At 37.1% G+C, this 72,089-nt stretch overlaps 2 protein-coding genes and 1 long non-coding RNA gene across 4 annotated transcripts in view; all 3 read left to right on the forward strand.

Annotated features, from left to right (window-relative positions):
* The first annotated feature begins 17,116 nt into the window (after window positions 1–17,116).
* Window positions 17,117–43,067, forward strand: LOC110931179. Its single transcript, XM_035987953.1, has 3 exons — window positions 17,117–17,397; window positions 17,554–17,981; window positions 42,859–43,067. The coding sequence occupies exons 1-3, from the start codon at window positions 17,117–17,119 to the stop codon at window positions 43,065–43,067; spliced, it is 918 nt and encodes a 305-aa protein (XP_035843846.1).
* Window positions 43,068–47,785: 4,718 nt separating this feature from the next.
* LOC110928592 lies at window positions 47,786–50,186 on the forward strand. Its single transcript, XR_002586495.2, has 2 exons — window positions 47,786–48,413; window positions 49,229–50,186. It is a non-coding gene; the product is annotated as an uncharacterized LOC110928592 (long non-coding RNA).
* A 17,074-nt stretch (window positions 50,187–67,260) lies between these two features.
* The window catches only part of LOC110928593 (casein kinase 1-like protein HD16), a 15,404-nt gene continuing 10,575 nt past the window's right edge, over window positions 67,261–72,089 (forward strand). The window contains exons 1-8 of one of the 2 annotated variants that reach the window (XM_022171612.2): window positions 67,261–67,472; window positions 68,334–68,410; window positions 68,485–68,866; window positions 70,304–70,429; window positions 70,537–70,610; window positions 71,330–71,399; window positions 71,499–71,554; window positions 71,653–71,724. In XM_022171612.2, coding sequence (XP_022027304.1) covers window positions 68,543–68,866; window positions 70,304–70,429; window positions 70,537–70,610; window positions 71,330–71,399; window positions 71,499–71,554; window positions 71,653–71,724 — 722 coding nt within the window. In that variant the 5' untranslated portion in view covers window positions 67,261–67,472; window positions 68,334–68,410; window positions 68,485–68,542. The remainder of the gene's footprint in view (window positions 67,473–68,333; window positions 68,411–68,484; window positions 68,867–70,303; window positions 70,430–70,536; window positions 70,611–71,329; window positions 71,400–71,498; window positions 71,555–71,652; window positions 71,725–72,089) is intronic. The other variant, XM_022171613.2, reaches the window with a different exon arrangement.

The following is a 72,089-nucleotide window of genomic DNA, read 5'->3' on the forward strand; positions in this document are numbered from 1 at the left end:
GCCTGTTCCTTGATTTTAACATTCTGAGCTTCAACAATTTTACATAGCTGGTTGTGTGCCACCACATCTTGTTTTCGCAGGACGCGATATTCTTCAATAGTTCTGGTGTGTCTACCAACTATATCACCCAATTCACTGATTTGTTCAATCAGGAATTGTACCTTGTCAGCTTCAGAAAATCCAGACAAGGTTTCTGCCAGAGATGGCCTTAAAGGCTCAGGTCTTGAAGAACCAGATTGACCAGCCTGACCTGACGCACCTGTAGGACCAGAAATAACGAGAGTAGGTCGGGCATGTGTACCTGAGGTGGGAGTTGCAGGCGGCTGTTGATCAACAGTCGCCGTGCGTGTCCCAGAAGACCTCTGAGGAGAAGCCATTAGCTCCAGCGTCTCTTTTTCAGTAAGTTGATCACCAGAGGAAGGAACCTGCTGCTCAGGAGCAGATGAAGGCTGAACAGAAACAGGAACAGAGGTGTCATCAGTAGATTTCTTCTTTGAACGAACACCCTGTCGCTTAGCCTTCCTTTTCTTAACAAAACCTGGAGAAGTGAGCGTATAATCTTCATCATCCTTATCGGAGTCTCCAGTATCACCCGTCTTCTTAATATGTATCAACCGAGGGTTCCCGTATCTATCAAACACTTTCATCATCCCAGGGGGAGGAGGATTATCATCCTCAGATGAAGAATCACCATCACCTGAACCTCCTTCCTCTTCGGAAGATGAACTGCTTTCATCAATAAGCTTTCTCGGCTCATCTATCTTGCCCTTTCCTTTGTCAGTCGCAACCGAACCAGACTGACCAGCAACATTACCAGCACCACCATCACCACCAGAAACAATATGAACATCAGGATCAACAGACATATCCTGAACCTCTTCAGCAGCCACATTTATATCAACCTCAGTACTAGCTGCTGCACCAGAACTGCCAGCAGACCTTCTAGTTGCCTTGATTCCATGTTTAGCTGTGAGTTGCTCATCAGCCATAGCAATTAACGCTGGTTCTTCATTATCAGAAACACTTCCTTCACGACGCCATCTGTGATTCTGTGGAGCCTCATAGTCAGGAGCATTAAGATGACCAATCAGTTTCCTATCCGGATCCGATCCCTTGTAAACCCCCATAGACTTGACGATTAGCAGTGTGCGATCGTTCATCGGATTCACAGGAAGCACATCTGCCTCTGCTTTAGCAAGATCAGGAATCTGATCATCTATCATCATTTGCAGAAACCGAGGGTATAACCAAAACTTGGTGTTAGTTCGCTGTGTATCTGACGGAAGTGGCCTCCGAGTGTTCTCCTTCAGATTATTGAAGATATACCGAGAAATGTTGAACGGCTTGTTCAGAATCAGCGCCGTAAACAATCCCGTCAAATCGATAGGAGACAGATCATACCCAGAGCGCTTGTTGCTTAGGCAATGAATGAGAATGTGCAGAAGGAACTTATATCGAAGCGGCAGGAACTTCTTGTTGATTTGATTGGCAAGAACGTTCTGGCTGTACTTAATTCTCAACAATAACCCACGCTGACACTGTAGCTCTATAGACGTTGGGTCTTCAGATTTATCTCCAAGCCGTAGACGTTCTCTGATAGAGTTTTCAGTAATAACCACTGGCTTTTCAGCGACTACTGCCCTGATTACTTCCTTATCATCCACCGTTTCAACCCCAGCTGTATTCCAGAAAGCCTTAATGTGAGACTGATATGCGACATGCTGAGTTGTGATTGCGTAATTAATGCGTGCCCTGTGAAGATATTCCATGATGCCAGCAAATTCCGGACTGATGCTTCCTTCCGGTTGTAGATATGCCGCCATATTATGTCTAGATTCAGACATAGCTTCCAGCTCTGATTTCACCTTCTTGGTTGGTTTGGCCCGTTCTTTTTTCGCTGCCTTTGGTGCCATTTCTGCACATCACATTGACACGTAATAAGTAAGGGTCAAACAGTCAATCATTGGAATTCCACACTTAGAAAATTTTCAATTTCTTGAAAATATTCTAAGTGTTGAACTCTTCGAAGGATCCATATATCTATCGAAGGATTGAAACAAAGCACGAAAGATGGAAACCAGTTCGAAGGATAATGATCAAGCTCGAAAGATGACAATCTGATTGAAAGATGATAAATGGTTCGAAGGATGTTACTTTCCCCGAAGGATAACAACCATATCGAAAGATCATCTTTCGAAGAATCAAGGAATTTGAAAGATATCTTGATCCTTCGAAGGTTGATCACATCGAAGGATGATCCTTCGTGAAATCTAACATCATTCGAGATTCACCTCGAAGGATGTTGTTTAGCACATCTATCGAGGTGCTGAGTCATCATCATCCTTCGTTTTGATCTCCGGCATCACTGTTCAAAGACAAGATTTTCCGGTGGGTTCTAGGTTTTCCGGTGATTTGTTTTTCATGTGGTTTTAGTTGTGTTTTTTTTTTATGGCAAACAAGGACAACATCACAAACCATTTAAAACACCATTAACCTTTTAACTCAAACCGAATCATGAACACAAACCCAAACATCAAACTTAACCGAAAACCCTAACATCCCCTGTTTTAAACCAAACCAAACACCCTGTCATCAATATCCAATCCAAACAAATTCAACACGCACAATCAGATACAAGATTATCACATGAATATCAACAACTATCACTGATTCAAAAACAAAACATTCAGATTCTAAAAAGAACATTAATGTATAAAGAATATGATCAATGACATGCTTATGATGATTTTGTTTTAATGTTTGTTAACAGATTAAAACATAATCATCCTACCAAGTATCTTATGAGAATCCTGATGTTAACAAGTGATTTCGAAAATTTGGGCAGAGTTTCGAGAGAAATGAGAGGGTTTTGAGATGGGTTTTTGAAACTGTTAAGTGTGAATGAAGAAGAAGATGCCTTTTTATACCATCACCTCGAAAGTCCAACCGCCTCGAAGGATTAAACCATTCGAAAAATGAACAGTTTTCTCGAAGGATTACTTTTTGTTCGAAGGATCCATATATGGTTCGAAGGATCCAGATATTTGAAGGATCTGGATCGAAGGATGCCAGATATTTTGGAATCCTTCGAAAGATATCCTTCGATCTAAAACCATCTTTCAAGGGGTCTGGTCAACTCGAAGGATCACTTGGTCAAATCCTTCGTTGACCCAGCATCTTTCGACAGTTGACTTTCATTGACTTTCTGACCATCTGATCTTTCGAGGGCCATTGCTTCCTCGAAGGATCAGATTTCCCACCAACACTTTGGTTTTTTTTAGGGAATTTCCAATTTACACCTTTCAAATTTTGAGGTTTTTCAATAATGACCATTTTGAAAGTTATCCGTTATGAAGTTCTGCAAAGGTTAGTTTTATGAAGTATCTCGGCTTGTCAGGTATCGGATCGAGCACCAACATCAGTTAATCAAAAATAATGTTAAATTGAAAATCTTTTTGGATTTTGTGGTTTGATAAAATAAAAGGCAACAATTTTAAAATCCTTTGAATATTATCAAACGACATCACCGCTAATGTCGTGCTGATATGTACCAAACGACAAAAACTGTTTAAAATTAAAGCAGTAAATTAAGCAGTAAGTAAATATGTACAAACACAACAATATTTTTGCGAGTTTCTGGCGAAGAGAATCATATCAGCTTGTGGTCTTTTGTCAAAACACACTTCCTTTTAAAATTCTTTTACAGAAGCGGATAAGTATTCTACCTACGAATGAAGGTTCCGGTTACAATCACAATGTTTACAAATCTAACTTGCAAACTCTCTAGTGTGTGTGTGTATGTTTTGATAGAATGCTCTCAAACTCTCTCTATGTGTGCATCTATCTAACAAGCCTCTCAAGTCCCATACACACAACACACTACATGGGTATATATATACCCAGCCCATGATGTCTGGTCCGAAGGATTCGATAGATGGTCCGAAGGATCATCTATCGATGACAAAGTGTTCGAAGTATTTCCAAATACTTCGAAGGATTTCATATCCTTCGAAGTTCAACAGTAGCCCTCGTAACATATCTTTCGATGTCATCGAAGGATAGATATTATCCTTCGATGAACTATCCTACGACACAGAACATATTCAACCAATATTCTAACTGTTGGCCAAGTCAAACCAGGAGGACGGTTGACTTGGTCAACTTACAGGACTGACAAGGACATCGTTTGCATATAGACCGAATACAGACAAAGTACAGACACAAGTGCATCAACACCTTATGGTCACTTCCTTTAGTTAGTTGTATGATAGGTAGTTTATATGCCTTAGGAAATTGACCAAAATGCTCTTTTACGCATAATTTCATTTTAAGCATATGTAACACATGTTTTGACATCTAAACTGATTATATAACATAATTAGATATGTTAAGGCATATAATACTTGTCATAGGACTAGTTAGGCAGTCCGAACGCGCTTTTGCGCGAACGACGCGTTAAAGTAGCATAAGCTACCTTAATGGGTCGTAATCACTTAGGATAGGTTCCGATTTAGAATGCAGACTTTGTTAAACCGTATCACATGAGTTCCAATACTCATTTGGTTTACAAAACCTCATCCTACCCGATCTTCTGATTTAGGTGTCGATTCACTTATATTGTATCTGTTACACTAGGAACCACTTCAACTCTTGCAGTTTTGGTCTTTTGAGCTTTGTTATACCCTTTGAACCAGAACATTCGCAATCCTAAGCGAGTACATAGTTCCCCTCTTTTACTGTTTTCAAATGTTTTGGGGTGATTCATATGTGTAATTGATTGGTTTTTGAAGTGTATGGCATATATGTGTTCACTAAGTGCTTTTATGTGTATTATTCCGATTATGCAAATGCGATGTTTATCTGAATCCTTAAGTGATCTACCTATCTTCATAGTTAGATTCTTATAGGATATTTGAAGTACAGTCTTAGATCTTCCTATCTTCATAGTAAGGTTTTTAAGAAGTACTTTACGACTCGATGGTTGGTTATGTGTAGATTGTTGGTGATTTAGATAACGAAACTAGATAATACAATAAGCACATGGTGGATACGCCACTGGTACTTCCTATATATAAGTGTGCTTATTGTATTACCCTTCATGGCGTTATCCCGAATCACCATTAGGATTTAGGATGTTGTGATACGATGATTCGATGTAACGAGAACCTGATCCCTAAAGTATCTATCTATCTTCATAGCTAGACTTACTTGTAGGATGTTTAGAGTACTAATATTGAAGTCCATGTTTGGATTCATTGTGTACTTTAATGCGTGCTAGATTAGACGATGTAACAAGAACCTGATCCCTGTAGTATCTATCTATCTTCATAGCTAGACATATATGGGATGTTTAGAGTACTAATATTGGAGCCCCTGTTTGGATTCATTGTGTACTTTAATGTGTGTTTACGAGATGGAACAAGTTGACGATTATGTGTTTATATGGTAGTTGTGATTTAGATAACGAAACAGGTGTAATAAAATAAGAACATGGTGGATACGCCACTGGTACTTCCTATATATAAGTGTTCTTATTTTATTATTCTTGTAGCGTTATCTGGATCACTTTTGGATTTTGTGTATGATTGTTTCAATGTTTGATTATCGAAATCTTTGTAGAATCTCCCATATTTTTATATAATAGATTCTTAGAAAGATATCTGAAGTATTATCATAACTCATTGATTTGATTTATATAATACTTACATAAGTTTTGATTTATTTCAAAACAATTATTATTAATCCTTGATTGGATTTCTAATAACATATTAACGAGTTTTTACGATGGTTTAAGCGAGATTATGATGTAAGGCACAAGATGACTTAGTAATAATCATATTGCCATATACAAACCTATTGGTCACGAGTTTTCACAATTAAGATTATGTATTGCAATACTAAATTTTTGCCATTCTTTGGCTTCAAGATTTATTTTCGATTGACAGCTCTCGTAGCTGTTAAAGTATTGCAATACCAAATGTTTTGCCATTTACTTTGTGATAACTGGCACCAAACCGGAAAATTCCGTACAATTTAGTTAATACTTGATAACTGCAATTATGTGCTTAAATGTCAACATTGTTTGATTACATGATATACTTGTTAATTCATGCACGTTTTATACTACAAAATATTGCTTTATGCATTAATGAATAGCGTTGCGTCAGAAATACTAGTAAACTCACCAGTAAGACACATTGTGTCAACAAATCTGCAGAAAGCAGTCAGACAAAAGAATTGGGGCCTAGGTGTAGGTCCAACGTCAAGAATACATGAAAACCCAAGAGTACATACAAGGGTTAACATATAGACTTTCCGGAAGCTAAAAAACGCACTAAAAAGTACCCGGAATACACTTTAAATGCTGAATTCTATATAATTCAGCAAAATTCAGCATTGTAACAAGATTATACCATGCAAAAACATGACTAAATGGTCCAGAATACTTCCCTAAGTGTCGGGAAAAGAAAGTGTCACAAAAGAATACTTAAAAGACGCTAAACGGTGCAATTTAGCACTTTAATGAACCGGTATTTAACCGAATAACCGGACATTACCCGGAACAGCAAAATATTGCTAGAAGCATTGTTTTTATTTTTTTGAACTAGTTATGGTTCCCGAACATCCTAACATACTACATGATGCAAGTTATACACAAAACACTAGATATTACACTTAACACCCCACTAATTACCCCCTTTACCATTCAAATTACATTAACCCCCCCCCCCCCATATGATATTTATAGCCCATAGCATGGCCCCACCTCAAGATCATCCAGATCTTCACTAAATCTCAACTTGATCTTTTCTTGGACTTGGGTAAATTATGCTTGTACTCTTGTAGACATATTAACCAATGGACCAAAGTGATTAGGGGTTATAAGTACACAAGATCACTTCTCCATCTTCTTCATAATCACCTCAACACTCCTTCCTTCTTCTCTCTTAAAGCTTCGGCCGAACACCCTCCAAACACCACCACCATTTTCGGTTATCAACCAACCAATCCAAGGTTATTCCAAGGTGTTACAAGGTCTCCAAGGAAGTGTGGAACTCACGGATCTTGAAAGACCTCTCTTGTGTGCTATTATCCACTCAATCTTCATCATTGTTTCTTCCCTAGCTTGAAGCTGGTAGTAAGACTCTTTTGATCTTTGTTTACTTCATATTTTTAGTGGTTAAAAAACATATTATGTTGAGAATCACTAGAATATTAAAATACATACACATGAAACATGAACATAAAGCTTTCATATAATGAAATCTTGTTGAAATGGTGTTGTTTAGTATATGTATGATGATTGCTTGTTGATTACTAGAAATATTGATGTTGATCACTACATGGAGCTTGCTAGATTGTGATTGAACACTTGATCTAGCAAGTTAGAGGATTATTATGTGTTAACACAAGAAGATCATCCTCATACATAGACATGAACTTGAAAACAAAATGATTTCTTGAAAAGTAATAAACAAAGTGAGCTAGTAAACTTATAGATCCAAGATTTATGAATGATTTTCCAAGAAAACCAAGTTCAAAATATGATTTTTGAAAGGTCATGGCTTTTACTTATACATACACAAATTTTTAGTGGAAAAACAAGTGTAGAGATACTAGTGAAACAAGAAGATGTTATAAATAAACATTTTTGTAAAATGTGATTACAAGTTGTAAACACTTAGTTTCTTTAAGAATGAGATTTTTAAAGGAATAAACACACTTTTAAGGGTAACTAAGCCTACTAAATAACATGGTAAGTTACTACAAGTTTTCACAAGAACTTCAAGTTCATGATGTAGTGAAATTTACTTGATTTTGACACTCGGTAAGTGTTGAATGAGTTGCTGATGTTTGATGATGATTTAAAAGAAAATAAACACATGTTTTGAAAACATGGAAAACCTCCATTTTTAGGGGAAACTATGTCAAAAATATTATAAATTTTGACACTTAGAAAAATATAAGTTTTTGAGAAACTTATTCTGTAAAAATGTATCTAAAAATATTTACGAAGGTTTCCCTAATTTTTGTGTTAAGAAATGATGATTTCTTCAAGACTAAAATTGATATTAAGTATGTATATTTTTGAGAAAAAGATATATATTTATCGATCACCAAACTTTGTGCTAAGTGTATGTAGTATGTATTACATGTAATAGTGTATTAGGACTTGAAAATACACTAAATACTCCTAAGGAGTGAAAATACAAAAATAGATATACAATATGCTTAGACAAATACGAGAAAATATATTTATGAAAATATATTACTTGATAGAATAAATAACTTGGACAAGTTATGAACATGAAATGAAGTTTTGGACAAAATACATAATTCGGGTGAAAAATACAAGATACTTATATTTATTGTTGAGAAAATAATATAAGTAAGACACATAGTTAAAAATATAAATTATTTTTAACACAAGAACAAATACATAAAAGATGGTGACTTGTACTTGTGCGATACAAGTCTAGTGACTAACGTTAATAAAACACGTTTAGGTCACGACGCTAGATAAGCAAAACCCGGTGAAGTTTACGGCGCAAGTAACGCAAAGTTGTGAGTTCATGCTCCCCCTTTTCTTTTAACTGTTTTCAGTTTTATAACTTCGGGGGTGAAATACATGATACAAATGTTACAACGTTTACAAATGGTATGATGGATACAAGAATTGAGGAATGATACGAGAATCGTGTCACGAATAGGGTACCATAAGCACCATTAATCGTGTACATACTAAGACCGCAGAACAAAAAGTTAGATCTAATGGGTTTTCGGGCAGCCACACTCTTGGTGAAAACTAGTACCAAGTAGTGCTTTTGTGTCTCAGTCGTGAATCGACAACTAGAAAAATGCCTATGGTTTGGATGCATCCTATGTCGTGTCACATGTTAATGGCCTTGCAACCCATTAACAAACTTGATACATACAGAAATACTTGATTTATACAAGATACATACCATATTTTTCATACAAAGTATACAAACGTTCAATACAAGAACTGCATGAATTCACACCAACATTATGTTGACGTTTTTCCAAAAACTCACATGTATTTCAGGTAACTAAAGTGGATGTGCGCACGGTCTTACTCTTGCTCGTGGATGTTGCTTATGTTTACTTTTGAATAAAGTTGTAACCTTTTCAGAGAATTTGTTGTCTCGTGATGTAAACACTTAAACTATGATTTCAGTTATGTAATGTAATGTATGGCATTTTAAGTTATTTTTACAAGAATGTAGTATGTTTACCAATCGTATGCAATGAAAACCTTTCATGATCACACCTCGTGCTTCCGCCTTAGAAAGGGGTGTGACATGCTTGGCTAATAAAACCTATGTATTCGCCGGCATTTTTATGCTGACTGTTTTTCACATATGTTTCAGGTTTTCAACTATTCAAGCATGCAACGCATAGGACTGCATTCGGGCCTTAGACTCCTAAAACAAAAGAACAATTACATGTATTCTTTGTTTGTAAAACGATGTTAATGATATTGAAACAATTTAGTACCAGTAGTTGTGAGTAATTTGTAACGTGACTCCCTGATATTTCCGCCGCGTGTTGTTGTATTACGCGATTGGGGTGTTAGTGTTGTTATGGGAGGTTGGAACACCAAGTCCTTCTACACGAAGAAACAAAGGCGTATGATTATTGGAGTATTTCGGTGGAGTAAAGATTCGGAGTTTTAAAACGTATGAATATAAACATATGAAAGTAATCATCTTTAACACATAACGTTTTAGATGATGTAGCCAAACACTTTGACAAGTGACCACTAGTTCATCATCAAAGGTTTGATTATTTAGGTAATATATAGGCTATGTAATATATTAATATGTCCAATAGTTCAAGCATGAGGTAGGAGGATGAATCCTTCATTTATGAACCTCTTTTATGTCATAGAAGTCATGTAGGAGGTAGGAAGAACAAGTCTTCCATTTAGGTACCTGTTGGTGTTCACCGCTAAACTTTATGTTATGAACATTCAAGGAGGGTCATGAACACACAATAGGAAAGGAAATAATTACAACTAATCTAAGAAATCAGCAAGTAATGTGTGGATTTTTAGTAGGATAGCCCAAGCTTGTCCTATAATCACACAAACATCAAGCTTCAAGCTTGAACATTACTTGTGGGTAAAAACCCTAAACAAAACAGAAAGTTTGTGAGGTTTACACCTCTGATTTTACATGCCTCAACCTTGTTTTTAAACCCAACTAACCATAGATGTGGTTATGAGCATAAGGACATAGGTTTGAGATGAGATAACTCAAGTTTAAGCAAGGTTTAACAAAGTTTGACTAAAAACAGAAAGTTGCAGTCCACTTTAGAGCCTTTTTGGTGACATTCCTGACCATGGTTTTGCATGGAAAACCTGTGGAAATGTTCCTAAGGTCAATCCAAGTAGGCAGGAAAAAGAATCAAGGCAAAAGGTTAAGAAATGAGTGAGATATGCTCACTTTTGTAAGATGTTATGAATCTGTCTTGCTCTTGTAATCAGCTACGATTTTTTAGTGTTTGAGAGTGAATGGAGAGTGTTTAGAAAGTGAAAAATGCTTGGAGGAGGCTTGGGTTATATAGGGGATGGACTAGGGTTGGGTTGGTGAGGTTTTAAATGCAAGAAACACACTTTGGAAGCAACAAAACCAAGAAAAATTGCCCAACCAACGAGCTGATTAGGCAGGTTCTGGATTGGCATGGCTCGCGGCCTACGAAGACAAAGCTTGGGTGTAACACCTCGAAAAATTCATGTCCAATAAAATATTGACACGTGTCATGAACTTAAAACGTGTAAAGAATCACTTTAGAGGGACTAAAGTTGACAAACAGAGAAAGTATGTGAATAAAACGGTTCAAAGTGTCAACAATGGATAAATATACTTCACAGTAGCCCTACACAATGTTTATACCCTTTAACGAATGAATTATGGATCATACGAAGCTAATCGTGGAAGAAAGTGAGAAGTTACAAACTACAGGGGTTAAATGTGTCAACATGTTTAAAGTATACCACTGAGTGACCTTTTAGCGAACCCGAAGCTTTGGAACGGTAAATTATACTCACTAGAATGCGTGATAAAAATTTCCCAAAGTTTCGTTATCGTATGAGAAAGTTATGATAAAATTCGTATACGAGGGGTTAAAAGCGTCAACGCTGAAATTAAAGGCTTTACGGGTGATCATAAAGTTAACCGAGGATTTAACGGTGTTTGGTTATGCCTTGGAGCCCTTAAAAGTCAAGTTAGAGGGCCAAAAGTGCAAGAAATAATCTTAAAACCATGTTTAGAAGGACCAGGGACCAAAACAGCAATTATTGAAAGTTGGTTGCAGGTCAGCACGAGCCAGGCGGCCCGCGTAAGACTCCTTAAGAGTCTATGCGGCCCGCGTAAACATGCCAGCAACAGAAAACTCCTGGCAGCTGCCAGTTCAGGTCTGTAACCGACTTAAAAGCTTGTTTTCTTATACCAGGGACTCCCCCACTGGTATTTCATGCAATAGGGACAGATGGGACCATCTTGTAACACTTGTAGACCTATTTGTCATCTTGGTGAATCAAATTCACTATATAAGAAGCTCCAATGTTGCAACATTGAGCACATTCACTTGCAAACTTCACAACTTCACTTCTGGAGAATTTTGGAGCTCAAGCACCCTTCCTAGGAGTCTCTAGTTGTACTTAGGACCTTTGTAAGTGTCCTTAACTTTCTTTAATTCAGTTTTGCTTAGTTAATTAGCTTAAAGTCAAACCGTCGTAATTAAGGTTTGACTTCGTAATTAATCATAATTTGTCCAGTCAAATTTCAAATTGAAAGTACCTATGAGTTGGTAATTATCTGGGTAATAAACCCTTAAAAGGGCACCCTCTGATTACCACTCTAACTAGGTCAATTGTCGGGTCAAAGCTAATCTTAAAAAGTCAACAGAAAGCTTATTTTCAAATAAATGCATAATTAACAATGTAGAAGCCATGCAACCTATTTTATCACTAATATAACTTGGTAATTAATGTAAGAACATGTCTAAACATGTTCAACCCGATGATTTTCAGTTTAAGTTCGGTTCGGAGCCGAAAGTCGCAAAAGTAGACTTTTGCTTTGACTTTCAGATCTGGCCCATTAGAGCATAGTTTAGAAATGCCTTAGAGCTTGATTAGGACCAGGTTTCATGTTAGTATAACCCTCTTTGATTATACAACTTGATTCATTAATTATCCGATTTATATGCATGTTTCCGTTAATTGCTTAAATGTTGACTATTATGCCCTTTTCACCTTAATACGTGATTTTTGAAAAAGTAAAAGAATAGAAACCTTCATTACTGATTTATAGACTTGTCCCTAAAATTTGACATCAGTTTGAGGTCTAGATTAGGAGTTATGCTCATTAGCGTAAATAAAAAGCTTTTTATTAATTAAACGGCATAATTAGCGTATAGCCTATCTAAGCCCAATTTTTGATATCAAAATTTTTACCCACTGATGTAATATAATATTTTGGGATTTTTGAAGATTTTTATTTATTTTTAGGCTGAGCATAACATAGAGTTATACCTTTGATTCGGTTATTGCCGTTTTGCCCTTTTGGCTTATAAAATGAGTTTTACAAATCATTTTGATACCAAACCTTTTTCTACTAATCTTATATGATAAATTAATTATTTTAAGCCTTCTGGAATAATAAAAATTACCAGCTTTTCTTATAAAACCCGGAAATCGCTTAAAACCGCCTTTTTACGCGTTTTTAACGCATAGTATGTATTAAAACTATTTTAAACATATAAGGTTTGATGCCTATTGATATTTTAAGGAAATTTTTATATTTTAACAGTAAGCAAAAGTTTTAAACTCAGATTTCCAGTTTTGACCTTTTAAGCCTATGTGAAATTACCAAAATGCCCCTACGGTGCATAATTTGGTTATAAATGATAAATTTCACATATATCTAATACCCTACTGTTATAACTTATTAAATTAAGTATTTTTACTGATTATATCAGACCTGTAACTCAGTTTGATATTTAGACTCTTTTATAACCTTTAAAATGACCAAAATGCCCCTACGGGGCATAGTTTGAGTTTAAATCCGTTTTGGGCATAATAGAAGATATCTTACTGATGTCACAACATATTTAAGGCATATTAACTTAGGAAACCTGTATATGAATCTTATGGTTACCCGTTATGCATCTTTCGCGTTAGGTTCGGTTTATGTAACTAGTTTGCATAAACTGACCGAAACGGGTCAAACCTTATCATTTTTGTCTCAAAATCCAGAATGTGTTTAGTTTACCCATATTATACAAGTCTTCAAACTTGTCGGGACTAAATCACATTCTATTCCGGTCTTCGCTTCATCATACGTTTTAGACCGTATCTTCCTTTAAAACTAACCGGTCTAAGTTTAGGCTTAATCAAAAACCCGTTAGGAATCTAATAGGTTATTAAAAACCTTCGTTCCAGATTAGGAGCACCAGTAAAAGCTACATGCACTTGCAATTGTGAATTATACTTGCAAAGGTAAATACTTTTAACTTATTTTCCCTTATACGGGCTTGGGGTACGGTATATAAAATACCGCTTGGTCGGGCATTGAATCTTTAATCGTATGAAGGTTAATTTATTGAAATGACCCGTTTAAATTGTTTTGTTTGCTTAAAGCCTTTGGGGGTTAATGACCATGTCCCGGATATCCTTGGCATCATTCATTGAATGGCCACGACCTTAGCACGGGGTGTAGGCGTACACCCGCCTGTGCATATATAAATAATAAGGTATAACCGCCGGTTACGAGAATAACTCGCCGCGGGACTATACCATGTGGTGTGTCTATTAATCTTTAACCCGATATTCAACCCGGGCTACTGAACGTATAACGAACATGTAATTCTTTTACAAGTTTATATATAAATAATTATCCCAAGTTATAAAAAGTTTTGTGCCGTGTGCATTCAAATCAATTTTCTTAAACGTTTTCAAAATGAGTCAGTTAAATTGTATTTACCAGTGTAAACTGACGTATTTTCCCAAAAGGCTAAGTGCAGGTACTAATCGGAATAGGCTGGCCTCTCCTAGCATCAAATAAAAGTCTCGCAAGCTTAGATGCCTTTAAAGTCTGTTGAACAAAGTTTCCTTTTTATTCGATCCGCCTGTGGATCTTTTTCAGCCATGTTGTGATAGTTGATATTACACTTTTATTCGGTTGAAATAAATCTATCTTTTGCTTCCGCTGTGCACTTAAATTTGTGTTGTTTGACTATGATGATATCAACTACGTCACGATACTCCCCACCGGGCCCACCGGTAATACGTGGAAATATCGAGGTGTGACAGGTTGGTATCAGAGCCAACACTGAGTGAATTAAACACTAGCCTTTTGTGTTTAATCTCAGTTACACAATTGCACATTCCTCGATTTTTGAGTCTAGACAAAGAACATAGGACAAATCCTGATTTGTTTTATTTTTGTCTTTTATATATATTCTTGTTGTTATCTTTGTTTTTGTTGACAAGTTTAACCATGCCGCCGAGGTTTAGAAGGGGAAGAGGGAAGGCTCCCGACACTAGGCATGACCACGAAGTCGGGCCGTCACATAGAAGAACCCCGTCGATTACAATGAGCACAAGTCCACAAGAACCTTGGAGGACTTACATAGAACCAGGGAGGCGATCTGTCTCTCTAAGCTCATCACCATCTTATCTCCACTCCTTCGGGCCTCAATCGGAAAATGAGCCCCATAACCTGCAACCTTCTTTTATACCTCTCCAGCGGTCCAATTCGCACCATTCCTTTGGCGACCCCACTCCTGTCTTCCAGAGCCGGTTCAACCCGACAAACTATGTTGAAGAACCAGTGGGTTTTAACCCACTAGGGCCTGAAGACCACTTTTCGGGCGATAATGACATGGACGAGGACACCGATCCCGCTAAGCCACCGTCCGGAACCCCTAACCACCCCATCAAGATCTCTGATGGGTCATCCTTCCATGGATCACCTTACCATGGTCCAGATAGCTTCCAGGCGAAATTCGCCCAGTATGAATGGTATTTTACACCTTCCTACCATTCATCGCCTCACCAGCAACAGCAGCAGCAGCAAGAGGATCCCTCCGAGGATTCTTGTTTTGTGGCAGTCACTCCACCGCCACCACCACCAGTTGAGCAGCCGCCTCCGGAGCCACCGAGGTGACGAAGATCAAACTCACGGATGTCCATGCGAGGAGGAGCGCGTATCAGCACCCCTCAACCCTCAAGTGGCAGCCAATACCCGCCACTCTACGAAGAACCGCAGATGGGAGGACCTTCAAACCCCGTCTCGGAAGTAGACTATGCGCCTGTCGCGCCACCGTTGGGTTTTGGTAACCCAATTCCTGCATACGCCAGTTCAGTGGCGTATAATCCCTTTGAGTAGCCAGCCCACACCAACTACAACTATGCAGAGGTCGATCCGTACCAAGCAGCGTGGGACTACAACGCTCTTCATCCTGAAGGGCCCTATGGTGGTCCTTAGACCACTGGATACCCAGCTTATGGGTACCAGCACCCGCCACCTCCTCAACCTCTACATCAGCAGCCGCCGCAGCCGCAACTAATCCTGCCAAAACGAAAACAGGAGGTTCTTGAAAGGTTGAACCAGGTTGAGCGGGAGGTTCAAAGAGATCGCAGGGAACGTCAAGGCTTCTTCAAAGGTTTGGCAAGCCTAATCAAGGGGAAGTCCAAGAGAGGGGATTTTTGAAAATCCTTGTTTATTTTTATTTATGTTGTAATCATGTCCCTACGTGGACATTTGTTTCTGTATTCTGCCCCTGCGTGGGCATGTCTTTCTGTATTCTGCCCCTGCGTGGGCATGTCTTTCTGTTGACCCCCTGCGTGGGCATGTTATTTCTTTAGAAGTCCCGTTTAGGGCAAATTTGTACTTGTTTAAATTTTTAATGGAATGGTTAGTTTAAATTTTCATTTTATTAATTATATGCATAAACACAAAATGTGAAAGTAAATAAAATAACATTCCTATTATAAGATCTACCATTATAATAAAATGGCAAAATCTAAAAAGGACAGGACCTAGCCATATGTCACCTTAAGACAGGGCCAAGATGGTAGTTCCATAATTAGATTCAGATCCATATTAACATCTCAATTTAGGATTGTTCTGCGTTAAATATTAAAAGAGAATCTTAAAGGTAAAACCTAGTCTATATGTCGCTGCAGACATGGCCAAGATGGTAAAACCTATTCAAAAGATTCCAATCCTTGTTAACATCTGAAAACATGTTAACACTCTTGGCAAAATGTGATTCGATAAAATCGCATAAGTCATCTCTAAATTGGGTTATTCCAATTTCCCTTATTTAAATAATCGTCCCTTAAGGATGAGGTGCCTACGGGCTATAATTAACGTCCTTGGGACTAAAGACAGTAGTAGCCTATAACTCCCTGTCAAGGAAAGGTAATGAACTTTGATTCAAACCTTAATACCTCGATTCTGTAAAATCCTGGTTTATAAATTGAATCTGTCTGTGTGACTAGGCTTTTTGTGCTATTACTAAATTATAATTAAGGATTGTAATAAAGATCTTGAATATATAAATACTTATCAAATTAACCAGAATAAGTTATTAAAACCATGGTTAATAAATCATAAAATATTATAACAGCTTCTAAATAAACCTTGTCAATTATTTTCTTTTATGTAGCAATTAAAGCTACATGACTAGGTCAGAAGAGGTAAACAGTCATCCAGTGCATGAAAATACTAAGATACATGTGACCGGTGCGGAACTGCAAGCATTAATAGATAATGCTGTTACAAAAGCTATGGAGCGGCAGTTTAATGAGTCTAGCGGGACTCGAAGCGGGACCCTATCCGCACCACACTCTAAACCTAGAACTCAATCTCAGGCACACAGTAAGCCACCCTCTACATAGCATGGACCCAAGAAAGAAGATGTTCAACATTCCTCAAACCAGCACAGTGTTCCATCCAAGAGGATAGTGTTTAATAATGAACCACGTGCCAAGTCCTGTACTTATAAATACTTTGTTTCTTGCAAACCCCGGGATTTCACTGGGGAAAAAGGGGCAGTGGATTGCATGACATGGTTGGATGAAATGGACACTGTGGTAGATATCAGTGGGTGCGCTGATAAGGATGTTGTAAAGTTTATATCGCAGTCATTCAAGGGTGAGGCACTAGCTTGGTGGAGGTCGTTGATCCAAGCTACCAGAAAAATCCCATTGTACAATCTATCATGGGATCAGTTTGTGGCATTGATTAAGGAGAACTACTGCCCTCAGCATGAGGTTGAAAAGATTGAGTCTGATTTCTTATTGTTGGTTATGAAAAACCTAGATTGCCAAGCCTACCTTACAAGCTTCAATACAATGTCAAGGTTGGTTCCCTATCTTGTGACACCAGAACCCAAGAGGATAGCTCGTTTCATTGGGGGTTTAGCCCCAGAAATCAAGGCGAGTGTGAAGGCCTCTCGGCCAGCTACTTTCAGATCTGCAGCTGATATATCTTTGTCCCTCACAGTGGACGCGGTCAGGCAGAGATCGCTGAGGAACACTGATGCTGAAAAGGGAAAGCGTGAGGATGACAACTCACGACGTTCAGAAAAGAAGCATAAGGGAAATAATGACCACAAAAAGGTTTCTGGATCTAAGAAGGAGGGTCAGCAGATGGGTGATAAGCCCAAGTGTAAAATCTGTAAGAAGCACTATTTCGGGAAATGCATATATGAGTCGAAATCCCAGTCACAGCCAAGGGCATGTGGGATTTGTAAATCTTCTGAGCACAAGACTCTAGACTGCAAGAAGATAAAGGACGCAACGTGCTACAACTGCAACAAGAAAGGGCACATTAAGTCAAATTGCCCAAAGTTTGCGAAGAAGGCTGAGGAGGGGAAGAAGACCAACGCTAGGGTCTTCCAGATGAACACACAGGAGGCGATCCAAAACGACAATGTGATAACAGGTACCTTCCTCATAAATGATGTTTATGCAAGAGTGTTGTTTGATTCAGGTGCTGATAAGTCGTTTGTAGATAATAAGTTTTGTGAGTTGTTAAAATTGCATGTTAAAACCCTAAGTGTGAAATATGAGGTAGAATTAGCTGATGGCACCATAGAAACCGCATCAACCGTGTTAGATGGATGTGTTATATCCATTAGGAACCACTCTTTTCCATTGTCCTTACTTCCTTTGAAGTTAGCCGGTTTTGGTATAGTTATAGGCATGGACTGGTTATCGCATAACCAAGCCCAGATCGTCTGCAATAAAAAGCAAGTGGTGATCAAGACTCCGTCTGGTGAGCCACTTCCCATTCAGGGAGATACCCAGTATGGATTGCCTGAGCAGGTGGCTATGCTCAAGGCATCCAGATATCTGAAGAAGGGTTGTGTCATTTATATGGCACAGGTAACTATTGATGAGCAAAAGCCCAAGATTGAAGATATTCCAGTCATCTCTGAATACCCTGAAGTATTTCCTGAAGAACTACCTGGTTTACCACCAGATAGGCAAGTAGAATTCAGAATTGACATCATCCCCGGAGCAGCACCTGTTGCGAGAGCGCCTTATAGGTTGGCACCAACAGAAATGAAGGAGTTGAGGACACAACTAGATGATTTGCTAGCCAAAGGTTTTATTAGACCTAGTTCGTCTCCTTGGGGAGTGCCAATCCTATTTGTCAAGAAGAAGGATGGATCAGTGCGTCTATGCATCGATTACCGTGAGCTTAATAAGGTCACTATCAAGAATAGCTATCCTTAACCCAGGATCGACGATTTGTTGATCAGTTGCAAGGGGCAAGCTACTTTTCTAAGATCGATTTGAGGTCAGGCTATCATCAACTGAAGGTTAAAGATGAAGATGTACACAAGACTGCATTTAGGACTCGCTATGGCCATTACGAGTTCCTAGTGATGCCTTTTGGGCTCACTAATGCACCTGCCGCATTCATGGATCTCATGAATCGCGTCTGCAAGCCTTACTTGGATAAATTTGTCATCGTCTTCATCGATGACATTCTCATTTACTCGAAGAGTCAAACTGACCATGAGAAGCATCTCCGTTGCATTCTGAAGCTGCTTCAACAGGAAAAGCTCTATGCCAAGTTTTCGAAGTGTGAATTCTGGCTTCGCGAAGTCCAATTCCTTGGACATGTTGTTAGTGAGCGTGGTATCCAAGTGGATCCCGCTAAGATTGAAGCTATTATGAACTGGCAAGAGCCGAAGACGCCTACGGAAATTCGCAACTTTCTAGGACTAGCAGGATACTACAGGCGATTTATTGAAAACTTCTCGAGAATTGCAGCACCCTTGACTTTACTCACCCGCAAGAATAGCAAGTTTGATTGGGGGCCTAAGCAGCAAGAATCTTTCGATATTTTGAAGCAGAAGTTGAGCAACGCCCCAGTATTGACGTTTCCTGATGAAATTGATGAGTTTGTGGTATATTGTGATGCATCACACACTAGTATGGGATGTGTGCTTATACAGAAAGGCAAGGTCATTGCCTATGCTTCACGTCAGTTAAAGGTGCACGAGAAGAACTACACCACCCATGACTTGGAGTTGGGTGCCATTGTATTTGCACTAAAACTGTGGTGGCATTATTTGTATGGAACTAAGTGTGTGATCTATTCTGATCACAAAAGCCTTCAACATCTGTTCAATCAGAAGGACTTGAACATGAGACAGCGACGTTGGATGGAAACTTTAAATGATTATGACTGTGAAATAAGATACCATCCATGCAAGGCAAATGTAGTCGCCGATGCCTTAAGCAGGAAGGAAAGAGTGAAGCCTATAAGAATCAATGCCAAGAGCATTAAATTAAAGAATAGTTTGAACGAAAGGTTGTTAGCTGCGCAGAAGGAAGCGGTGCTAGAAGCTAACTACCATGATGAAAAGCTAGGAGTAACTGAAGAGCAGTTAACCTATGGTAGGGACGGAATCCTTAGGTTAAATGGACGAATATGGGTTCCAGTGTATGGAGGACTTCGGGATGTTATCCTCCAGGAAGCCCACAGTTCTAAATATTCCGTTCATCCTGGAGCTGATAAGATGTACCAGGATCTGAAGGCAAACTATTGGTGGATAGGCTTGAAGAAGTCTATAGCTACCTATGTAGCCAAATGTTTGACGTGCGCTCAAGTCAAAGCTGAACATCAAAAGCCGTCAGGTTTGCTACAACAGCCTGAACTTCCCACCTGGAAGTGAGAAATGGTAACAATGGATTTTATCACCAAGTTTCCAAAGAAAAAGAAAGGAAATGATACTATATGGGTCATAGTAGATAGACTGACTAAGTCAGCACATTTTCTACCCATCAAGGAGACCCATAGCTCCGACATATTAGCCCAGTTGTACGTAGATAAGATTGTATCCCTGCATGGTGTACCAGTGTCTATTATCTCGGACAGAGATACTAGATACACATCTCATTTTTGGAAAAGTTTCCAACAATCTTTGGGCACACGCTTGAATTTTAGTACCGCTTACCATCCTCGGACGGATGGACAAAGTGAGCGTACAATTCAAACTTTGGAAGACATGCTTCGTGCATGTGTGATTGACTTAGGTGGTAGTTGGGATAACCACCTGCCATTGATCGAGTTCTCCTATAACAATAGCTACCATACAAGCATTCAGGCTGCGCCTTTTGAGGCATTATATGGTAAGAAATGCAGAATACATATTTGTTGGGCAGAAGTAGGAGAAGCTCAGTTATCAGGACCTGATATAGTCCTTGAATCAACGAACAAGATTGTCCAAATTCGTGACCGCCTGAAAGCTGCCAGGGATAGGAAGAAAAGTTATGCTGATAAAAGGCGAAAACCTCTAAAGTTTGAGGTTGGTGATAAGGTTTTACTTAAAGTATCACCCTGGAAGGGGGTGATGCGGTTTGGTAAGAAAGGTAAGTTAAGCCCAAGGTATATAGGACCATTCGAGATCATCGAATGTGTAGGAACAGTGGATTATAACTTGAACTTACCTGAAGAGCTCAGTGGTATTCACAATGTATTTCACATTTGCAACCTAAAGAAATGTCTAGCTGATGAATCGCTAATCATACCACATACGGATGTGCATATAGACGAGAGCTTGAAATTTGTGGAAAAACCTTTGTCGATCGAGGATCGACAGGTTAAGAAGCTTCGAAGGAAGCATGTACCTATTGTCAAGGTTAAATGGGATGCCCGTAGAGGTCCCGAGTACACGTGGGAGGTAGAGTCCACAATGAAAGAAAAATACCCTCATTTGTTTCAGTAAATCTCGAGGTTGAGATTTCTTTTAAGGGGGTGAGGATGTAACACCTCAAAAAATTCATGTCCAATAATATATCGACACGTGTCATGAACTTAAAACGTGTATAGAATCAATTTAGAGGGACTAAAGTTGACAAACAGAGAAAGTATGTGAATAAAAGGGTTCAAAGTGTCAACAATGCATAAATATACTTCACAGTAGCCCTACACAATGTTTATACCCTTTAACGAATGAATTATGGATCATACGAAGCTAATCGTGGAAGAAAGTGAGAAGTTACAAACTACAGGAGTTAAATGTGTCAACATGTTTAAAGTATACCTCTGAGTGACCTTTTAGCGAAACCGAAGCTTTGTAACGATAAATTATACTCACTAGAATGCGTGATAACAATTTCACAAAGTTTCGTTATCGTATGAGAAAGTTATGATAAAATTCGTATACGAGGGGTTAAAAGCGTCAAAGTTGAAATTAAAGGCTTTACGGGTGATCATAAAGTTAACCGGTGACTTAACGGTGTTTGGTTATGCCTTGGAGCCCTTAAAAGTCAAGTTAGAGGGCCAAAAGTGCACGAAATAATCTTAAAACCACGTTTAGAAGGACCAGGGACCAAAACAACAATTATTGAAAGTTGGTTGCAGGTCAGCACGAGCCAGGCGGCCCGCGTAAGACTCCTTAAGAGTCTACGCGGCTCGCGTAAACATGCCAGCGACAGAAAACTCCTGGCAGCTGCCAGTTCAGGTCTGTAACCAACTTAAAAGCTTGTTTTCTTATACCAGGGACTCCCCCACTGGTATTTCATGCAACAGGGACAGATGGGACCATCTTGTAACACTTGTAGACCTATTTGTCATGATCTTGGTGAATCAAATTCACTATATAAGAAGCTCCAATGTTGCAACATTGAGCACATTCACTTGCAAACTTCACAACTTCACTTCTGGAGAATTTTGGATCTCAAGCACCCTTCCTAGGAGTCTCTAGTCGTACTTAGGACTTTTGTAAGTGTCCTTAACTTTCTTTAATTCAGTTTTGCTTAGTTAATTAGCTTAAAGTCAAACTGTCGTAATTAAGGTTTGACTTCTTAATTAATCATAATTTGTCCAGTCAAATTTCAAATTGAAAGTACCTATGAGTTGGTAATTATGTGGGCAATAAACCCTTAAAAGGGCACCCTCTGATTCCCACTCTGACTAGGTCAATTGTCGGGTCAAAGCTAATCTTAAAAAGTCAACAGAAAGCTTATTTTCAAATAAATGCATAATTAACAATGTAGAAGCCATGAAACCTATTTTATCACTAATATAACTTGGTAATTAATGTAAGAACATGTCTAAACATGTTCAACCTGATGATTTTCAGTTTAAGCTCGGTTCGGAGCCGAAAGTCGCAAAAGTAGACTTTTGCTTTGACTTTCAGTTCTGGCCCATTAGAGCCTAGTTTAGAAATGCCTTAGAGCTTGATTAGGACCAGGTTTCATGTTAGTATAACCCTCTGTGATTATACAACTTGATTCATTAGTTATCCGATTTATATGCATGTTTCCGTTAATTGTTTAAATGTTGACTGTTATGCCCTTTTCACCTTAAAACGTGATTTTTGAAAAAGTAAAAGAATAGAAACCTTCATTACTGATTTATAGACTTGTCCCTAAAATTTGACATCAGTTTGAGGTCTAGATTAGGAGTTATGCTCATTAGCGTAAATAAAAAGCTTTTTATTAATTAAACGGCATAATTAGCGTATAGCCTATCTAAACCCAATTTTTGATATCAAACTTTTTACCCATTGATGTAATATAATATTTTGGGATTTTTGAAGATTTTTATTTATTTTTAGGCTGAGCATAACATAGAGTTATACCTTTGATTCGGTTATTGCCGGTTTTGCCCTTTTGGCTTATAAAATGAGTTTTACAAATCATTTTGATACCAAACCTTTTTCTACTGATCTTATATGATAAATAAATTATTTTAAGCCTTCTGGAATAATAAAAATTACCAGCTTTTCTTATAAAACCCGGAAATCGCTTAAAACCGCCTTTTTACGCGTTTTTAACGCATAGTATGTATTAAAACTATTTTAAACATATAAGGTTTGATGCCTACTGATATTTTCAGTAAATTTTTATATTTTAACAGTAATCAAAAGTTTTAAACTCAAATTTCCAGTTTTGACCTTTTAAGCCTATGTGAAATTACCAAAATGCCCCTACGGTGCATAATTTGGTTATAAATGATAAATTTCACATATATGTAATACTCTACTGTTATAACTTATTAAATTAAGTATTTTTACTGATTATATCAGACTTGTAACTCAGTTTGAAATTTAAACTCTTTTATAACCTTTAAAATGACCAAAATGCCCCTACGGGGCATAGTTTGAGTTTAAATCCGTTTTGGGCATAATAGAAGATATCTTACTGATGTCACAACATATTTAAGGCATATTAACTTAGGAAACCTGTATATGACTCTTATGGTTACCCGTTATGCATCTTTCGCGTTCGGTTCGGTTTATGTAACTAGTTTGCATAAATTGACCGAAACGGGTCAAACCTTATCATTTTTGTCTCAAAATCCAGAATGTGTTTAGTTAACCCATATTATACAAGTCTTCAAACTTGTCGGGACTAAATCACATTCTATTCCGGTCTTCGTTTCATCATACGTTTTAGACCGTATCTTCCTTTAAAACTAACCGGTCTAAGTTTAGGCTTAATCAAAAACCGGTTAGGAATCTAATAGGCTATTAAAAACCTTCGTTCCAGATTAGGAGCACCAGTAAAAGCTACGTGCACTTGCTATTGTGAATTATACTTGCAAAGGTAAATACTTTTAACTTATTTTCCCTTATACGGGCTTGGGGTACGGTATATAAAATACCGCTTGGTCGGGCATTGAATCTTTAATCGTATGAAGGTTAATTTATTGAAATGACCCGTTTAAGTTGTTTTGTTTGCTTAAAGCCTTTGGGGGGTTAATGACCATGTCCCGGATATCCTTGGCATTATTCATTGAATGGCCACGACCTTAGCACGGGGTGTAGGCGTACACCCGCCTGTGCATATATAAATAATAAGGTATAACCGCCGGTTACGAGAATAACTCGCCACGGGACTATACCATGTGGTGTGTCTGTTAATCTTTAACCCGGTATTCAACCCGGGCTACTGAACGTATAACGAACATGTAATTCTTTTACAAGTTTATATATAAATAATTATCCCAAGTTATAAAAAGTTTTGTGCCATGTGCATTCAAATCAATTTTCTTAAACGTTTTCAAAATGAGTCAGTTAAATTGTATTTACCAGTGTAAACTGACGTATTTTCCCAAAAGGCTAAGTGCAGGTACTAATCGGAATAGGCTGGCCTCTCCTAGCATCAAATAAAAGTCTCGTAAGCTTAGATGCCTTTAAAGTCTGTTGAACAAAGTTTCCTTTTTATTCGATCCGCCTGTGGATCTTTTTCAGCCATGTTGTGATACTTGATAGTACACTTTTATTCGGTTGAAATAAATCTATCTTTTGCTTCCGCTGTGCATTTATGTTACACCCTAACACGTTTAACCTTAAAAATGACGCAGCGGAAAAAGAGCTTTAAAATTTCTTTCCTTATTAACGACATTACTTTCACGAAGGATCCAAATTCTAAAAATGTTAAACGTTCTATAAAAGAATTCACAACATTCATACTAAAATTTAGATTTCTAGACATTATATACTTCAACTAGGTGACCGATCTATCCGTACAATCCTTGCTCTTGACTCGATCTACATCCGCTTCACTTCCTTAGCAGCAGAAGAAGTCCGTGTTGCACATGTGGGCATCACATACAACTTAGCCATTAGTCAACGACAACGTCATATAACATTAAAGATTGAATAACGTTCGACAATTTAACATTAGTTCGTCCAACTATCCTTTCTCATCCTCTTATTCCGGGTTCGGCTTAAATTTCGTAAGAATCTGATGTACTCGTTCCTGCATGACATACCAACCTCAAACGCATAATTAGTAACGTTAAAACTCTACGTATCTAAATTATGCATACTTACGTTCTTACATGCATACATCCACATCTACATACGTACATACCTTCCTATACCTCTACATATTTTCATACTCTCATACGCACCCTCATGCATACATACATAAACATTTACATACGTGCCTACATTTCTACATCTCTACAATACATGCATATACTCCTACGTATCTTCATATATACATAAATACACAACTGCATACGTACATATGTTCCTATGTACACGTTCAATATCTTGCTTACCTCTTACATACTCATACATTAATCACATGGGACTTGGACTTAGGTTTATAGCCCATATACATCAAAGGAACGATAAAAATCATGTTTGGGAGGCCCACCGTAGTCAACGGATAATATACCAAAGCCTACTATGCATAAATCACATAAATAACAAAATTTCAGCTTTTAGGACATGGGGAGGGCGTCGGCGACGGCCCTAGGGGTCGTAGGCGACGGCCCTTGCATTTACAAGTAGCCAAAAACCTCCGTAGGCAGCAAAATAACCCAGGGGTCGTAGGCGACGGCCTATCTGGGCGTAGGCTACGGCCTCTCGAAAATCAGTTTTCCTGTTGTGTTGTTTTCGTCGTTCGAACGCACTAAAACTCGCATAACTTTTGAATCGTTTACCCGTTTAACCTCCCGTTTCTTCCTACATGCTTGTAAATTCACATTCTATCCTATGAACTTGAAATCCAACATCTGGTTTAAGGAAAATATTCACTTAAAGCTCTCGGCTCATTACCTTTTTACAAGTTTTGAACCGTTTATGCATTTACCAACATAACTTGCTTATTTGACCCAAATTTTCCAGAAACCTTATGATTTCAATATTACCAATCATAAAGATTAAATCCTTGGATGCCTTGCATCCTCCTAACCTATTTTCGCTCAAAAGCTTATTTTGACCCATTAAGGGTATTTGCGCATTTTAAGGTCTATGACTAACAAAAACCATACTTCTCAATTTCACACTTGTCTAAAACATTTCACTTATCAAACAACGTATTTCTAAACAATTTCGAAGCTTGTTTACCCGATATTGTCACACCCTGGCTTTGCGGAAGCGTGGTTAATTTGGTGTGACTTCTTAATACCATAGCTTAATCATAACAAAGCTATATGAATTAAAAACATGCAAGATCATCCATTAAGTTTTTAAAAACCAAATACAATACCATTGTCTTTAACGGGAAAATACCCTAGCAACCATAACATTGTTCAACAACCAAACAAAACATAAACATGGTTTAAGGACTGTGCCTTGTCCAGGAAAGAGTCACATTCCCTAAACCCCGGATGACCTCGGAAACTAGTGCAGCGGGAAAACGTGCCATACCGTGCCAGATCTTTTAATTCCCTGAAATACATGTAAGTTGAAAAATCAACAATAATGTTGAGCGAGTTCATGCGAAAGTGAGTAAATAAACCTTTGTAGTTATCAAAATCCTGGTATATAGCAAATAAGGAAAAAGAGATCACCAATGGTTTGCAAGGCCATTGATATGCGTGAAGTGCAAGTAGGAAGACTCAACCCTTGCGATTTTGCGTCGGGGCACAAAGTCACCCCGAGGCCCGTTATGCTGGACCTGGGGTTGGGCTCGCTACACCCAGATAGATCTACCGCTTACGTCCCTCGGTCCTACAATGAGGATTAATGGCCTCCAGTTCCCGCCTACCCACTCACATGATCTAAGTAGTAACCCTCCTTACGCTAACCATACCATGTAAAAAGTACTCGTAATCATAGTAACATGTATTTCACCCCCGCAGTTTAGAAAACTGAAAATAGTTAAGAGAAAAGGGGGACATGAACTCACAGTCGGTGCGTCTCTACCAAGTACTCCAAATCGGGCAGCTGTGCAACGACCTACATGTGCTAAATCTATTAGACGGACGGCCGTGCCTTAGCTTTATAGTTTAAGTTTTTGGAAAGTAGTTAGACAACTATTCCGTGTTTACCTTTCGTATATACTTGGTAGTTAATCTCCTTCCCAAGGATGGGGGATTTAATACATGTGCGTTCGAATTATATCATTAAGTCTCACTTAATATATATTTGCTTCTAATTCCAAAATATAAATATTTTTCTCAAAAATATTATATTTCCATTTCACATAATTTTCCCCAAAAATAATACGTTGATAGAATACGCGTTCGTAAATATTTCCGTATAATGCGTAAGTTACGTTTTATCATTCGTGTGGTAATAGTAATTATCGGTGTAACTTATATAATTATCGTAGAGGCGTTCGTATTATTTTGGATCTGTTAATGTTCGTAAATATTATTTTTACTCTAAAAATAATATTTATGTATTTTTCACAAAATAATCATAAACAGTGTTGTGAAAATATATATTTACCAAATATATATTTATCGTGTTTTAGTTTTTGTGAAAATCCCACCTCCGAATATTTAGTAAATAAAGTCATGGCGAAATTTAGATTTCGAAAATATGTCAAAAATAATTCTAACACTTGTAATGTAAATAATTCTAAGTGTTAGGTTTTTAGAAAAATTTCGCCAGAGTTTCCTCTGTAACTGAAGGTGGCCACGCTTTCAAGCGTATCATTTTCTTTTACAAAATCAATTTCAATAACATCTTCTTTTCAATCAACAATTTCCGACACATCAAACTAGTCGACAAGTATGTAAATCGCATAATCGCATGAACTTGTAGTTTTTCCGAAACTATAGTGTAAATCCCATTATATTTTGTGGATCTTTATATAAAGTAGTTCGATCTCGTAAAAACCTCGTTTTTAAAGTAAATCCATCTTTACAACTTCTCGTCATCTTTTACAAAGTTTGTTATTTTGTTGAACTTTTCATTTCACAAGTGTCTACACACTTGTGGTTTATAAAAATCATACTTGTTAGTGTGAGATCCGTCTTTTAGAAAAACATGATTTCTTTGATACGTGGTTCTTTGAAAATACCATTTGTACATACGTAGATCCGCTAGTTTCAAACACTATTTTACAAGTAAAAATACTTTTACACAAGTTCATGTTTCTCGTGTGGTAGAGTTTCACCTTTTAACCCTTATCTCATTCAAAACAAGCTTATGTCAAGATCCATGACCTTAACCAAACCGGGTTAAATGATGATCCGAGCTACCACAACGTAGATCGGGCCTAGATAACCACAAATTTCAATTACTACATCATTTACACAACTTATGATCTTTTAACCAACAATACTTGCATTTTTAGTAGACTTTTATGCTTCAAATTGTAAGTTTCCGCATTTTAACCGTTACATATCATATTAACCACTTTAGAATAGTTCGAGAGAGTGTTTTAAGCATTATACCTCTAGCTCGAGGCTAGGGAAGAATCTATGCGAAAAATGTGTGGATAAAAGCTAGATAGAGAGGTCCTTCGTCTCCCGTTTGCTCCGAGCTTCCTAATGCGTGACCCTTGATGTTTATGTAACCTTGGAATGAGAAGATTGGAACTCGAAAAATGGATGGATGGGCCAAGGGGGGTTCGGCCGTGACTTAGGGAGCAAGAGAGGAGAGAAATTTTGGGTGGTGAAATGTGTGTTGTGATCTTGTGTGTTTAGGATAATACTTATAGACAATTCTTATGACAATTATCCAATGGATCAAGTGTCTAATAGATATTAGACAACTTGATTAAAATAATGAAAAGAAATCAAGTCTTGTCTCCTCCTAGTTGGGCCGATTACAATGGGGGGGGTCTTAGTTCGATTTCAACTAGTTAGTTGATGATTAGTTAGGTTAACTAAGTTAGATTTAGGGGTTAACTTGGTTAGTGGTGTGATGTGCTTTATAGCGGGTGTTAGGGTGTTCAGGGACCCTAACTGGCTCAGAAAAAGACCAATAATGTTACTGTCAATATTTTTATGTTCCGGGTATAGTCCGGTTGTTCGGTTGGATAGTAATCCGTTAAAGCGCTTAATAAAGCTTTTAAGTGTCGTAAATACCATTTCTAGTGACACAACTATTTCCTGACACTTTGGAAAGTGTCTAGTAATATTTTCCTCATGTTTTGGCACTTTATTAGTTAGCTAAAAGCTGAATTTTTTATTAAAGCGCTGTGTTTTGTGCTCAGTGTATGTTTTAGGCACATCCAGTCATCGTAACTTATTCCTAGAGACGCAGTTCTACAACCCTTGTATCCCTACACTCACTATGGGTGTAGTAAAATATTTCTGGCTCATACAGGCCTTAGAGGCAGTATCTGCCTGATGCTGGCTTAATCAGCATGTTCAATAGGTTATCCGTTCTTAGTGCTACTGTGCTTTTGTGCATCATGTTTGTCACTAGAGTTCAGTATGTAAATAATGTAGTGAAGGTATGTAAAGTATGATGCAGGAATATACAAGTATCAGAAATCAAGTAGCAGTTCATCAGTAATTTCAACTAAGCACAGTAATTAAGTAGCAATTAATTATTAATTAAATCGTACGGATACCTGGTTTAGTGAGGGTTGTCACAGATATACCCATCGAGGGCGTTTTGGTCAACTTTGTTTCATCCTTTGCAACAAGGACTATCCTTTGCAACAAAGGACTCCATCCATTTCTAAACAATTCCTACGGCTTAACCATGACTCTAATCACACTTACCTGGATCGGGTCAAAGCTATGACCCGTCATAATGCTTATCCGCTTAATTGCTAATTAATAGCAATGCAAATCCTTTCGCCATTCATCCTGTGAATACATAGTACTTAACAAAACAATCATTAGTCGCCATTGCCAAATGGTGATATCTTCACCATTGTCCGAATTGGTCTTAAAAGACAATTTCATCCTTATGGGGTTGTAATTAGTCATTATTCCTCCCTTGTAACTTATTTCTTCATTAACTCATAGTCAAAGTTACCGTAATACCCTTTTTACCCTTTTTAACCCTCAAACTTAGTTTCTTGACATGGTCACATGTTCCGACCCGTGTCAAGCTTGTCGAAACATCATTCTTGATATATTGGGTTATCATGCTCTTAATCTATACGATAAATAAATATTCTACAAAAGGGTGTAAGCTTTACTTACCTTGCATCCGAGTACGCTTCCCGTGCACATAAGTTCCATTTGACTCGCTTCTTTCCCAAGCTTCCAAGTCGCTCACCAAGCATCAACTATCATATATCATTCTCAAGATAGTTAGCTTATTTGTCATTCATCACAACCTTTTCATTACACGGATCTTATGTGGAATTTATCCCTCAACCTTATAACATGCTAATCTATCATTTCTTATCCGATTTCTTTAAACATTCACACACATGTTTGATTCTAAACATCATTAACATAAGTAAATCATCAATTTACATCACATTATCTAAAACCCACTTCACTACTACATTATTAATCACTTACTAGTGATCTAAACTTAAGTTATTCGTAATATTATCATGCCTTTGGTGTATGTACTACCTTCTAAACATAAGGTACAACTAGTTCATGCACAATCTCCTAATCTCATACACAATTCATCAAATTCCACTTCCTAATCAACACGAATCATTCATGCATAAACATCAAACATACTATTATTACATTTCTTTTAACTCCTCTAACAAGAACCCATCATGCAAATCAAAATACATCAATATTAAGCAAAATTGGACATGGATGATTCACCCATGTCATCATCTTCATCATAACAAATGAGTTTCATCCAAAAACATGAAATTAACCTAAATCATGCATAACCCATGTCCAATTTGACGATTCTAACACACACCCATTCTCAATTTCATACAAATTCGCGATTTACATCAAAACCCACTTCGTGAAAGATCACCAATCTAACTTCTAAGACATACCTTACGATCCCCTTGTGATGGTGATCATTATTCCATGTTTATTTGCGAATTTGAGCCTTGAATCATCCCTTGATTTGAAGCTTTTGAAGAATTAGGGCTTGGCTCCTATGGAGCCCCTTCTGATCGTTCCAGAACACACACGAGATGTGTGTGTTTGTGTGTGTTTTTATTAATTTAAAACATAACTTTCCCCTTGTCCATCTTTGGTCCCTCAAGTTTATACCTTTGCTTGTTTTGCTAAACATTTGACTAGGTATAATAACCTAGTTATTACATTCTATTTTATTAGACATGGGGTCTTACTAACAATTTTAATAATTCGATTTTTGGGGCGTTACAAGTCTACCCCCCCCCCCCTTAAATGAGGTTTCGTCCCCAAAACCTTCCTTATTCGAATCAAACCAATTCTACTCTTACCCCTTTCAAGTTGTTCATTCACAATACTTATGTAAGACTCTATTCCAGAGCTCTTATTAGTGTCCTTCATTTCATATTGCTAGTTTCTAGCACATATCATCCCTAGCATTTCATTCATTGAACTTAATCCAAAAGTATACAATCCTTACTCGTATTGATTTTAAGTTTACGGCTTGTCTCTAGCTTCCTATTTAAGCATATTACCTTCATATATCGAAATTAATCGATTTATTTCATTCTACTCATACATCATGTACAATCTTTCATTTTATTCGCTTTGAGACATCCTTAGCATCCCATTACTAATGTTACTTCTAATTATCTTAATGTTCATACGAGAGGTCAACATATCATCATAGGCATACTATAATCATTTATTTACATCAATACTTACTCATAATCACAAGCTAAACATCTTACTAACCTTGACTTCGTCGTGTATGCCAACGGTTTGTGGCCCGAGTCGGCCCGTTTCTTCATGGGTTCATGTAATACTTACACTGATTGCTTCCATTGATTTGTTGAGCACCCGCCTATGCGCATTCTTTCAACAATGCCTTGTTCAAATGAACATGGCCAACAAGCCCAACATCAAAATTAGCACTTTCCATCGATACTCGTCATTATTACTTTTTCTCCATACTTATTTTATTTGGGGTTTTAAATGCTCCTAATTCTTTTATTCTTAAAATTATTTCATTAACCTTTTTGCAGAACTTCCCCTTCTCGGCCATACTTAAGTTATCGTTCGGGTTGTATCCCGTCATTCATTCCGACTCACACGAGTCAATTAACAACGTATCTAATATGTGGCTTAATCAAAATTTTCTTTTCTTAACTCAAATTTTAAGTTCGCATATCATTTACGGTCATTCCTTCGTCCTTCAATCCGTCTCGTGGATTCATATTTTTGTATTCATACATTTCATTTCTTGAATCCGTCTTGCGGATTCAAGCATTGCATTCACATCTTTCATTCTTTGAGTCCGTCTCGCGGATTCAAGTATTGCATTCATACATTTCATTCCTTGAATCCGTCTTACGGATTCAAGCATTGCATTCATACATTTCATTCCTTGAATCCGTCTTGCGGATTACAGCATTGCATTCATACATTTCATTCCTTGAATCCGTTTTGCGGATTCAAGCATTGCATTCATACATTTCATTCCTTGAATCCGTCTTGCGGATTCAAGCATTGCATTCACATCTTTCATTCTTTGAGTCCGTCTAGCGGATTCAAACATTGCATTCATACATTGTTGATCCGTACCGTCTTACAGATTCAACATTCTTCATTCTTATCATTCACACTTTTCATTCTTACATAGTACTCTCAATCTCCCGAGAGTCTTATTACTCATTTCACCCACACGCCCACCAGCTACCTAATTCTAACGGACATACCTGTGACAACTATCACGGTCTCACGAACGTCATATGTTTCTTGTGTACTGGCCGGGTACACAATCCACATACTAGTTTTGTGTCTTCGTGTAATCACCACCTTATGTCTGCAGGATTAAGTTTCGGCACGTGTACACTTCTAAAACTTCCTTACCATACCATTATTATATTTCATTTAAAATTTTCTTTCACTTGCTTAATTATATACCATTTCATGCACCCATAAGCTAAATCTACGTACCTCGGTCAATATGTCATATTACATACCTTGGTGCCAGCGCTAGACCGCATTTACAGACCATCCCTTCCCAGCAATCATGCTGACCTTACACATAACATACTGTTAGTTATCCTCAAATGCATACTTAAGCATATACTTACCTTGGCTTCTACCCTTAGATCTTGATCGAGTCTTGGATTGTACGGGTCCTTATCACAAGAGCACACAAGTTTGAGTTCAAGTATTTACCTCCTCATACTTGATTTCCCTCAAACCAGGGCTCCGATACCAACTTGTTACACCCTAACACGTTTAACCTTAAAAATGACGCAGCGGAAAAAGAGCTTTAAAATTTCTTTCCTTATTAACGACATTACTTTCACGAAGGATCCAAATTCTAAAAATGTTAAACGTTCTATAAAAGAATTCACAACATTCATACTAAAATTTAGATTTCTAGACACTATATACTTCAACTAGGTGACCGATCTATCCGTACAATCCTTGCTCTTGACTCGATCTACGTCCGCTTCACTTCCTTAGCAGCAGAAGAAGTCCGTGTTGCACCTGTGGGCATCACATACAACTTAGCCATTAGTCAACGACAACGTCATATAACATTAAAGATTGAACAACGTTCGACAATTTAACATTAGTTCGTCCAACTATCCTTTCTCATCCTCTTATTCCGGGTTCGGCTTAAATTTCGTAAGAATCCGATGTACTCGTTCCTGCATGACATACCAACCTCAAACGCATAATTAGTAACGTTAAAACTCTACGTATCTAAATTATGCATATTTACGTTCTTACATGCATACATCCACATCTACATACGTACATACCTTCCTATACCTCTACATATTTGCATACTCTCATACGCACCCTCATGCATACATACATACATAAACATTTACATACGTGCCTACATTTCTACATCTCTACAATACATGCATATACTCCTACGTATCTTCATATATACATAAATACACAACTACATACGTACATATGTTCCTATGTACACGTTCAATATCTTGCTTACCTCTTACATACTCATACATTAATCACATGGGACTTGGACTTAGATTTATAGCCCATATACATCAAAGGAACGATAAAAATCATGTTTGGGAGACCCACCGTAGTCCACGGATAATATACCGAAGCCTACGATGCATAAATCACATAAATAACAAAATTTCAGCTTTTAGGACATGGGGAGGGCGTCGGCGACGGCCCTAGGGGTCGTAAGCGACGGCCCTTGCATTTACAAGTAGCCAAAAACCTCCGTAGGCAGCAAAATAACCCGTCAGCAAAAACTGACTTTCCAGGGGTCGTAGGCGACGGCCTATCTGGGCGTAGGCTACGGCCTCTCGAAAATCAGTTTTCCTGCTGTGTTGTTTTCGTCGTTCGAACGCACTAAAACTCGCATAACTTTTGAACCGTTTACCCGTTTAACCTCCCGTTTCTTCCTACATGCTTGTAAATTCACATTCTATCCTATGAAGTTGAAATCCAACATCCGGTTTAAGGAAAATATTCACTTAAAGCTCTCGGCACATTACCTTTTTACAAGTTTTGACCCATTTTTGCATTTACCAACATAACTTGCTTATTTGACCCAAATTTTCCGAAAACCTTATGATTTCAATATTACCAATCATAAAGATTAAATCCTTGGATGTCTTGCATCCTCCTAACCTATTTTCGCTCAAAAGCTTATTTTGACCCATTAAGGGTATTTGCACATTTTAAGGTATATGACTAACAAAAACCATACTTCTCAATTTCACACGTGTCTAAAACATTTCACTTATCAAACAACGTATTTCTAAACAATTTCGAAGCTTGTTTACCCGATATACCCATCGAGGGCGTTTTGGTCAACTTTGTTTCATCCTTTGCAACAAGGACTATCCTTTGCAACAAAGGACTCCATCCATTTCTAAACAATTCCTACGGCTTAACCATGACTCTAATCACACTTACCTGGATCGGGTCAAAGCTATGACCCGTCATAATGCTTATCCGCTTAATTGCTAATTAATAGCAATGCAAATCCCTTCGCCATTCATCCTGTGAATACATAGTACTTAACAAAACAATCATTAGTCGCCATTGCCAAATGGTGATATCTTCACCATTGTCCGAATTGGTCTTAAAAGACAATTTCATCCTTATGGGGTAGTAATTAGTCATTATTCCTCCCTTGTAACTTATTTCTTCATTAACTCATAGTCAAAGTTACCGTAATACCCTTTTTACCTTTTTAACCCTCAAACTTAGTTTCTTGACATGGTCACATGTTCCGACCCGTGTCAAGCTTGTCGAAACATCATTCTTGATATATTGGGTTATCATGCTCTTAATCTATACGATAAATAAATATTCTACAAAAGGGTGTAAGCTTTACTTACCTTGCATCCGAGTACGCTTCCCGTGCACATAAGTTCCATTTGACTCGCTTCTTTCCCAAGCTTCCAAGTCACTTACCAAGCATCAACTATCATATATCATTCTCAAGATAGTTAGCTTATTTATCATTCATCAGAACCTTTTCATTACACGGATCTTATGTGGAATTTATCCCTCAACCTTATAACATGCTAATCTATCATTTCTTATCTGATTTCTTTAAACATTCACACACATGTTTGATTCTAAACATCATTAACATAAGTAAATCATCAATTTACATCACATTATCTAAAACCCACTTCACTACTACATTATTAATCACTTACTAGTGATCTAAACTTAAGTTATTCGTAATATTATCATGCCTTTGGTGTATGTACTACCTTCTAAACATAAGGTACAACTAGTTCATGCACAATCTGCTAATCTCATACACAATTCATCAAATTCCACTTCCTAATCAACACGAATCATTCATGCATAAACATCAAACATACTAGTATTACATTTCTTTTAACTCCTCTAACAAGAACCCATCATGCAAATCAAAATACATCAATATTAAGCAAAATTGGACATGGATGATTCACCCATGTCATCATCTTCATCATAACAAATGAGTTTCATCCAAAAACATCAAATTAACCTAAATCATGCATAACCCATGTCCAATATGACGATTCTAACACACACCCATTCTCAATTTCATACAAATTCGTGATTTACATCAAAACCCACTTCGTGAAAGTTCACCAATCTCACTTCTAAGACATACCTTACGATCCCCTTGTGATGGTGATCATTATTCCATGTTTATTTGCGAATTTGAGCCTTGAATCATCCCTTGATTTGAAGCTTTTGAAGATGTGTGTGTTTGTGTGTGTTTTTATTAATTTAAAACATAACTTTCCCCTTGTCCATCTTTGGTCCCTCAAGTTTATACCTTTGCTTGTTTTGCTAAACATTTGACTAGGTATAATAACCTAGTTATTACATTCTATTTTATTAGACATGGGGTCTTACTAACAATTTTAATAATTCGAGTTTTGGGGCGTTACAATTTAAATTTGTGTTGTTTGACTATGATGATATCAACTACGTCACGATACTCCCCACCGGGCCCACCGGTAATACGTGGAAATATCGGGGTGTGACATTGGGCGAGTCGCGGCCCGCCAGGGAAGCCCAGTCGCGATTTTTAGTTTCTTTTGTTGTCAAAACAAGTCCATCATGTTTGTTGTGTCACACCCCGAATTATCAGAACATTGGCGTGACTGGACTGGTATCTTCATTGCACAGCGGAAGCAAATAAGCTAAAACTTCTAGAAAACGAATGCCCACTAAGTACTCGAATCTCCAATGGTTCTCCTATTCCAACCGTGCCATAATTTGAAAAAGTAACCTGAGAAAGAAACATGCGAAAAATCAACATAAAGTTGAGCGAGTTCATACTTTGTTTGTAAAAGGTTTGAAATAAATCTTTTTGAATAACTGGTTTTTGAAATATTGTTGAGAAAACGAATTTAAAAATCATTTTCTTTGGCATGTTATATGAAAACTGTGAGCTCCAAATAAACTTGTAAACATTTGTATTCATTGTCAGTATATATGTATGTATGTGAAAATGAACAGATCAATAAATGGTTTGCAAGGCCATCAATATGTGTGCAACGGTGTAGGAAGGCTCAATCCTTTGCGTATTTCGTACCGGGCCTCCCGGCTGGAATGACATATTCACCACATGAGCCAACTCGCGGACTCATGGGTGGGGCTCGCAACACCCAAATAGATCTATCACTCATGCCCCTCGGTCCTTCTAAAGGATTAATGGTCTCAAGCTAATGCCTAGCCTTTCACATGATCTAGCAGTTCATTTCATTTGTAAACCATTTGTAATCGTAATCATTTGTAACATGTACTTCACCCCCGAAGTTATAAAACAAAACAGTTTAAAGAAAAGGGGGACATGAAACTCACTGGGTTGTCTCGTTTTATGTACGCAGACCAACCCAGTCCCAATATTATAACTAGACGATCTGATCCCTAGTCATGAAAATTATTCACATTTCGATAATACGCATTTGTTTTGTAAAACCGGTATCTTTAGTATGAATCATTCGTAAACCATTTGAGTTCAATGAAAATCACAAATCATTTGTGTTAGTTAAAACGTGTTGTAACATGGTATAGAAATATATAGTTTTTGTTCCTTCAAAAACCTCATATGTTCTTGTAAAACGTGCTTGTCTAAAAATATGCAGTCTTTATTCATCGAAAACTTTGTATGTTTCTACAAAACGTGCATGTCTTTCCACCCCAAAAACATTTATAAAAATGTAAAACCGCAAAAAGGTGGGGTTATGAACTCACCTGAATTGCCTTGTGTAAAGCTAGCTAATTACGACTTCGTGATGTCGTTTCCAAGACGAGACCCGCTAGCGTGCATTCTACAATATTCCTAACACGGAATATCTTTTAAGTTTCTAAATAAATGCAGTAACTAAACTACGTGTCATCGAGCTCTACCGAATCGTTAACCGAATGATTCGACGGTAAGTTGTTAACTTAAATGAAACGAAGAAGTTATTACTTGTTAGCTCGTTTAACTTCGTAAGGGCTAACAATTAATAAGTCTTGAAAGACTTGGTTTGTGAGAAACTTCAAATATATAAATATTTATACAAAAATATAAATATCTCGATAGAATAGTGTTAGTCGTTCCGAGAAGTCGCACGCGTATAAAAAGAATATTTATATGAAAATAACATATAACAAACTCGTATTATGTATCTCATATATGATACTTGTCGAAAGATATGTGTACGCCGTTTTAGGCGTATAAAATAAATATAAAAAGTTATATTTATTTAATAAAAGAATTGTCGAGTTATTGTGGTTGAAAATAAATATATAACTATATTTATTTTTATAAAAGAATTCGTGTTGTACGATATTTGAAATAAACATATAAACTATGTTTATTTTATAAAACAAAGTCATGTCGTTTGATATTTGAAATAAATATAAACTATATTTATTTTTATGAAACGGTTTCGTATTGTTCGATGTTTGAAATAATTATAAACTATATTTATTTTTATAAAACGATTTTGTGTTGTACGAAAATTTGAAATGAATGTAAACTATATTTATCTTATAAAAGAAGTGTCGTGTAGCTTGATATTCGAAATAAATATACAATCTACATTTATTTTTATAAAATAATTGTCGAAATTTCGAAGTTTAGAATAAATATAATAACGATATTTATTGTCACAAATAATATCTGAATCGTCGTTTTTGTAAGTTGTAAAGTGCCGTCAAGAAAAGTTATTTGAATCCGATAGTTTTATTTTATGATAAAACGCTTTGTATTTACGGATTTTCTCAAAAAAACGGGCAGAGTTTCCTCTGTTTTTGGACGCCCCCCGACAACACAAGTTGTCGCTATTTTATCAAAATTCAATCAATTTGCAACAATATATACGTATATAATCAATTTATATAAACAAGTTTGTAAATAAACCCAAGTAGGTCTTAACTAATAACTCGTCACTTTGTTCGTTTCAAGAGCTCGCTTTTCACGTAATCAATAAAATTATAATAAAATGTAATTATTAATCTCTATGTTAATTATATACCAATTCTTCCTGTCGAAACACGAAACAGTTGACTGAGTTGACCGAGTCAACTGAGTTGACCGAGTCGTCTCGCCGAGTTGACCAGGTTTGACTGAGTTGACTCGGTTTGACCGAGTCAACCCAAACAACTTCATATCCGACCCGAACCGGCTGACTCGAACCGACTAACCCAAACCAAACCGAGTTGACTCGTCTGACCCGAGTCGACCCGCTTGACCGCACTGAAGCAGATGTTTGACCACGGTTGACCGAACCGAACTGTTGACCCGAGCCGTTGATCGAACCCAAAAATCTGACCGAGACTCCCGCACCTTGCTTAGAACAACTCGAACCAAACATTACTTGCTTCCGAACACAAATCTGAACCAGATCTGAACCCGAGCTCGAACCAACTCAGAATATGAAGCTCAAACCACTTTTGTCCCGAATCTAAACCGTGGCTGACCCGAGTAGAACCCGAAAGATCCGAACCAAAACTCAAACCAAAACATCATCATCATTGTGAAACATGACGGATCATGACGAAGACCGCCGAAATCGGGACAGGGACCGTCGGTCCGAGACAAGGACCGTCGGATAAATGAACCGACCGCCGGTTCTCTCTCTCTCTTCGTCTCTCGCTCTCTCTCTGCTTTTTGAGTTTTGCAATGCGATTGAGCGCGTTCAAAACTTGATGCGGTAGTATAATAGTAATGCGAAGTCACATAGGAGCCACTTAGGAGACACGAGATTCCTAAGTTCTCACACAATGATTTGTTTGTATTTAGATATAGATAGTTGTAGTTTACGCTTATCGGAGTAGAATACTCGAGGATGTCACACCCCAACCGATGGCGGAAACATCGGGATGAGACGAACAAATTGCTCAAAACAACATAACACTAATTGTGACAATATAGATTAAATCAAATTTCATAAATGACTAAATTCAAATACATTGTTTCAAATAAAGACAAATAGCAACAAACATGGTTTATTATTAAAATGGGTATCTAGTCCATCCTAACTTGATTTCTTCATCTTGACTATCAACCTGCAACATGTATTAAAATAACATCAACAAAAATATGTTGGCGAGTATACAAGTTTGATACATAGCATAGTAGAATAAAACAAGTTTTGAAGTTGCTCAATATCCAACATGAAGACGATGACACTAGCTACCACTTTTCAACATTGTTCAAGTTGCTTTCAAATATCGTTCAAGTTGCATGTAATGAAGTTGCACTCAAAGAGTGTTGAAGTTGCATTCAAATGAAGTTGCACTCAAAGAGTGTTGAAGTTGCATTCCAATAAAGTTGCATCCAAATGAAGTTGCACTCAAAGAGTGTTGAAGTTGCATTCAAATAAAGTTGCATATAAATGAAGTTGCACTCAAAGAGTGTTGAAGTTGCATTCAAATAAAGTTGCATCCAAATGAAGTTGCACTCAAAGAGTGTTGAAGTTGCATTCAAATAAAGTTGCATATAATGAAGTTGCACTCAAAGAGTGTTGAAGTTGCATTGAATGTGGGGTTACAAGCATCAAATCGTTTCATGTTTAATCGTGGATAGAGTGTGATAAAAACAAGACTCAAGTGTTGTGTAATTTGAATATGTAATACATGTTGCACCCAAAGTGTTTAAAACGAAAATGGGATCGAGTATACTCACATTGATTGCGTTGCGATTCTTGTAAGAACGTACGAGTAAGATGGAGAAATCCAAAGGAACGATCGTAAGAGATTATCCTAAATATTAAGTACCACAAGAGAGGCGATAACTATAGTTTAAATAAGTATCCTAATATTTGTGATTTGTATTAGTTATTTACGTATTATAATTTAACTCGTTATTAATATTATAAAATAAAAGGGCTAAAATAGTTTATTATAAAAGTGAATATTTGTTTATAAAGATTTCAAAAGAAAGGAATTCAAATAAAACTTGTTAAAACAAATAGATTATAATCCTAATATTTATGGCGTACGATATAACTTCATGTTAAAACCAATCCCCTTTTAGTATTTTTATGGGATTAAAAAAAAGATTAGTTTAATCTTTAGATATTATCAAAATGTTTTAAAAACAGTAAGCTTTTGTTTGAATGATAAACAGAAAAAAAAAATTAAAGTTTCTTGAAAAGAAAAATGCAGCAAACTTTCAGAAGATGGGGATCGAACATGCGACAGAACTGTATATATAATTACTAGGTTAGACCCCGTGTATTACACGGGTTTACTAATTGTAATTTTATATACTAAATAATAAAAATAATATATCCTTAGAAAACTCGTGTATTGTATGGATTTAACAAATGTAATTTATATACCAAATATTAAAAAAAAAGTTATATCTTTAAAAATCTTGTGTAATACATGGGTTAAATAAATGTAACTTTATATAGTAAATAATAAAAAAAGTTATTTTTTTTAAAACCCTATGTATTGCACGGGTTGAATAAACCTAATTTTATATACCAAATAAGAGTAAAAAGTTGTATCATAGAAAACTAATGATAACATATTAATACAAAGTTTGGTTTTCGTGATAATAAGAAAAAGTTATAGCATAAAAAACAAACGATTTCATTATAGGAAAGCATTCTGTTCCAAAACGGCTAATGAAAAAACTTAGTTATATGAAGTCGCGCAACTTACCTAATCACCTGCCTAGAAATAGATCAGTATTTTTGCGTTTGAGCTTGAGTATTGGCGGAAAATTTGAACGATCACCCTAGTAAAGAAGATCATGTTTAATGAATGCACATCCGATCACTCAATTTACTCAATTTTTGTTGTGCAAACCTGACTTTATCAAGTAAAATATCTAAAATACGGGATCCAAATGTTAACACAGACAATTTCAATGCCATTGCAAGCTCAAAGTATGTCTTAAGAAAATAAAAAATGTCAAATTATTATTTTGATTTCTTAACAAACAATAAGATTCCCAAAATAGGATTAACATGTAGATTATGAAATTTTCAGAAATATATGTTCAAGTTTTCGTTGCTAAAATATTTTACTCATAATAACTCTAATAAATAAATAAATAAATAAAGTGTCAAATTATTCTTTCGATTACTTAACAAGTTGACACCGCATATGGGCTTAGACCTAATTTTTGTTGTTTCAACCTAGCCCACCATCAAACTGACCCACTTACAATTAAGGATTACATATTATAGCTTTAATCGAATCTATACTATATATATATAATATAGTATAAAAGAAATCAATTCTTTAAATCATTAGGCAACAAACAACCATGAATTATTCAAATATTGAACAAAAGATATTATCACACTTAAATATAATATTTATAAAAAAAAACTTAAATTTTAATAGTCTTGTTGATTGACACGTGTCCCTAAAGAGGTTTCTTTTATTATATGTATAGATAGATATTTTTCTTGTTCCAATTAATTTGAATGTTATAACAGTTCATTATATGAAAGTTAATAAGAAGGAAAAATATAAAGAATCGAAAAAAAAAAGTATACCGAACGAGAGAAAAGGGCCGCAAGGTTCTAATCGTCTTCCCGGAATGTCTCCGACGAACTCCGAACATAGCGAAACGGCTTCCGTCGATCTCCGGTGAGTTGGTTTTCGTTCCGGTGGATGTCGGGTCGTTCGACAGCGCTTGCGAACTCCGGCGGTAGTTTCCTGTTAGCCGAAATGAGTGTGTCCGGTGAGAGCAAAACCATCGAGAGTGTGTCGGAACAGTTTGTGGAAATCAAACGAGAGGATGTAGGGGGTTCGACCGATGAAAGTTGTTTGAGTGATGGTGTCGATAGTGGCTGTGAGGATGTCGAGAAAGGTGTGGGGATCGAGGTGGAGGATGGTTGAGTTTGAGGGTGATTTATATAGTAAACGATGGAGCCAAGATCAAGACTAGGTGCTTGATTGACCATAAACTCGGAAACGCGAAATTCGTGTTTAATTCCGATCAGTTAGCTTCATTCAAAAAGGAAATGAACAAGAACTACGGCTGTGATTAGTCCATCTATAGAAGAATCAGCGAGAAGTGGAAAAAGGAAAGGATGGTGGTCTTCGGTCAACTATTTTTGGGCGGCAAGCTTGAAAAAGAAATTCAATTGTATTTAGTTTATAAATATTAAACTTTACTAAAATAAATTGATTTCAAGACAATGATGGACTGGTTTTGTTGTTACTTGGTGAGCTAGCAGACCTGGGTTCGAAACCCGCGGCTGTATTTTGTTTGTTTTTAATTTTTTTGGTTTTGAAGGAAAATGTTACCAATTAACCCCTTAACTATTAAAGACCTTAGTTATCTAGAAAATCTAACTTGGTTAAGTTATATAATTTATATCACCTCAAACTAACTTTGAAACCTAACAACTAACTAGGTTATTTATATAAAATAAATAAATAAATAAATAAAAGAATCAAACTTTTACATGTAAATATAATTAATTTAATTTATTAAACTTATAAATAAATAACCATGTTGATAACAAAAAAAATCTTTCGACGTTCATTTAATTCGCGAAAAATTCCCGAGTTTCAAGGATTAGGATCCGAACATTTAAAACGGGTCGGATTTTGGATATCCGTTTTTGACGGATGTTACAGAGGACGCGTTGGGGAGGAGAGCGAAAGCGAAAAGTTAAGCATTAGTTTTGTTGCGATCATTTGGTTTTCGTTTTAGATTGCGATGGTTGTGCGACTTGTGTGTTTGCAAAAGCAGGGAGCGACAATCGAGAAATCGATAAAGCGTAAAGTTTTAAGTCGTGAACACATAAGCGTAAATAAATTCCATAAAGCGTAAAACCTGGCGAGTCGTAAGTTAGAAAAATAGATAGAGTGCCTCGGGTGTTTAGGCGTCGACTGCCCAAGGTAACTCAACTATACCCAACAAGTTCGTGCACGCGCGTTGCCCCGGAAGGCTATGCTTCCGCTGGGATGCAGCTCATGGCATTCGTCCTCCTAGTCATCGCGTGGCTCGAGTCATCGTTATGGTCGAGTCCTTGGTGAGAGCTTTTGAAAACCATCTATATAGAGAGCGGAACGGTTTATTAAGATACGGGTTTCACCCCTGACTTAATTCCTTCGCTCCTAGCTGTGGTTGTGCTCTTCGAATAAGTTCAAGACTTGACTAGATTTGAAATGGAGACTTTCGTTGAGTTATGGATGTCACTCGTAGCTCAACGGAAAGTTCTCGTGCTAGAAAAATGCGCTGAGTGAGCGATCCTATCGAGAGTTATTGGTTTTCACGCCTGATCTCGACTGGACCACTCTGTTGTGTTACGCGAGTATTTTCGAAAGCGTGTGTATTGTGTTAGCCATAGGAAAGGCAAAGTAACATTCCAGCCTTAGGAAAGGCTCTTCGCGTGAATTGGTAGTATGCGGTGTTCACACGAGGTAGTAGTTTTTTTAGCGAATTCGATCAAGAGTATCAATTAGGCCCGTACAATCTCCTACTAGGTTTGTACGAGTCAGCCCGTTGGTACTTAGACTATAGACTAGGTCGTTTCTAAGACATTAACCCAGACTAAGTCAAGTCTGGCCTAATTCCCTATAGTTATGGCTCTGATACCAATCTGTCACACCCCAACTGATGGCGGAATCATCGGGGCGCGGCACTAGGAGAATCAGATTGCTCAAGAGAATCCATAACAACTGTATTGCGACAGTATTTAATGCGTTCATTATCCCATACTAACAAACAATACATTCACATAAGTTATCACAGATTTCTTGTCCTCTCGAACAATACAAATCCGACAACATAGATTTTAGGTGAGTTTCTAGACTTCCTAGCTTGATTTGATGTAGACTGCGACTAAACCTGCAACATACGTTAAAACGACGTCAATACAAAAGTATTGGAGAGTAAACAAGTTTTGATAGTAGCGAGAAATAGAAAAAAGTGTTGCGAATTACCAAATATATAAATGAGATACCTCAACATACATGGATACAAGACAGATACTACCAGCTAAGTCACTCGAGCTGCGATTGGGATTGCTATTCATCCTAACTAGAACCTGTCGGGCGCTATAGTACTATACTAGTTAAGGCGGGACCTTGCGAGTATAAGTCCTAACACATATGTAACTAGCATCACATATAAATATGCATAACAGTTATTCGAAAGTGATAAACAGTTTGATTTTTGATAAGTTTGATTTGATAGAAACGTATGTTACACCCAAAATGCGATAAAAAGGGTTCGAGTATACTCACAATCGATGTTCGGCAAGCAAACACAACTTGGTTGGATTGAAGGGAGCGCGTCTGAGATTAGCCTGGTTACAGATTGATAACGTAAGCGTTGAATAGTGCGTTAAATGGTGGCGGTGAACCAAGTGTCGGATGGTAATCCGATCGGATGGCCATTCGATTGGATTGTCACCTTGTTTGGTGAGGATGTATTTGTGTATGATGGCTTGTACTTTGAAGTTTTCGTTGTAGCATTTTGAAAACGGAGAAGTATCTCTACCTTTCAGGTCGGTCGATCGAACGGCTGTTCGATCGAACGGCAATCCGATTGGTAGGACACTTTAGTGAGAACAAATTCACAACAGTTTGTCACTCGATCGGATTGTAATCCGATCGGGTGGCAATCCGTTTGGAATTCATTATGTTGAAGATTGTTTAAGTCCCAAACGTCACACGATCGGACGGTCACTCGATCGGGTGGCAATCTGATCGGGTGGTCATCCGTTTCAATGTTCGGATCTTTTGAATAGTTTGAGAAATAGTTCAAGTATGGAACCAAGCGCCGCCCGATCGGACGGCCGGTCGATCGGGTGGCAATCCGATTAGGTGGTAACCCGATCGGACGGCAATCTGTACCGTCAGTCTGATCGCCCTCACCCTTGTTTCCGTTTGAAGTGTTGTAGCTTAGAATGAGATGTTTTTGATATCTTGCTTGAACAACAGAACCCTTATCCCGTCCCAGGTGACCCGATCGAACAGGAATCACCCTATTCCGAACAGTTCACGGTTTGAGTCGGTTGTTCACGTTCAAACCCGAAATCAGAAATCCCTTGGATAGAATCCAGATCTTGAACTAACACAACACTAAGAATAAGTAGGAGGTCAGAACAAGCTCTGATTCCATCGGTTTAGAGTGTATTGAGTGTAAGAGAGTTGAAAGAAAGTTAAAAAACCCTCTTTCGATCCTTTACACCATGAATATGTCACTACAACAGAAATGGCTTTTTAGGACCTTTTCTGTGGGACACTTGTTAAAGAGAGTCCTAAAAAAACTATTTAATAAGACTATGTATCAAAACTAAAACAAAATGTATTACTGTTTTGATAATATTAACCGCTATGTATCAAAACTAAAACAAAATGTCATATTTACTATTAATCATAACATTTATATATATTGATTTTACATCTATTTTTTCAGTTTAATCGGTCAATATTTTGCAAGTTAACATGCCACAATAGGTGTTTTATTACAATGCTTTTAGTCTTTTACGTCTATTTATTTTTTGTGCGTTTTAACGGTCTCACGGCAATGCACAGATTATACATACCCATTTAAATTAACGAATTATAAATACTCATTATCTATATATAGGTAGAGGATCCTGTAAAAAGTGCTCAAAGTGTGAGAAGTGTATTATAACACTATATATAATACTATATAACACCCTATAAACACAGTATAACAATATGTAACACCATATAATACCATATAACACTTTGTAACACTATATATCATTATATAACAAATATAACACTATAGAACTTTTGGGGTCCTTTTATAATATACTCTACTAAACCGGTGTCCTAAAAAACTATTTAATAGGATGGATGATTTTTTAGGGTCCTATTATCATATAATTTAATAGGACACTTAAAATGTAGATCCTAATAAAGTACTTTATAAGACATTTAATTGTTAGTGTCCCATTATGTGGTACTGTATTAGGACACTTGATCATCTAGGGTCCTATTATAACAAAACTTAATAGGACACGTTGTAGTTAAGTCATAAATGTTCAGTGTTATAGGACCATTTCTAGTCGAAGTCATATTATAACTTAACTTAATAGGACACCTGACACTTGGGTCTTATAACTTTAAACTTTATAGGACGCTTAATTATTGTGGTTTTATTTTAATACACCGTAATAGGACACTTGATATTTGAGTCATAAAACATTAGTTTTATAGGACGCTTATTCGCTAGAGTTTTATTATAATATAACTTAAAAAGACATTTGACACTTGGGTCTTATAAATTTAACCTTTACAGGACGCTTAATCATTGTGGTGTTATTATAATACATTGTAATAGGACAACTTGACACTAGGGTCTTATATGTGACAACCCGTACCCTCGATCCGATCATCGAAAGAAGGGTATTTTAGTATTATTATTATTATTATTATTATTATTATTATTATTATTATTATTATTATTATTACTATTTATCAAATAATAATAAACCCGTGACGGGAGAAACGGACCGTTTAATAGATAACCTGAGCCTAGCATATGTAATGGGATATTAGGGGGTTTATATCTATGGGCCAGGCCCAACCCAACTCCCTAAACAAATTACACTCCCACCTCCCTCATTTTGTTAAAACCTACAAATGATATCAGCCGCCCAAAGCTCCTCTGCCCCTCTCAAAAATTCCGGCGGTCGGAGCCGGATTCCGGTCAGTTTATCGGCCGCCGCACACCCCTAACCCACTCTACTCTCTTAAATACACCATCGCCTACCTCCCTCTCCCTCGACACACAGAGCCGGCGGGTCCGACGACACAATTTGGCAGCCAGTGATGACCGGCAAACTCTCCGGCGACAGTTCGTTTACCGACGACATCCCAACACCCTTCTTCTTCCACCCCCTCACATCACCACACCCTCGCTCTTTCTCTGTCTCTCTGTCGAGCAACAACAACAGCAGCGCCGATAATGACAACGACGGATGATGTTGATGATGAACCTGATGATATCGATGATGACGAGATGATAGTGGTGCAAGCCATTGGCAGCCGGCGGCGACAGCCGACGACTGGGAAAGCCGGCCGACGTTAGTAACATCACGACAGCGGTTGAGGTGACGATGGGTTCTCTTCAGGTTCGAGTTGTGGGTTCGAGTAAACGGAGGCAATGGACGTGGCGGTGGTTTTCTCAGGTCCGAGTTTGGATGTTCGGGTCTCGGGTCGCACCCACAACCACCAGTTCTTAACCTACTGGTCAGTAATGTGCTATCTTATATATATGTGTTTATTATGGATTTTGGTTAGATATTAATGTGTGTTAACTGTTTGGTATATACATGAGATTTGGAAGTTGAATGGTTGATAATTGATTTTTGAGATCTTTGATATATGTGAGCTGTTGGTGTTTGCTGTGTTCTCCTTTAATTCACAGCAGAAGTCCATAGGTTTTTATTCATATGACTATTTTATTTGATGTATACACTTTGAATATTTGAGGGTGTAGACTATATTGGTATTACCTACTGCACCCGCTCTATATATTCACTTAAATAAAGAATTGTGTACGCTAAATGTATATTTGTGTGTTCACCCTCAAATATATTCAGATTAGAATAATATATTTCTAACCTATATTTGACTATATTCAGACTATTTTATATTTGAAATCTTTGAATAATCTGACTACAGTGACACCAATTAACAAACACACGCACATCAAAGTATCAGACTATAGTATTACCTAGTTCATTATTTTTTTATTTTATATGACTACTGTAATTTAAATATAGGTTTGATAATGGGGATTCTTATGGAATGATTGAATAGATGTGTGTTGTGGCCTCTGATTCCATCTTATAAGTAATGGGTAATTGAATGTTGAGTTTTGTTGTATAAGAAGGATAATGTTTGCTGTTTGAGTGACTAGTGCATAAGAACATTAATTTAATCACCAGTCTTGAAAGGTGCAAACTTTCACTGTTTCACATAACTACATTTTTCTGTTCAACTTTTTAACACTTTACCTCATATTTATATATCAAGTTACTAATTTTCTTGTGTTTTTACAGACTTTGACAGCTCTAGCAACTTCCTTTCCTGTGCTACAACCTTTGAGAGATTCCATATCTCGATTAAGTGACTATTAATGATTTCTTTTTTTTTTTTTACAAAATACCATAGGACGAGTAGAATATTCTCTTTATTATTAGGATGTTATATGTTGATGGTCTATTTGTTGTATACAACTTGTGTCAATTGAAAAAGGATGAGAGGATTCATGTGTTCATGTATAAACTGCCATACACTCGAAATGGGTAATTGAATGTTGAGTTTTGTTGTATAAGAAGGATAATGTTTGCTGTTTGAGTGACTAGTGCATAAGAACATTAATTTAATCACCAGTCTTGAAAGATGCAAACTTTCACTGTTTCACATAACTACATTTTTCTGTTCAACTTTTTAACACTTTACCTCATATTTCTATATCAAGTTACTAATTTTCTTGTGTTTTTACAGACTTTGACAGCTCTAGCAACTTCCTTTCCTGCGCTACAACCTTTGAGAGATTCTATATCTCGATTAAGTGACTATTAATGATTTCTTTTTTTTTTTTTACAAAATACCATAGACCTAATATCTGTCTGATGTTAAAAAAGTGGTCTTTTTTCAGCTTTGTATGGGTTAAGTTACTAGGTGACATAAATTTCCAGCCAAAACCATGCGTAGAAATGGTCAGAAGAGGTGCGCCATAGTTCCAACATTTGATGGTAGACATGTTTAACGGAGCCTTTCTTGAGGAACACTGAACTTGTATCTTTACCAGAATCATAACATCTGACAGACATCAACACAGCTTGGAGGCTCTGATGTGGAGAGCTATCAAACAACTATCACTTGAAGATCAAGACGAGTAGAATATTCTCTTTATTATTAGGATGTTATATGTTGATGTTATACAATAACTATTAGGATGTTATATGTTGATGGTCTATTTATAAAATTGGTTTTATAATCTTATTTGGGATATTAGGACCATTTTCTTGATATTAAAGTAGCTATAGCGTTAAATCATAAGGGTCCTATAAATTAATTTTTAAGGACGCTTGTTTGTGTATCAAAAGGTTAAAAGTAGGTAATCACATATTATAACATTATAAAAGTGTCCTAATATGTTCGTTTTAGGACGTTATTTAAGTTGTCTATAGACATATTATGCGACCATAAAATTGGTTTCATAATCTTATTTGGTATATTAGGACCCTTTTATTGGTACTAAATAAGGTATAATGTTACATCATAAAGGTCCTATCAATTAATTTCTAAGGACGCTTGTAAGCGTATCAAAAAATTAAAAGTATGTAAGCATATGTTAGAAAATCGTAAAAGTGTCCTAATATGTTTTTATTAGGACACTATTTTAGTTGTTCAAAGACATATTACGCGACCATAAAATTGGTTTCATAATCTTATTTGAGATGTTAGGACGCTTTTTTAGTTCCGGGGACTTATTACGACCCCTTTACATGAAACGCTTTTACCGTTGGTCCTATTAAATGAAAGGTCCTATAAAATAGCATTTTAGGACGCTTTTGCGCGTACTAAAAACCCAGTTTTCTTGTAGTGTGTTCAGATCAATGATAGATCTTTGTTTATTCATGTGGAAATCGTCCAGATCTAAGTCATTCTTGGTGGATTGAAGCCAAAACATGAAGTTCATATGAACTCCATGATGACATCATCCTAGAACACCTTAAATCCAATGATTTCACGGTTAAAAGTTAAGATTTGAAAGAGAAAATGATGGAGAAGTGCGTGTAGATCATAGAAGTACAAGATTTGAGGTTGAAACTTACAAGAATCACGAGAAATCGAGAGGAAAAGGTCCAAAAGTGCGCTGGTCGAACGAGAGCTGTCACATCACTGTTCAAGTGATGTGACAAGTGCTATTTATAGGTGAAGTGGAGTGAAGGAGATGAAGTGCAACGGATCGGATGGCAATCCGATCGGGTGGTAATCCGATCGGGTGGTAATCCGATCGGGTGGCCACTCGATCGACCAGTCACTCGATCGGTGGTCTCCAGCGTGTTACGTTTCGATGTTTCGTTTTGTTCTTTAAGCTTTGCGATAGTTTGGTTACACATTATCATACCCACATTCGAATATTTATTATAATTAGTCACAAAAGGTCGTATAATTATCCACATTTTGTCACACCCCGACCACGTAAAACAACAAATCGTGACGGAAACGTCGGGGAGTGTTGTAACAGAATCATTGTTTCACAACCATGGATCAAATAGTTTTGTTTTATTGAATTATTGAACTCAATGTTTTGGTACAATTCAGATAAATACAAATAATTGTTTCTTAGTTTTAAATCACTAAGGCACAAGTCCATCCTATATGTAGCGTGCATCAACAATCATCACATAGCAGTACCTGAAACATATATGAAAATATGGTACGTCAGCATAAAAATGCCTGTGAGTAACATAGGTTTTTGTGTATTAGATTCATGGCTTTAGATAATTCGAGAAAAGGTTTTATGTTTTCAAAATAGCCATGAATCTAATGTAAAAGTTTTGTTTCTGAAAACGTGTCGTTTTGGAAAACGGGTTTATAGTATAGACAAAAATATACTTTGGTTTTGAAAAGTTTGTATAAATAGTATATCAAAGTATACTTTAGTTTTGAAATAGTTAAATGGATAGTATATCAAAATATACTTTAGTAATTAAAATAATAGTTTTGGTAGTATATCTCAAGTATACTTTGGTGTAAGAATAAAAGTATTGGTAGTATATCAAATTATACTTTGGTTTGAAAATAGCATATCAACTATGCTTTGGTTTAAAAGTAGCATATCAACTATGCTTTAGATAGTATATCAAGATATACTTTAGTTTAAAATAACAAAGTAGGTGTGTTAAAACATATGTTGGATTTTTGTACATAGTATATCAAAATATACTTTGGTAGATCACATTTGAGAGCACATCAAACTGTACTTTTGTAGTATATCAACATATACAAAGAGAGTGTGATTTGGTATTCAACAAAGCCTTAGTGTATCAAACTACACTTTGGAGACTATAGAAATACCACGAAGGCAATTTCTATTTGGTTTAAATTTGGTTTCTGACATTCCATACAACAGGAATGGGGTGTCTAGTCCTATAGCGCTATATCATACTACCAATCGGCTGGGTGAATGTATAAAAATGGTACAATCCAACAATTTGTTTATTAAGTTTTGGAAAATCAGTGTTTAAACCATAGGTAATTGTTTAATTTGTCAAAAGAATATGTATTAAGCATGTGTAATCATATAGTTTAAAATCAGGAAAATAACAGATAGGCATATATGTTTCACCCCAAAACAATTGAAAACAGTAAAAGAGGGGACTATGTACTCACTTGAGATTGCAAGTATCCTTGATTAAGTGTCCTAACAAAGCTCGGGAAATCAAGGAATCAAGTGGCACCTAGTATGGATCACTATGTTAAACAATCGGATCCTAAGTCGGAAGATAGGATAGAATGAAGTTCTATAAATCAAATGAGTATTTCAACTCATATGGCATGATTTAATAGACCTAACATTCTGATTTGGAAGTTTACCTAAGTGCTTTTGACCCGTTTCGACCCATTATGGTAGTATAAGCCACTATAATGCGTCGTTTGCGTAAAACTAGGTTCGGATGGTTAACTATGTGCTATGTCAAGTCTTACATGCCCAATTATCCCTAAACATGTTACTAATTCAGATTATATGTCAAAAATATGTTCACATAATCAAAATACGGATTTTAGCTTCAAAAGGGCATTTTGGTCATTTCCTATGGGCATACAAGCTAACTAGCATACGACTAACCAATCCTATGTGATCATAAGGTATAACCTCAGTGGTTATTCCCTATACAACTATGATCACTAACTAAGCTTGGTCGGATCCTAAAGATCGACCAAACGGGTCGGGTTCGGAAGTATAAGCGGTTGTTTAGACCGCTTACCTTACGACCCTAAACAAGCACAAACTAATAGTGTCGAGTTAGACATGTCAAAACATGTCTAACCTACTGATTTGGTATCAAAACAAAGTGTTTTGATACCCTAAAGTAGTTCCGTTGCAAAATGCGTGCTAAAACGCATTTTGACCGAAACTTTGACTCGACACTACAACTAGTTAACGTGGTAATCAGCGGCTATAATCACGAAGGATTATAACTATCGTGATTACAGTCACGTTTCAAAGTTCAATTGAACTTTGACTTGACCAATTGATGGTCAAAACCGAAAGTCAAACTGTTGGCCAAACCGTTTGACTTTCTGCACTACAAAAGGAAAAAGGAAATAAAAAGAATGAAAGAAGCTCACTTAGGGTCCTTGCTATCTTTTCTACAAGAAGACAAAGTCCCAAAAAGCTTAGAAGAGAGCTCCAAAGCAGATTAGAGAGGAGAAGAATGAGGTATGAGCATGGAATGAATGAAGTTGATGGCTATTTATAGTTGTAGTGGATTAACAAGATCATTCCACTTGTTTTTCTTAGCCATTAAGCATTAATCCTAGCCATACATGTGTTACAAGCTGATTAGAGCCTTGGTGAACACACAAACTTGCCCACCACACAAAGAAATTGCACAAACAGCCCTTGAATTTGCAAACTGTTGCTGAAAATGAACTTTCTGCCCAGATGTGGCACTCGCGTAGCGCGACGGCATAGGCAGGAGGGCTCGCGCTACGCCACCATGCATCAGGTTCAGCAAAGTTTCAAAATTGACAGAAATGGTCCCTGCACGTGTTTAAAGTCTTTTTCGATGCGTTTAAACCCCGTTAACCTCATTTCAAGGCTCTAAAATGAAGTTAAAGCATAGGGGACCTGAAATATGCTCGAAAACATCACGGATGTCGGTTCGTTTGGTCGTACGATCGCGTTGTTCGGTTATTTACGACGAAACTCAAACGGATGCGAAAACGAACCAAATTAAGCAACGAATGGAATTTTTGCATGGCGATCACTAAAATAAAAATATTTTAGTGTGTACAAAAATTTTGGATGTCCAGATGTGGTCAGAACGTAAGATATGCGCGAAAATGCAAACTTACGCCGTTTTTGACACTTTTAGTCCCTGAAAGATCACATAAGCATGTTTTCGCACACCGAACCACTCAAAGCTTGTTTCTAAGCTATGATTAGGTTATATATGGTATGTTTAACTTATGATCAAGTTCCGGACTATTCGTTACCTTACGAATCGGTATAGTTTCGCAGTTTGACGCAAATAGTCCCTGCGATTGAATAAACTTGTTTTTGCCATACCAAACCTTCCAAAACTTATTTCTAAGTTATGTAAAGGTCATTTAAAGTATGTTAAGCCTATTTCACTATTCCGGAGTGTTTGTTGCGCTAAAACTGATTACGTTTACGCACCAGTGCGCATATAACTTTCCAGAAAGCGATTTAAAGCTCGGAATTGAACAAGAATTGATATGTGCAAAGGATACACATATTTATACAAATCCCAGGTATGAAACACAATGTTTCATAGGTTTGGAATTTGTTTGGTGTTCGTGGTGACACAGGTGTCACACATTTCAAAGCCTGCGTTGCGATAATCGAGTTGCGCGTTTCGAATATGCGTTGCGTTGCGACACATTACGGCTATTGAGGAGGGTAGAATAGGTCCTTACTCAACGTCATCGTGAGTGTTAGTATGTGCGATGTGATGTGTTATAGCGATAAAGTATGCGTAATATGCGAAAATATTGCAAAATAGCGATGTATGCGATATAGCTACATTATGATCTGAATCTCTGGTGCTAGGCATAACGAGTATAACGAGTAGTAACAACGTTCGAACGTGCGGGTTGTTACAGTCTCCCCTGCTTTAGGAAATTTCGTCCCAAAATTAATCCACAAGCAGGGTCGCGAGAGTTGATGACGAGGTAGCGAGCGATCGATAGAGGATTAATGCGCGAGAGCATTTCGAAGACTAAGCGAGAGCGACAAGTTAAAGCGATTCGTATAATCAAGGTGATAACACACACAAGAATGCGATCCCAAAGCGTTTTAAATTTTCAAAAAATCGATTAATTAGGAAAAACTTGTTTATGAAAATCTTCTCACGGTGCGGTGTTAACTGTATTGATGTCTACACCAGCGCTATGAGAAGGGTTTTGGTTAGGTTATGGAAGATCTAAAAGTGTTTCAAACTCGTTTTACGAAATTTTCTTGCCACACGGTGTTAACTTGAGTCGATTGTCACACCCGTGTTACAAGAAAATCTTGTTTTGTACAAAGGTTTTCGGAAAAAGTTTTATAGGAAAAGTTGGTTTAAACTTTTGCGTAAACAAAGCCTTTTAATAATAATACCAAAAATTTAGTTTTTAAGGTCAGCCCCACATGGCACCTTTCCACCAAAGTTCTACAATATGGTTAAAACACTTATATATAGGAAGTACTAGCGGCGTATCCACCATGTTTTATCCATATGGCTTCCATCTCGTGAGGCAGTGTCATCCGTGTCGATTTAGTACAGACAGATTTGCGATGACTCGGTCCAAACGAGAAAAGGGTTGGATCAAGTCTTGAAGGCGAACTGAGTGATGAAGTCGTTTTCGAACTCAGTTTAGTAACACAAGCGAGTGCAATAGGCGGTAAGTGGGACGCGAAAGTTCATAATAAGCGAAGACGGCGGCGATAAGCGATAAGCGATAAGCGACGAGCGATAGCAACAACCGTCGAGCTATAGGCGATGATCGAGGCATTGCAAGCGATGGAAACATGCGATTTGATTTGATTTGATTTGATTAAACAACACCACAAATCTTAACTAACATTGGACCCCACATGGCATTTTTCCACAAAAGTCTGCTGATATGGCTAAAACACTTATATATAGGAAGTACCAGCGGCGTATGCACCATGTTTTAACCCTATCAGTTTCGTCTCGTGAAGCGAGGTCATGTGTGCTAACATAACACAGATAACAGAAATAACGGTAAGCGATAGCGGTGGCGATAAACGTTAAGCGGTACACCATGAGCGATGGAGCAATACACAAGAGTTAGAGCGATACACATAATAAGCGATTGAGCGAACACACAATAAGCGATTGAGATTGCGAGATAGATTCCAGCGATAATGCGATTGCGAGCGTGTTGACTTACGAAAAGTCTTGCGATTACACGCTTTGAGTTGCGATTGAGATTGTTACGCCTTGAGATGTAGTGTAGTGTGTCGAAAATAACCACAATAGCATAATAGGTCTACGTTCCAACTCCACATGGCACTTTCTTCACAAAACTTCGGTTAGCATGGCGAAACACCGTCATGTTTCAACCAGGCGCCTCTGTTTTGTGAATAGGTGTCACACTTCGTCAGACATGGTCAAGACACTTATATATAGGAAGTACCAGCGGCGTATCCACCACGCTTAACCATGCCCTGAACGTTAAGGCATCATTGAAACTCACTACGATCTCCGTGCACTAACCAAAATAATCTCCTGTGCACCCGTGATTAATTTGATTCTTGCACGTTTATTGTACCTTATCTCAAGAACGCATAGTAGGGGTAAAATGCATTATATAGTACATAGTGCTAGCGTATAGATTGTGCACGAGTATAAGAGAGAAATAGAATCCACATGCGTCGAGAGATAGAACAAGTTCCACACATAAAAGAAATTGACGGCGATAAGTCGTATTATTACAACAACATTTAGAAGCAAAATAACGTTGCTGTGGAGTACTTCTGCGGAGACTGCGGTTGTTGCTGAAATTCCTCAAGGTTGCGGTCCCGTGCGACAGTGCTACGTAAGATGACCATACCAGTTGCAATTTGCACAATAGCGACAGTTAGCTTCTGGCGGGTGATGATACGTACACGTGAAACATAGGGGATGAGCTCCGTTGTAGGCGCGTTTCAAGTGAACTGGAGCTGCTTGGAGAGGTTCTGGTTATGACAGCCCAGTTGTTGAAGAGTTTGGGCTCATGGTCTTCCGTTTACGGCTGGGCTGAGCTTCCTGAGATGATGTAGTGTTGTCGGCGGATTCGTCTGATGATTCGCTGGAGGCATCGTCGGAGGAATCTTCAGAAGAATCGTCGGATGCATCGATGACGATTGCTTGATGAGCTTGTTTGACAGGATTCTGGGAGAAGAATCCGTCCAAGACTCGTTTGTCGTTGATTTCTATGGCCAAGCGGTAGGTTTCTTCGATGGTAGCAGGTCTTGCAGCTTCGACAAAATCTCCCACATACTCAGGCAAGCCGTGAATGTACTTCGTGATGGCTTTCTCTGAAGTGTTGAATTGACTTGGGCAAATTATGCTAAGCTGTTTGAAACTTGCGGTGTAGTCAGCATTATCACCTCCGATTTGCTTGATTTTCCAAATATATTCCAACAAATATGAAAACTTTTCATGGGATAAATGTATTCCAACAAACAGCAAAGTGTGTTTGGCAGAACAAGAAGATGAAAAGTTGGCTGAAGGTTTTTGTTGGGATGATTTTTGCCCAGATAAAGATCTCATGGCCAAAGAGATGTCCAAAAACACTTCAAATGTTAATGCTTTCTTTGCTAATGCCTATGATTTGAAATGTGCAGAAAGAAGCAGGAAAGTTATGGAAGCTGCTGAAGCAAGATGAAGAAAGCTTGAAGAAGAGGAAGAAGAGGAAGAGAGATTAAAAGCTGAAGCTGAAGCTGAGAGAAAGAGAAGAGCTGAATTTTTCCAACCAGACAGAAAGAGGTTCCTGAATTTGAAGTAAAAGTTGATGCTGAACCTGTCAACATTCCTGAAAAATGCATGAACTGTGATTCTTTAATCAAGCAGAACAATGAGTTGCTGCATAACATAAACAGATTAAAAGAATCATATGATACAATGAACAGAGAAATCAACAAGTATACTGATTCAAGTGGTGAACAAGCTGTGGCAATGAATACACTGAAGATAGCGTACCTGAGACAGCTTGATGATGCTAATTTTCATATAAAGAAGTGTGCAGATCTGGAGTTGGAGTTAGCAACACAAAAGATAGAAACTGAGAAAGTGAAAAAGTTATTAGAAAGTTACTCATGTTCTACTTTTGTTGTTGACAGGATTTATCCGGTTGTGGAAAATTTGAAGACGTTTGGAGAAGTGAAGACGTCCGAAGAAAAGAAATTTGTGACAAAAGACGAAGAAAAAGTGAAGACTTCTGGTAAGAAATCAAGTGTGGTCTACAATAGATGTCCGCCCCCGGTCGAAAATGGGTATTCACCTCGAAATCCAAATTCTGAGAGAGTCGAAAAAGCAATAAACTTAGAATGGGAGTCTGGGCCATCGGATAACTTGCCAGAAAATATTGATGTCACATACACGTCATCCGACACTGATCATGAGTCAAAGTTGATAAAAAGTGTGGTAGATCAGGTGTTAGATAAAGATGACAGTGAGGAGTCAAACATGAAGTCTAAACCTGAGTCAAAGTCTGGGTCCAATGCGTCAAAGCCGACATTCAAAAAGGACAAACGGGTTTATGATAAAGAGTTTTTGATGTCAAAATCTAATTTGAATGATGAATCATTCAAAGTGGCATATACTTTGAAAGATTCTAACAAATTATATTCTGATGATGCTTTTCCAATAAGAAGTGTCAGGTTTGAAATGATTCAAAAGGTTTTCAAAATAACAGAAATTAATATTTCTGAAATAAAAGATTTAAATCTTAATGGAAAACCTAAACAATACACCTCAAGAGATCAACAAAGAATCAACAAGAAAATGGGTTACAATTGTGGTTATAGTTTCCAAAAGAAACCAAACCATAATCGTAATTTCAAAAAGAAAGGTCTTGGTTTTGTTCCACCGAAAAACTATAAAAAAGAAAAAGTTTATAAACCAAAAACTGTATTTGTTTCGGGGAAAATGACAGAAGCTGAGAAAGAACAATCATTCAGAAAGCAAACAAATCGAGAATTCCTTGCAAAGAAGCAAGAAGAGCTGAAAAAGAATGTTGTTCAGGAGAAGATTGAAAAGAGAACCTGTTTTCAATGCAAGATTGCTGGTCATGTTGCTAGGAATTGTCCGAAGACATTCAGACCAAAACAGGAAGTCTCTGGTAAAATGAAAGAGAAAGTTGTTGAGAACAATGAACTGAAAATCCAGAAGTTTACTGGCTTTGAAAATTCAACTTTTGAAAAAGGAGAGTGTTCAAAGAGTGCTTCAAGAAGAAAAGATAATGTGCCAAATCAAAAATGGGTTGTGAAAGGTTCAGGTAATAGTTCTGGTGATGAATCTGATTCCATAAAATCAGAGGAGCCACGTGTTGAGAAGAAGGTTGAAAGAATAGTTCCAACTATGAATGATGAACATTTTCCACCGTTGCGTGCTGAAAATTTCAAGAAAAAAGTTGGAAAGGTTGAAATTTCAAATCAATTTTATTCTGACAAGAAAAAATTTGATGTTGAAAAGACTTTCAACGGGAATGTGAAACGTATTTTTGGACAAATGGTCAATGGTAAGGCCAAAAATGTCAAAGATTTTTATGCTTCTAAACGACGTGTTCACAAGTCTGTTGAAAGAAAAGATGATGAGATTGTTACACCCAAGGAAGGTCAGGCTTGGGTGGATATATTTTTCAAAGAGTAAAAACCTGCCGGAGATACCAAGTTGGTAATCGTGGATCATGAATCGGCATCATTTTTTTATCATGATTGTATAATGTGTTTGAGACGTTTTTGCAGGACTTGCCGGAACTCCCAGGTTTGTAAGCGAGGAGTAGGAATCGGCACCTTGAGAATTCAACCAACAAATGGTAATTGGTTGAAAAACAGGTTTGAAGTTTGGTTTGTGCATATCTGAATATGGTAATTCAAGGACATTAATTTGTACTTGAATTTTTCCTACAAGTGGTTGATAAACGAACTTATTTTCCGAAAAAACCATTCTGATTAAAACAAACTTAAGTGTTTTGAAATCATTATGGGAAAATAGTTTGTTGTGAGGGGGAGTTCTGATTGTTTAAGCCAAATGGATGGAGAATTGAAGCGTTTCGATATCAGTTGTCATGTTCTGTATAGTTTGTTTTCAATTTTCTTTAGATGTATTTGAATTTTAGGGGGAGTAAGAAATTTTAGAAAATCCAAAAACATCAGAAAATTTGAAAAAGTCAAAAACATGATAAAATTTAAAAAAAAATGAGTTTTGTTGCATAAAAGAGGAAATGATAGTACATCAGTGGAATATCACGACACGCTAAAGAAATGTAAAGTCAAAATATGATAAACAATCTTACTGTGGATATGTCAGTAGATTTTCGCACATTTAGTAAACTGTAAAGAGATATAAACCTAAAATCAAACTTGTTTATTCTGTGGGTTAACAAAACTGCTTGGGTATATAGGTAACCCCTGAAATCTTGTTTGAAAGGTCCCGTATTCTGAGATACTAGGTCTTTATGCTCAGTGATATCTGGGGTATTATCCTAGGACTTCTGCTGTATGGAAATACTGACCTAGTCCTCGGATAATACTTTCTGCAAAAAGCTTTGAAATATAAGCTCGCCCTTAGCATGCTGATGAAACAATAAAATTGATAGTCGCTGCTGTTGTAATTAAAAGATCCTCTAAAGGGGACCCACCGAAAGTCGAAGCCGTTATCTCTCTGCGTATACGGAAGTATCGACCTGAGCTCTCACGGCCCTCGCACATAACCCCTTTACAGATATCATCTTTGGTATACTCACCTGTAAACTAAATATTGGGATCTGGATACGAGAGTATATTCAAGTAGTGGGACACACGGATAAGTTTAAGTATCTAAGACACTAATTGCGTATCTCGAAACAGTTGAAATCTGTGTGAAAATTTAAGAGGACAAACATACGGACAATCTAGGTAAATTGTTTAGAACTTAAAATGAAATCAAGCTTAACGGTGTTGATGATATGTCTCAGAAACTGATATAATCCTCTTGCACGAACTCACAAAATATTGTCTGTAAATATTTCATTTCTGCTTTTTACTGTGTTTTTACATGTAGTGTTAGTTACTTTACTTTTGAAAAATCCAAAAAGATTTTCGACAATTGGTGTTGAGAAGTTGATTTTTGAAATTCAAAGTGCTAAACATGAAGAACAGGTTTGGGAGAGAGTATGTGATGTTGTTAAGTTTGCTTGAAAAGAGCCAGTAAAAGATCTTGAATGCAAAATCATTACTGAAGATTATCAACATTGTTTCTTAATTGTTGAAAAATTTAATCTTTGAAGAAACTTATATTTGGGTAGAGATTGTGCAGGTATATATGTGCCAGGTGATGATCCTGAGATATATTAGATTCAAGTAACGATCTTGAACTTGATGGAAGCCTGTCCACGATCTTAGAATGAAGCTGTGAATTCCAGACTACAATCCCAGCTGATTGAGAGGGGGAGTCTGAAGACAAAAGTTGAGGAAGCAGTTAGAGCCAGTACTGATTCTGGAAATTGCAATCTAGAAAGAGAAGCTTGTTAGTGATGAAGATAGAATTTGCGGATTCTTGCAATGATATATTCTTCTGAGGATGATTGAAGACTGATAAAGACTGTAGATTGGCAGTTGAGAAGACTCGAAGACTCCGTCAACATCCGAGGGGGAGTCTGTTGGTGCACTACGTCTGTCGACTACGTCTTACATCGAGTCTTAGTGTTGTATAGGTTAGACATGGCACGGAATCCTAGAAACATGTGTTTGTATAGGTTTCGCTTATAGGGCATAGTCTAGATTTCGCTTGTATGTCAGTCAAATAGTTTCGCTTGTATGTCATGATGTAGTTCCGCTTATACGTACATGTACGTATAAGCGAAACCTGTCAGGCTATATATAGTGGTCATTTCAAGCGGAACTAGACACATAGTTAGAGGTGTTTTCTTCCGTTGAGCCACGAAGTGCTGCCGAAGTGCTATCGGAACGTGTACTCGTGTTATTGATTAATACAACAGCAATATTAAAGTGAATGTGACTGAAATAGCACCAAATCATTAGTTTCCGCCTCTTGATTTGGATAGGGATTCTTCTGATCGACTCAAACAGGGCCGAACGCGATCCTACACGAACAACTTCCAACCTGGGGATAGGGCGGAGTTTATAAACTCCCTGATAAATGATATTCACATATCAACTCCAAAAGCAAAAGCAGCAAGATTTTGAGCAGAAGTGTTAAGGTTCGCCCTCGCTTCTTCACGATGTTGTTGCAACTAGGTGATCTCTGCATTCAGAGCATCACGTTGAGCCTTAAAACCACCAGCTAGGGTCCCCACAGACCCGCTCATTTAAGAGCGACAAATACAATCATCGAGTCTGTGGGGACCCTAGCTGATCTTAAAGCTCAACGTGATGATCTGAATGCAGAGATCACCCAGATGCAACAATAGCGTGAAGAAGCGAAGGCGAACCTTAACACTTCTGCTCAAAATCTTGCTACTTTTGCTTTTGGAGTTGATACGTGGTTAGAAGAGGAATTGTTTCCAGCGGTGGACAAACTTGTCCTTGCCTTCCCTACACGATCAGGTATTTTTCAATAGTGAAAATCATGTTAGATTTTGATTTAACATTCCTTCAATTGTTAAATGTAAATAATTATGAAATGGAATGAAAGTGACAACAACTTTACTTGAAGCCACTTTTGGATGGTTATTTTTTGTTTCTTAAACCTGGCGATACCCATGTGGATGCAGTATCCAGAGTATGGAATTAAGAAACTTAAGCGTGTTGGTTAAAGATCTTGAAACGTGAAAGATATTTCAAATTATTCAAGTAGTTGATGACTTGGTTGTTTAATTTAAAGAACGTATAGCTTAGTGAACACAAATGAGTATATCGCGATGCGATCTTTTGTTTTACTATCAATTTAACACATTTAGTATTTTAGTTTTAGTATATGAAAGAACATTAGATTATAACTGCAATTATTATTTTATTAATCTATAGTACAACTATTTATTCAATAGAACATTCGATTATAAAAATAGGTCGAGTTTCGGGAACCGCTTTTGGCGGATGTTACAAACGCTGTAAACCACGACCCCCACACTTCTTTGTTATCCCTGAAACCTCTTGCCTCCTCATCCTTATCAAACGATAAAAAGATCGACAATCCACCAATGTACTGGATACCGACGTATCTCATCCCAGCGATATGTAATAGATGATCGAAATAGATTAGGGTATCCAGGTCAACCGTGCGGCCAATGAGAGCCCTACCATGAACCGACCAAAAAGCGTTTCTGTCATCTACCACTTTAACACCTTCACAGCCATCCGGGTAGCCGTTTCCGTGGCCAAAACGTTGTCGTACGTTATGTTGTCCCTCAAATTAAAAGTCTTAAGCCCTCCTACCGAACCTGACGCTCTCTTTGCACTGAAGGCTTCTTCTGCACCACCTGCTTCACATGGCCCTGATTCTCCAAAGCAAATTTCACAACATTGGACCTAAGTTTATTGCCCCTATCTTCACGTCCTGGAGATTCCTTTCAAGCTCCAAGCTGTCTCTCACGTTAATACAAGAAACAAAACCAAACTGTTGCCTTCTTAATCCCTTTTTTCAATCCTTTTTTTCAGGCTATGTAAGACCCCTTCACCCCCCACCCTAAACACCCCCATGAAACTTGAAAGCTCCCATGGCGTGCAACCTAAGGGGAGATTTGAAACAAAAAAACTTGACTAAATTACCTGCTCCCTTCGATCTTTTCCTCCAGTTCTTTTCCTAGGTGGTGGCCGTAGGGTTCCTGCTCTTTTCTCTCTCCGGCTCTTCTCTGCTCCATACCTGGATTTCAGAATTTTTTGTGAAATGTGTGAAATATGACGGTGAAAAGTGGTGGTGTCGTGGTCTCTGGTTCTTTGGTGAACAGTCGCAGTAAAGGTGTGGCGGTTGTAGGGTTTTCGGTTTTGGGTGGTGATGTAGAGTTGGTGGTTATTCGGCGTTGGGGTGAAAGCGGTGGTGGATGGTGGGTAAGCGGAGGTTGTGGAGGTGAATGGTGGTGCTGGTAATCCATGAGGGTGGTTTGTGGTGCGTAACGGGTTTGGGGTTTTGGGTGATTAATCTTTATTAATCTCTTTATCTGCTAGGTTCGGGTTAAAACATTTCATTTAAAAAAAAAGTGTCATCTTGGTTAGAGCATTTGCATCCCTTCCACCAAAAGTATTTGAGTGTCTTCTTTATATTATAAAAAGTGATTGTGAGTAGAGGAGATAGAAAATGTTAATCTTCATTTGTATATTTGAGGGAACATTGTTCACCCTGTATAATTTTTAATATATTTTGAAATTGTTGTGAGTAGATGAGTGAGAAAAAATAATGAATGATAAAGATATAAAAAATATTATTTAATTGTAAGGAGAGAGAAAATATAGTATTTTTTAGTGTAATTATAGGGTAGAAATGATGGAAGTGATTTGAACAGGGATGAGCATTTGGTACTGGGTACCGGTTCCGTAGCGATACCGGTACCAAATTTCCCATACCGAATTTTTTCGGTATCGGTACCCACTTTTTGGCATTTTTGATATTGGTACCGGTTCGGTACGGTACCGGTAAAATACCGAATTTTACCTTCAAATACCGGTACCGTACCGTACCGAATATTTCGGTACCGGTATCGTACCCGGTTTTGATGAATTTCAGTATCGGTACCAGTATCACGCTCATCACTAGATGTGAATGCTCTTAGTGTCAATGCAAGTACGAATTAAAATGAGTTAACCTCAAAATATGTCTCTTTAGAAAAAGAAAAGTATAAAAATGTGCTCACAAGTTATATATGCTTGTATGGTGGCTAGTGGCGATGGATGGCGGTGATGATGGCAAAGCCAATGGATACGATAGTGGAAGTCGAGATGGCGGTGATTGCATTGAAGGGGAGGACGTAGACGATGGATGAGGTAGTGACAATGGAGATTAGTAGGTGGTTGCGACACATGATAGTGGTGAGTGGTGCTCCTCCATTAGAACTCATTTTAAGTTAGCAAGTTTTATAATAAGACCTAAATTATAATTGAGGTATATCCCGATTAGGGGTGTAAACGAGCCGAGCCGAGCCCGAGCTCGACCAGGCTCGAGCTCGGCTCGTTTGGTTTTTATGAAGCTCGAGCTCGAGCTCGAGCTCGGCTCGGTTCGAGTCTACTTCTTTGAGCTCGAGCTCGGCTCGCGAGTAAAACCTAAAGCTCGAGCTCGGCTCGAACTATTTTGAGAACAACCTTAAACGAGCTAAAAGCTCGGCTCAATCTCACTTCAACATCGCTTAAACGAGCCAAAGCTCGGCTCGAGCTCGGCTCATCAATGTTATCATAATTATTAATATATTATATATAAAAAAATTAAAATTTTGTATGGGCTCGTTTAGGCTCGCGAGCCTAAACAAGCTTTGTATTTTAGGCTCGAGCTCGAGCTCGATAACAAAACAAGCTCTATTTCAGGCTCGAGCTCGGGCTCGGGCTCGTTAAGGCTCGGCTCGTTCGAGCTTTTAACCGAGCCGATTATCACATTGTATAGTTTGAGCAGACCCAAGTTGACGCGTTCAAACTAAATGAGCTCAGAACCAACTTTATTTAACCATTTCAACCTGTTACATGATTAATATTACATAATTACTAGTTGTAGCATAGATTATTTTAAAACATGTAGTCAATTAATTAAAAAACTAAATTTAAGATTTTTTTTAGTATAAAGAGGCTGTTTGTTTGTAGTTAATAGTCAATAAAATAAAGAAATATATAAATCCATCTGGGAGAATGGAGATGATCATAGGATTCTATTTTCATGAATACCATAATATGAAAATACTAGAAAAATGTACCATGTATCGTCTTTTTCTACTTGTATGGTAACGACAACTCTTGTAACAACTTTTAGCCATTTGTGATTTTTCCAAATATATACAATATGTTAAAATCCACATAAAACACACCTTATGGGTATAAATAAAAATATAAAAACTTACAATATAGGTGTAACTCGAGATGACTTGAAAGACCATTGAATGCAAACATGTTGGTAAACATCAACCTTAGATATATCAATAAGGCTATTACATTTGGGACGCGTCCAATGAACACGGCGGCTGCCCCTAAGGCGTATTAATCCTGTCATCTGAAGTGAAGGATTTTGAAGATATACTAAATCTTCAAAACCCAACAAGAGACCTTATGAACTATGTTCACTCTTGAAGGCATTTTCAACGCCTTTGAACAAGCCGTGTCAGTGCAAATGTGGTTTGGGCGAATTATGAAAATAGATTGTCAGCAATCCCCAAGCAATGAGCATGAGAGCACCTAGAGTACCGTCTCTGAACATGTAGTTGGTAAAAATTGAAATGAAGCAATGATGCATGAGAGAGTGGATATACACAATGGTCATGTGTGGAGGAGGTGTGGAGACATGTGGAAGAGGTGTAATGGTGGTACGTCAACTAAGATGAAGAAGAGTTTTATGAAAATGGAGACGTATTCGAGGGTGAACATTACCTAATGGTTTAGATAAGATATAAATGAGAACGCCTTTACATCCTGAGTGAGAGTATTCTCTATATGTAAAAAGCTATAATGCTTCACATGCACTCACTTAACTAACCCACGAACACACCATCAATGCTCGATGAAACCTTCGCTATGCTTGAAGCGCAACTTCCTTTATAGGTGCGCCAAGGCTTAACAATCTAGGCCTTAGCCACATATCTTGAGATGCATATCTTACTAACACGTCACTAGCAGTAAGCAGTCCTACCAAGGCTTAACAAAGTAGTTAGCTTATTCATCACCTCATAGGTGCGTTCATAATCAAAGCCTCGGTTTGGCTCCACACTCAGGCTTAGAAGCCTTGAACTAACGGGCCATTTACGGGAAGACCCATTTTGGGCCCGACCCAAGTGTATCATCAAATACACTAGTTCTACAACAACCCATAACAATTAATCTAAAAACCCAGAAATCAGCCCATTTAACTAGCCCACAACCATACACATGAAAACCCCAAGAAATCAAAACAAAAGCCCATATACATATCACCAAACTCAAAAGCCCAAACCAATCTCCAAAACCTCCTAGATGCTTGTAAGTAAATTGTAATCGAACGTTACTATCCTACGCCTGACAAGTTTCACATCTTTCCATGCGCCACACACACACAAACACACACCACACCATTGTTTCTTTCTCTTTTTTACTCATCCATATATAAATAAAACCAACCCCATCTCATCAAAATTCGATCTTTTTTAATCTTTTGGGATTTTTTTCATAATCTTATTAATACCCACATCAATCAACAATCTGTCTACACAATCTTTCAATCAAAGGTATAATCTTTATCCCTTTTTGATGTTCTTGATTCTACTGTTTGAATACTGACATTTGTGCATTGATGGTGTTTGCTTTTTGATTATTGTTATTATTATTTGTGTTTTTTTTGGCCGATCGTTATTGTTTGGGTAGAATCTGATCTTGATTTCTGCAAGTGGGTTTGAAACTTTGAATCCAATAGATGTTATGAAGCAAGATTTTTTTTTTTTTTTTTTATGAAATTAAGTTTAGATGACTAAATATGCAGTTGGGGTTTCTTGATTATGTAAAAATAGAGGTGTTTGCAGATTGAGATCAGTTATTCTTTTTTTTTTTTTTTTTTAATTTGATTTATTTTTGATGTTTGGTATGTGTGTTTTTTCTGGATGAACTTGTATAAATGTGTTTGAATAATTTGATATAAAGTTGTTACTTTAAATCTCTGATTTGTATTTAATAATCAGTTTTCTTAATCCAGCTTCTTGTGTGATGATCATGATTTTTTTTTTTTTTTTTTTTTTTGATTTTTGACCCTAGATAGTTAGAAAATAATGATAATCGGTTTATCTAGACACTATAAAGACTGATAACGGTGCACTTAATATCGCGATAATTACGCTAAATGCACACCAAACACCCCTTAAGCTTCATTTAAAGGCAATGAAAATTTTCAAGATTTTCATTTCCTCTTGTGTGTAAAGAACCGAGATGGGGTCTAAAAAAATGGTAAATGGAGGTAAAATGGGAAATGATGTTATTGGATAAACCGGATTATCAAATTATCTCGATAATTGGATTTTAGTTGTTAAAAGAATTGCTTTACGTTTCTCGTTTGTTTTATAGATACGTTGATTGATGTTTTCTTGTTTGTTTTGCAGATATGTTGTACACAGCCTTTTGAGTTTGTGAAATATTTTATTTGTATCCACCATTGATCATATCTCGGGATAATTCGGTAACTTCACATTTACCTAAGTTATTAAAGTATAGTTACTTCAAAATTTCGTGATTTTTCGTGCTTGTTTGTAGATATGTTATCTAAAGTTATTTGACGTTGAAGAATATATATATTTATGCATGCAAAAAGATGCCTGATTTGAGACGTGGAGTTCGCCAATCTAAAAAAATCATTAACACTAATGATAACGATGATGATGTCGTTGTAGCCCCTACTCCTCGTCGTGGGACCCGCAGAGGGAAAGCTCAGACACCAAAAGCACCAATGCCGAGGCCAGCTGGTAGAGGTCGAGGGGGAAGAGCGACGAAACAAGATAAAAATGTTGAATTATTTGGTGGACGTGGCCCCCAGTTGAATTTGGATGCGGCACTTCGTGATCAATTGGTTGTGGGTGCGGAAAAAAATGTTGCTAATGGTGAGGAGGAAGGAAGCTCGGATCCAGTTCCTGAAAGGGTATTATTGTCGTTTTCTATTTTTATATGGTCTCACAAGATAAATGGAGTAAATTGTGTAGGGCAAGTAACAGGTCAAAATGATTTTGGATGAAAATGGTGATTTTTTTAGGAGTAAAGTATGGTCTCTGTTGTTTACCAAAATTTCGGATTTGGTCCCTAGCTTTCCAAAAGTACATGGATGGTCTCTGTGGTTTGCACTTTGTAACGTATTTAGTCCCCAACTTTTTCCAAAAGTACATGGATGGTCCCTGTGGTTTGCACTTTGTAACGTATTTAGTCCCCAACTTTCTCCAAAAGTACATGGATGGTCCCCAGAGGCGGATCTACCCTTCAAGAAGGGGTAACCTCCGTTACCCCTTGACGCTCCAATGGTAGTGTAAATTTAGTGTAAATTTTGGAAAAATTTAACGTTTTTTCGATTTTGTTACCCCTTTTCTTTGAAACGTTGCCCCTATAATAATTTTCTAGATCCGCCACTGAATTGGTCCCTGTGGTTTGCACTTTTTAATGCATTTAGTCCTTAACTTGGACATGCTAAAACTTTTTGATTTGTTGGTTGGGGACTAACGTTACAAAGTGCAAATCGCTGGGACCATCCGTGTACTTTTGGAAAGATAGGGACCAAATCTAAAATTTTGGTAAACCTCATGGACCATCCGTGTACTTTACTCTCTTTTAGTTATGGATAGGGAAACATTGGGTCACATTGGGTTGACAATAAACTTCTTTTGGTTACCTTCCACTTCTTTTATAAATAAGTAAAGTGTTCAATACAATAACGAAAACTGTATTATTACAATAATAATGTTATTTATTTGATTGTCGTTTTAGCTAAATGTCTCAATTTGACATCTTTGAGATGAAACACTCAAATCGACCCATTCATATATCATCAAAAACGCTAATTCTTGATTTTCAAAGTTTTTCTTGTTTCTCGTTTTTAATGCCATGCTTGAGTAATTATGTGTATGCAATTTTGCTTTGAATGCTTTTAGAGTAGAAAGACTTGTTTCTTGAAATATCCGAAGATTTGCTTGCCATTTTGGGCCTTGTGTGGATTAATTCGAATTAAAATCTCGAGGCGTTAAAGAAATTAGAGACGAAAATAATATATCTCACAAATTTAATATAATAGAGTATCTTTTCAATAGGCAAATGAATTAGCTAAAAAATGAAACTAGTAGAACGTGTCAACCTAATGTGTATCAAATGGCCACAATATACAAACACATTTCATTTACAAGAAATTATTTAAAATTACAAGAAATTATTTGATTATTTAAATAAGAGTAAAATGCCATTTTCGCATCTGGATTCAAAAGGTTTGAAATCTTGCCATTTTCATCCGACTCGTTAACTCCATCCATTTTTATCTGTTAAGTCAAGGGTATTTTTGCCTTTTTTGTTAACTCCATTTTGTTGATTATTTTTTCAGGTGCAGGTTGGCAATTCTCCTGCATACAAGTTAGAGAGAAAGTTAGGAAAAGGAGGTTTTGGTCAAGTTTATGTAGGTAGAAGGGTGACGGGTGGGTCGGGAAACACGGGGCCGGATGCTCTTGAGGTACATGCTATCGTCTTTTTTCTTCTCACAAACTCAAATTTTATTATTTGTCCTTATTTTTATTATTAATGTGGTTTATTTATATTGGGTATGATACATGGGTGTAGGTCGCTTTGAAGTTAGAGCATCGGAATGGAAAGGGGTGTAATTATGGTCCTCCTTACGAATGGCAAGTTTATAGGTATGTAACGTTTTCTTAGAATTGTCAAATTTTGGCGGGTTGGTTAAGGGTCAAAATGGGCACTTTTTTTTGTTGGATGGACATGCAAACACTATCTTAAATGTTAATAGATGATTTAAGTATCAAATATGATCACAAAATATATATATATATATATACATACATATATATATATATATATATATTTAGCAATAGGGATCTTGGATTTAAATAAACCTAACTTTCACCATTTGGCCTATAACACTCCCGACTTTCAACTTATTTTCCTCTGGCACTCCCAAACTAACTGAACCCTAACCTGGTGAGTTTTTTTTGCTGATGTGGCACTTGTTTAGTGACGTGGCATCTGACGTCAGCTAACTGGGTCAGGGTTCAGTTAGTTTGGGAGTGCCAGAGGAAAATAAGTTGAAAGTTGGGAGTGTTAGCGGCCAAATGGTGAAAGTTGGGGTTATTTAAATCCAATATCCGTTAGCTATAATAGTCTTTTTAATAAAAATGTACTTTTCAGACGACTTACGAGTTGTTTAACCCATTTGATTCTCATTTCTTTTTAAGCTATGTTAATTTTTATGTTATCCGTTTGACTTGCTTAATCCAAATCGGCCTATTTATAAGCAAATGGGTTGAAACCGTCATATCTACGTTTTTGTTTATGCTTCTTGAATCTCATTTAGTACAACAAACCCTCATTTCTTATTAATGTTTTTATTCTTGTGAAGTAATCTTAATGGTTGTTACGGACTTCCAATGGTCCACCACAAAGGCCGCCAAGGAGACTATTATATCCTTGTAAGTTTTCCACTTTTCTTCTATTTTATTTTATTTTATTTTATTTTATATGGAGTTTCTAAAAATCTCTAAAATTTAATCTCTCTATTTTTGTTTTAGGTTATGGACAAACTAGGCCCGAGTTTGTGGGACGTGTGGAACTCTAACAACCAAACGTACAAGAAAATATACCTTTTCACATAAGTTTTCGTGATTTTTTTTTCTTTGGCATTTTAATTATCAAATTAAATATATATATTTTTACTATTGGCAGTCTCTCGGAAGAAATGGTTGCTTGTATAGCAGTGGAGTCTTTATCGATATTAGAGCAGCTTCACTTAAGAGGGTACTCCTATTGTTGTACCTCACTTATACATAAACTTTTATAATAAACAATGAATTTTGAGCCCATTTCATGTATATCCTTTTAAAACAAAAAAATTATATATATTTTTAAATTTTTAGCATCATGCTTACCTTTTCGAAAACTAAAAATATTATATCTACCCATTTCAAAGTAAATAATAGAATCAGTTACTTGTAATGGCCTGTTACATTGAATAACGAAGTAAAGGTTATGCACTAAGATCATGGTTTTAAAAAACGTTTGAGGCGTGCGCCTCAAGGCGCGCCTCGAGGCGAAACGGCCAAAAAACGTGTCTGAGGCGCGCCTCATGATGTTTTTAATGTATAGGCTGAGGCGCTAAGAAA

Source organism: Helianthus annuus, chromosome 3 (genome assembly GCF_002127325.2).
Source record: "Helianthus annuus cultivar XRQ/B chromosome 3, HanXRQr2.0-SUNRISE, whole genome shotgun sequence".
Classification (NCBI taxonomy): domain Eukaryota; kingdom Viridiplantae; phylum Streptophyta; class Magnoliopsida; order Asterales; family Asteraceae; genus Helianthus; species Helianthus annuus.

What these genes read in the sequence shown, in the direction of transcription:
- LOC110931179 (XM_035987953.1), top strand. Translation starts at nt 17,117, where the DNA reads ATGGACACTGTGGTAGATATCAGTGGGTGCGCTGATAAGGATGTTGTA. An exon ending in AGCTTCAATACAATGTCAAG is followed by an intron (nt 17,398 to 17,553) that starts GTTGGTTCCCTA and finishes GGACGCGGTCAG; the next exon opens with GCAGAGATCGCTGAGGAACA. An exon ending in AAACGACAATGTGATAACAG is followed by an intron (nt 17,982 to 42,858) that starts GTACCTTCCTCA and finishes GTCGTTCGACAG; the next exon opens with CGCTTGCGAACTCCGGCGGT.